At 47.9% G+C, this 69,300-nt stretch overlaps 4 protein-coding genes across 10 annotated transcripts in view; all 4 read left to right on the top strand.

Annotated features, from left to right (window-relative positions):
* The window catches only part of pkma (pyruvate kinase M1/2a), a 12,868-nt gene extending 5,953 nt beyond the window's left edge, over positions 1-6,915 (top strand). For 2 of the 3 annotated variants that reach the window (XM_028823907.2, XM_028823908.2), the window contains exons 2-11: positions 41-217; positions 315-406; positions 2,539-2,670; positions 3,816-4,002; positions 4,074-4,344; positions 4,421-4,571; positions 4,654-4,806; positions 5,643-5,809; positions 6,094-6,275; positions 6,356-6,915. In XM_028823907.2, the coding sequence (XP_028679740.2) occupies positions 55-217; positions 315-406; positions 2,539-2,670; positions 3,816-4,002; positions 4,074-4,344; positions 4,421-4,571; positions 4,654-4,806; positions 5,643-5,809; positions 6,094-6,275; positions 6,356-6,462 (1,605 nt within the window). In that variant the 5' untranslated portion in view covers positions 41-54 and the 3' untranslated portion in view covers positions 6,463-6,915. Of the gene's footprint in view, positions 1-40; positions 218-314; positions 407-2,538; positions 2,671-3,815; positions 4,003-4,073; positions 4,345-4,420; positions 4,572-4,653; positions 4,807-5,130; positions 5,298-5,642; positions 5,810-6,093; positions 6,276-6,355 lie in introns of all 3 variants that reach the window. The other variant, XM_028823909.2, reaches the window with a different exon arrangement.
* A 1,082-nt stretch (positions 6,916-7,997) lies between these two features.
* Positions 7,998-8,955, top strand: LOC114667695 (lectin-like). The gene is made up of 5 exons (XM_028823096.2): positions 7,998-8,096; positions 8,167-8,264; positions 8,340-8,483; positions 8,559-8,667; positions 8,780-8,955. Exons 1-5 carry the CDS (start codon positions 8,042-8,044, stop codon positions 8,851-8,853), a joined length of 480 nt encoding a protein of 159 aa, XP_028678929.1. The 5' UTR covers positions 7,998-8,041; the 3' UTR covers positions 8,854-8,955.
* A 3,610-nt stretch (positions 8,956-12,565) lies between these two features.
* On the top strand, positions 12,566-22,777 carry ppcdc (phosphopantothenoylcysteine decarboxylase). 3 transcript variants are annotated; one of them, XM_028823094.2, is made up of 6 exons: positions 12,573-12,747; positions 18,242-18,337; positions 19,997-20,125; positions 20,393-20,561; positions 21,313-21,380; positions 22,294-22,777. In XM_028823094.2, exons 1-6 carry the CDS (start codon positions 12,601-12,603, stop codon positions 22,330-22,332), a joined length of 648 nt encoding a protein of 215 aa, XP_028678927.1. In that variant the 5' UTR covers positions 12,573-12,600; the 3' UTR covers positions 22,333-22,777. The 3 variants fall into 3 exon arrangements, with proteins under 3 accessions (XP_028678928.1, XP_028678927.1, XP_028678926.1); XM_028823093.2 differs by having other exon boundaries at positions 21,313-22,777; XM_028823095.2 differs by lacking the exon at positions 18,242-18,337 and having other exon boundaries at positions 12,566-12,747; positions 21,313-22,777.
* A 5,728-nt stretch (positions 22,778-28,505) lies between these two features.
* c17h15orf39 (chromosome 17 C15orf39 homolog) lies at positions 28,506-39,262 on the top strand. Of its 3 annotated transcripts, none has more exons than XM_028822566.2 (3): positions 28,506-28,742; positions 32,050-35,079; positions 38,193-39,262. In XM_028822566.2, exons 2-3 carry the CDS (start codon positions 32,079-32,081, stop codon positions 39,152-39,154), a joined length of 3,963 nt encoding a protein of 1,320 aa, XP_028678399.1. In that variant the 5' UTR covers positions 28,506-28,742; positions 32,050-32,078; the 3' UTR covers positions 39,155-39,262. The 3 variants fall into 3 exon arrangements, with proteins under 3 accessions (XP_028678399.1, XP_051776322.1, XP_051776323.1); XM_051920362.1 differs by having other exon boundaries at positions 28,506-28,760; XM_051920363.1 differs by lacking the exon at positions 28,506-28,742 and having other exon boundaries at positions 31,996-35,079.
* The last annotated feature ends 30,038 nt before the right edge of the window (positions 39,263-69,300 follow it).

The following is a 69,300-nucleotide window of genomic DNA, read 5'->3' as shown; positions in this document are numbered from 1 at the left end:
CCGTTTTGTGACACTGCTGTCACTGTCTTCTTTCCCTTAGGTGAAGCTACAACAATGTCCACATCAAAGTGTCAGGCCCATGAGATGGGGAGCGCCTTCATCCAGACCCAGCAGCTTAACGCTGCCACCGCTGACACCTTCCTGGAGCACTTGTGCCTCCTGGACATCGACTCTGTGCCCACTGTGGCACGAAACACCGGGATCATCTGCACCATCGGTGAGTGCTCCAGATGGCGGTGGCTAGTGGGACAGGCCACTGGCTGTGCTGTGTGCACCTTGTCAACTTCACTGTTGCTTCTTTCTGCCCCTTGCAGGCCCAGCCTCTCGCTCAGTTGAAATACTCAAGGAGATGATCAAGTCTGGAATGAACGTTGCCCGGCTAAACTTTTCCCATGGAAGTCATGAGGTGTGTCTCTGCTTTAGGTCCCAGTGCTCTGGTTAAGTTATTTTTGTGTCCTTGTCCCTGTACTTGCCGTGACCCCTGACCTGGCGGGGATGTGACCTGGGCAGCAGCTCTGCTGTGAAATGTCACCACTGTAACGTGATCCCTGGAGCTGTTTGTGGGGACGGTGGAATGTGGAGCTGCAGCCGGTGGGTAGCTGTTGGCATTTTCTGGATACATTATTGGATGAGAACTGTCGACTGAAGGGACACGGGTGCCTAGACAAGGTTGAGGTGCAGATACCACCCGTCATCCTGGGTATTCGGGACAAGCCATTTATGGGTTGGAATGTCAGGCTGAGGTTTTAACCGAGAGGGATTGGAGTCCTGAAGCTCCTCCATCTCCAGCATGCACTTTCCCTGCAGTTCAGAGCCCAGCAGGTTACCATTGGCACCCCTTGCCTTGCTGCCTTGCCCTTTCAAGCGGTGCATCTTTCCTGCCCAAGCAGCCATACATACTACAGTGTGGGCTTCTTGTCAGCCTCACAGAAGCAGCATAAAATATGGGAGTGGCCACGGGTTAGTCCTTAAGTGTCCTTCTGTGTTGTGACGATGTGCCAACCTTGTCACTGTACAAACTCCAGCGCACGGTCGGCCCCATTTACACAGCAAGACTTATGTGAGTTTTAAATCTAAAAGGCCCCCATTGTTTAATTGAACTCATGCTGCAGCATGCTCTCCTGGTGCTCTGCCCATGGGAGACAACCGCTTCCTTCATCAGTGAATCTCTGGCATCCAGATTGAGCAACGTGCCTCAGGCCTCCCTGCCACGATTTTGTTCATCTGTTTTATCGAACATTCCCGGAGACTGCAGGCCCTTTTTCATGCCGTCCAACAGAGCAGCACACTCTAAGCTCCTGGATGATTTTCTGCGTTTGAGGCATTTCAGAAATGCGCCGCTCAGAGTGGCAGAGGAAAGCCTATCGCTTTGGCCTTTCAGCCTCACTGGCTGTGCTAAGAATAGCCGTGCTCTTTATCGTCCCCCATATCCTGCTCGACTGCTGTGGACGTGTATGGCCCAAGCAGCAGTAAGCCTGGCGTTCAACTCCAATCCTTATTTGATGTGATGATGTTGCTACTCTGCAGGCCACGCATGATTTTGCTATTTATTTCCTCTGTTGCTAATAGTCCTGGCTTAATGTTGGCAACCCTGACACAGCCACTACTTTGACCGCAGAAGCACAAGTCATTTCCTCATTTTGTAACGGTAAGTGAGTTTTGTCAAAAGCCACCACAGCTGGAGCTGGTCAGTCTTTATAAAGAGTAAAAGTAAGCTGTTGCCATGACGCTCGTGGCATTAGTGCCCTTCAGCAGCACTGCACCGGGTAGGTGATACGTGCCCCAGACCAGGGTCTCGCCATTGGCTTTCCACCATTTACTGCTGCTAATTGAACAGGTGTGTTTTCTGAACCAATGGTGCAGCAGTGTGGTGACATGTGACTTTGTTGACTCCACCCAGTTAATTACAAGCCATTTCCTGTTTGTTAGTGAAACCCCTGGCTTGTTCGAGCTCTCATTCAGTCATTCCTGACCCAGAGAGCACCATCAGATTGTTGTGGACCAGTGCAGAGCTTGCTGAATATTTCACTTGTTTTATTTATTTCAAATGGGTTTTTGAAACCGATTTTGCTCGACAAACAACACTGACACAAATAGAACCAAGTTAGCTGGCCATCTGCTTGCCTCACATCTCCTTATTTAGTTGCTGCTTAAAGAAAAAAGTCAGTGTTCTGAATCTTCAAAGCAGGCCAATTAAAATGGTAGCATAAGATGTCTGCTCAAGTGGACAGTAGCAACTGGTGAACAGTTAAGACAATGGATGGGCCAAAAACTTGCATCCTCCAGGGCCTTGAAAGTGGCCAAATGGCACAGACAAGACCATACATTCACCCACCTGGCAGTGCAACGAATGGACATCTTGCTGCTGGCATGTAAATGTAGTAAGAATGCTGGCTGAGAGCAGGTAGTCATTGAGCACCAAGCCTTTACTTTTGTCAGACCCCGATGAAGGTTCTGGTAAATCCACATTATGAGCAAACTATCTGAGAACCACAATTCGGGGCTAAAGCTGGAAATATTTGCCTGTGCTTTTTTCAGTACCATGCAGACACCATCAAGAATGTGCGTGAAGCCACAGAGAGTTTTGCTGCCAATCCCATTCTCTACAGACCAATTGCTGTGGCACTGGACACCAAGGGACCTGAAATCCGAACTGGCCTCATCACAGGGGTAAGCGTAGCTTTTATCACTTGGCAGTAATAAGATGTTGCAGGCACAGAGCTGTGTGTTTAGCGTGATGACCGGGTGGACGTCACAGCACCGGCTGAGGTGTGCATCCAGCAGGTCGACTGAAAACCAAGCTGCTTACGTTGCTGGCTGATGGTTGCTCCAGAAGCCTTCCATTTTGATTTGACTTTCCGGCAGTGCTAAGATGGTTGGGGTAGGGCTGAGTTGTATGTACCAAATTGTGCCGTTCAACAGCCAAGCAAAACATGAAAATGCAAGTCCACCTCGGTTTGCATTAACAGTAATCATTTCTGTAATGAATGATTTTCCTGCCAAGAACAAGCTGTAACTTTTTTTTTCCAGTTGTTCTTTAGTTTGAATTTCACGTTTGTTGGTTTGAACATAAAACATCAGAAGGTTTCAGCACTTAAAACAGAAATAACCAAATTGGAGAGAGCGCGAGAGGAAGGTTACGCCAAAGCTGTTGGTTGTGGACAGAGTTTTCCTTGTTGCTGCATCAGCATGTGCCACACGAGACGTGCCCCCCGTCACATATCCCATCAGGCAGAGTGGTTACATGAGGAAGAGGGTTCCTCGTCTGGTGTTCACGGGAAAACTGCACCAGAGCTGTCCATGTCCTCTTAGCCTGCAGTGGGGAGAACGATCAGGTGGTCAGTAGCGGTCATTGGGTGGGCTATCCGAGCGCATGGATCACTCTAGGAACCTGCAGCTCTTCTGAGGGTCGAAGCTGGCAGGTGTGCCCAACAAGCGAAAGTGTTTGTTTGGCTGACTGTGGAAGGAGTGCCAAAGCTATAGAGAAGAGCAGCAGGGGCGCAGAAACAAGAACTGCGGAGTCTGAGTTGAGGAGTGTGAAGGCCACAGTAGGGAGGGCTGCACGCGGAAACACATCACTAAAGCAAGTTCTGGAAAGTCTGCGCGCGGAAAGAAGTTGGTTGGCTGGTTTGTTTTTTTAAATTGCACTTCTAGTTGCTAAGACAATGATGTTGTCGAAGAGCTGGTGTCTGCTGCCCCCTTGTGGATAGACTAGTAAGGACCACTGATTCATTGAGACTTGCAGGTCCCTAATTTGCCTTGCTAGCCACGTGCTGCTTTTTGTTGGAACACTCAAGTGACTGATGTGTCTGCAGAGTGGCACTGCGGAGGTGGAGCTGAAGAAAGGTGGGTCCCTGAAGGTGACGCTGGACGACTCTTTTATGGAAAAGTGCGATGAGAACACATTGTGGGTCGACTACAAGAACCTGATCAAAGTGGTGGAAGTGGGCAGCAAGATCTACGTGGATGATGGCCTCATCTCACTTGTTGTGAAGGAGAAAGGTAAGCGAGGCTTCAGATGATGGGGCCGGGGCTTGTGGACGGAGCGGCAAGTAACGTTTGGCTGCTCTCAGGCTCCAACTACTGCATGTGCGAGGTGGAGAATGGCGGCTCTCTTGGCAGCAAGAAAGGGGTGAACTTGCCAGGTGCGGCAGTCGACTTGCCTGCGGTCTCTGAGAAGGACATCACAGATCTTCAGTTTGGTGTAGCGCAGGATGTTGACATGGTCTTTGCATCCTTCATCCGGAAGGCTGCCGACGTGCATGCAGTGCGAAAGGTCTTGGGAGAGAAAGGAAAGAACATCAAGATCATAAGCAAGATCGAGAACCACGAGGGCGTACGCAGGTGGGTGTTTGCTCGCTCCACTGGGCCGAGTTTTCTGGGCTGGCCAGTGTGTCAATAGCATGGCATGTTTTGGCAGGTTTGATGAAATCCTGGAAGCCAGTGATGGTATCATGGTTGCCCGTGGAGACCTTGGGATTGAGATTCCTGCAGAGAAAGTCTTCCTTGCTCAGAAGATGATGATTGGTCGCTGCAATAAAGCTGGCAAGCCTGTGATTTGTGCCACACAGGTATGTGCTGCCGTCTCCTCTCTATTGTCCCTCTGTGGGCACTCGGGTACCAGCACTCATTGCGCACTTTGTTTTCTTGTAGATGTTGGAAAGCATGATCAAGAAGCCGAGACCAACGCGTGCAGAGGGCAGTGATGTGGCCAACGCAGTCCTGGATGGCGCAGACTGCATCATGCTGAGCGGTGAGACGGCAAAGGGAGACTACCCTCTGGAGGCGGTGCGCATGCAGCACGCGGTGAGTCCACGGCACCTGAACCTGAGCTTCAGATCTGAGTGGTCCTAAGCTGTAGAAGGCCATTGCTCTGTGTGGTCACCTGTCTGTGGTCTGCCCCCCAACCCTCTCTCTGTCTTTCTGGCACCATGTGACCCTCTTCTCTTAAATGGCTCAGTCTGCACATGCTTCCCGAGTGTCTGGGGTGCCATGGTGCCTTCCTCTTGTGTGTCGCTCTACCACTAATCTGTCTAACGGCCGTGACTTCACTGTCCCCTCCTGCCTTCCCCTGTCTGTGCTCCTCTTCCTCCTCCTTCTCCTCCTTGTGCTCCTCTTCCTTGGCCGCAGATTGCACGTGAGGCTGAGGCAGCAATTTTCCACCGGCAAGTCTTTGAAGACCTTCATCGCATAACGCCACACTCTAGTGACCCCGTTGAAGCAATCGCCATTGGGGCTGTCGAGGCTTCCTTTAAGATCTTAGCATCTGCTTTCATAGTACTCACTGGGTCCGGCAGGTAGGCAGTGACGCTTCTGAGCTCCTCACGCCCTGCCTTCTGCCAGCCCTTTGGCCTTTGGGTGGCGTGGGCGGGGGGGGGGTCCAATTGAAGGCCTGACGGGTTACATGAAGGCAGTGGCTTTGTGTGTCTGGATTAGAGTAAATCAGTCCAGTGAGCCGAGGCAGGGACCCTGAGCCACAATGTTGTTTGCCCTTAATGTGGCGCCATAAGGCTGAGGCATCTGCCTGGCGGTGGGCCTCGAGCTGCCTGGCGACACACTAACGGCTCATCCTGTTTTTGTGCACTGTGTATGGGGTCTGATTCTTTCTCCTCCCATCCTCTGGATGGCGCTGTGGCACACAGATTGCCCGTGAGGCTGAGGCGGCCACGTTCCACAGGCAGCTGTTTGAAGAGCTGCGACGTCTCTCCCCCATGACCCGTGACCCTACTGAGGCTACTGCCATTGGCGCTGTCGAGTCGTCCTTCAAATGTTGTGCCAGCGCCATCATTGTGCTGACAAAGTCCGGAAGGTAAGGCATGCAACTGCTGTAGTGGATTAGAGGGGGTGCCACGTGCCTGTGGGAGTGACTAATGTGTGCCCAGCTCGGGGTCACCCTGAGGGCTCTCTCGGTGGCTGCTTTCTCTAACAACCGCAGTTCCTTTTTGATTTCTGTGAGCTTGCCCTGTCCACGTGATTGGCGGGGGTCTTTAGAGTGCCCGTGCCTCCGTGGGTTTGTTTTATGTGCCGCCATGGCTGCCTTGCTTTTTTTTTTTTTTTTTTTTTTTACCCTTTAACCGTATACCATGTGTTTAGGTCCGCGCACCTCATCTCCCGTTACCGCCCTCGGGCACCCATCATTGCCGTGACCCGTAATGGACAGACCGCTCGCCAGGCTCACCTGTACCGTGGGATCTTCCCAGTGCTGTACTCCCAGCCCGCGCACGACGTCTGGGCCGAGGATGTCGATCTCCGGGTCAACTTCGCAATGGATATCGGTATGTAGCACTGGGGAGGAGAACCGGCGTGGCCGTTGAGGGTCCTGGGCCGCTGTTGATGATGTGCCCTTGTCTTGCAGGGAAAACCCGAGGATTCTTCAAGTCGGGCGATGTGGTGATCGTGCTGACAGGCTGGCGCCCAGGCTCGGGCTACACCAACACCATGCGCGTTGTGCCCGTGCCATAGGTGACGAGAAGCGCCCCGCCCCTAATGCACTCCTCATCCTTCGTGTGCGTCTTGTGCCAGGCCACAGAGCGTAGTATTTATTACTGGAAGTGTTGCGCACTGGCACTGCTAGATGTGTGCCTGGCACTCCGTGCTCTGGTGTGTGTGGTTTTCTGTTTTTTTGTTTTGGCAGCTAAAAGGATTGACGGCCAGCTTGACTGGTGGGCCAGACGCTCCGGAGAAGTGCTGCCTCAGCTTTGTGTCTCTCGCTTGTCCCTGTGTGCCCGTCGCCCGTTGGACCAGCTTTATTTATTGTCATTCAGTCACTTCAGATGGTCCCACCCGGTGGACTGGCCTCAAAGGCGGAGGAGCAGCGCACGGCACACCAGGCCTGCCCCCTCTGTACACATCTCGGCGTCTGTGCAAATGTCTTCCCTCCTGCTTGGAATTCAATAAAGTAGTCTGTGCAATATACTCGGGTGTCAGTGGTTTGTGTCCGCCCATTGAGATGCAAGCTGGTGGACGTGCCCAGGTGCCTGGCATGGTGTACCTCTGTCGTGAGGGTCCTGTGGCTGCAGGTTTTGTGTTCCCATTCTGCTTTTTACTGAACAAGCCATCGGCCAACTTGTGGTTTACTGTCACGGCACAAACGATGAAGTGTGCTTGGGAATTTGAAGTTGCAGATGGTCCCGGGGTCCGACCGCTCATTCTTGGCACAGAATCGAGGGGGGCAAACAACAGTCGAGTGCTAAAAGTGACCGCAAAAGGCTGGGAACTGAAGAGGAAGGTGGGGGGGGAACATCCAAATTGAGCAACCACAACGTGACTCTGCCCTTCATGGTGGACCCTCGGGGGTCACTGGGCAGTGTAAGTGGTGCAGTCAACTGGGACCTTGAATTCCAGAAGAAGTTGTGGCCCTTGAGAGTGCCAATGAGCAGGTTTAGGCGGGTCGGGTGGGCCCCCTGGGTTTGGGTCGGACCCCTCTGAGAGGTTCAGGCTGTCTTCGCACCCCCTCTGGCAAGTATGCGGTAACAGTGCCTGCGGGTATCCACAGAAGTCCTCGATGCTGGAATGAAGAGGGCTCCACAAAGAAAGGTGGCCGCTTTTGTTCACTTAGATGACTGGAGTGGCACACTCGTCACATCCTGGAAGGTGTGTGTCATTTGCCCGGCTCTCCTCCTCAAAGGTAAACAGACGCACTTCGGCAGGGATTTGCACCCTTTGTGTGACTCTGGCCAGAACGATGCGCTTCAGAAATGTGACGTGTTGACAACCGAGGAGTTCAGTCTCTCCTGAAGTCCACTGCCACCCTGCTTAATGGCTTTGTTGTGCCAAGGTGACAGGACCCTTAGTGGACATGGCACCCGAGAGACCTGTTTTGGGCTGGCTCTCTTCTGGGCCTTTTGTAGCGCCTTTTTCCATTCCCTCCTCTTCTGCTGTCAGGTGGTGCCACATGTCAACACACCATAGTCTTGAGACTGTTTGCCTTGTCACGGGTGCCACTGCTGAAAGGTGACTTTGTCAGCTAACCGGATCTGAGCCCTGGTGCACAGGCCTATAAAGCTGGGCTGTGTGGGCACCAAGCTCAGCGTATGACACCATGTGGAGGAGATCAGGCGCCGCGCTGCTGCTGCTGCTGTCTGTACAGGTCCAAGGTGAGTTGACCGCCTCTCCCCCTCACTCAACCCCCAGCTTCACACCTGATCCATCGTTCTGCTCTTTCAGCCCAGGCTGGCATGGACGACTGTCCCAATGACTGGGAGCAGTTCAACAACTTCTGCTACAAATTTGTCAAAAACGCCATGACGTGGATTGATGCCGAGGTAAGACTCCCTCCACTGGGCTGATTCCCTGATATAGCGCCTTTCACCACACATGACGCTGCTCTCCTGCTCCAGGTCTTTTGCATGGAACAGCGTGGGAGAGGCTCCCATCTGGTGTCTGTGCACAGTGACGAAGAGAACGCGTTCCTCACAAACTTCATCAAGAAGAAGGATGGAGGGGCCACCTTATCCTGGATGGGGGGCACCGACTGCTATAAGGTTGAGTGGGCGGGGCAGAAGGGATGCTGAGGGGAGGCTGAGCTGAGCTTACAATTCATACTTTTATTCCCCCAGGAGGGCACGTGGCTTTGGAACGATGGCACCTCCTGGAATTACGTCAAGTGGAATTTGGGCGAACCCAACAATTTCTTAATTGAAAACTGCGTGCTGATCAATTACATGGGTAAGCCGGCCGTCCCGCAGCTGCCCAGCAGGTGGCGGTGTGTGCGCTTGCTCGCGCGATCTTGCGGCTATGGCGTCAGCATCTCAGCTCGTCTCTCTGTCGTCTCTTGCAGTTCCCGGTGGTTGGAATGACATGTCCTGCAACAACAAGAACAGCTTCGTGTGCAAAGCCAGCCGCGTGCTGTGAGCCGGAGACCCTCGAAAGATAAGGCCACCCGCCTGTGCCTGTTGCGCCAGGCTGGAGTTTCGTAGTCGGAGAAGAATAATAAAGAATATGAATTTAGAGTCGGTGTGGCTTTTGTCGTGATTGATTCTTTGGGGGGGGGGGGGGTCGTTCGAGACTGCAAAAAATAGAGTATCCGGGCCGAGGCTCTCATCTTTGCTCGTAACATACCCCGAACCCGAGCCGCTCGTTTAAGCCTCGCTCGTAATGACGGAGAAATTCACCGTGCGCACTGTGATCGCAGGGTGGCGCTGCTTTACGCCCTGACCGACGTCGTAAGGACGTGTCGCGGACACTCGCTATTAAAGGGGGGGCTTGTGAACCCTCCCTGCTCTCTCTCTCTCTCTCTCTCTCTCTCTCATATATATATAATAGTGCCTTTCACATCTATCTGTTCATCTAATACATAGTGCCCTTCCTATCTATGTTATCAACTTCTTACGTAATGCCTTCTTTTATAGTGCTTTTATCTATCTCTCATATAATGCCTTTTATATTTAGATTTCATATTTGAAATGGCTGTCATATCTGTGTATCTATCATATAGTGCCTTTCATATCTATCTGAGTTTAATCCAGTGCATTTTCTGTCGTATAGTGCCTTTCACAACTGTCTATCTCTAACTGTTCACTCCGACGCTGGACCTTCTGAGACTGGGTTGCGTGTCTTGAAGTGTCAGGGGCCATCCTGTTGAAGGGTGGCGCAGCACAGCCAATGCAAAGACTGGCTGACGGTGACTTCAGGCAAATGAAAGTTAAAGCTCCGCTTCAGCCCTCAGGTGTTACTCGCATTGTGTCGCCCTGATGTGTGGATTTCACCCTTGCCATCCCGTTGGTGCCAAAACTGGCACTCCTTTGCATATCTGCAGCTTATTGTTTAACAAAACTGAACTTCAGGATTCAATAAACAGAAACCCAATATTCGATGGCAAGAAGTGGGAGGATAAGCAGAAGGCAATAGAGGCCTAACCCTAACCCCAAAGGAGTGGTCCTGTGCCAGTCAGTGGAGATGCACTCGCTGTACGGTGAATAGCAGGGCCGAGGACCCAAATGGAGGCGTTGAGTGAGCAAAGACGGAAAATGCCATTTGGGTGGGACGAGTTAGGGGTCTCGCTGGCCCTGATACAGCCAGGGGGCCCAACAAGGAGCCATGTGACGTAGTTATGGATCTGGAGGTGCATCAGGTAAGGGAAAGGTGACAAGACATTAGAGAGATGCCACAGCGACCCCAAAACTTCTGAAAATGATGTTTCCAGCGGGCCAGCCTGGCTCCAGACCAAAATGGCATGAGGGGCATCTGAAATATGGTTAGGCGTTGTTAAAGTGTGACAAAATCCCAAAAGTCAACCTGACAGCATGGTTGAGGTGTTCGACATGATATTGGGGAGGGGGCCTGGGGCCACAGCCCGACTAAATGACCCCCTGCAACTGAACTGCAGATGCTCTGCAATAGGCTGGCACCAGTCACATGACACGCACAAGGACCTCTCTAAAATGGAGCTTCATTATGGGAGACGGCTGACACATTTAAGGTGTTATAAGCCTTGGAAAGTCTCAACATTCACCCATTTTATAACGCCCTTATCCAGTGTCTTACCTCTAATGTCGGGGGCCACCAGCCGACACTCCCAACTGCTCAACATACGGTCTTGCGGCCAGAACCATAGACATAGAATTACTAGACGCCTCATGACCAGCAGCATCGTACGTCAACGTCGCCGCCATATTGTGAGTGGCACTGCTGTGGAGTGAAGTAATGGATAAAGATGCCTCACGCATGTGCTGCTTGGGTTTGTACACACCGCTGTACGCTCCAAACCAGAGCCCGGGGGATTACATTTCATAGGTAAGGCTGGACAATTGTTTGGTTATATTTGGCCATTAGAAAATCCCATTTTATAATCTTAACTTTAGCTACGCCAGGCTAAGCTAGCAAAGCTATGCATTTATGTGCTCAAGTGAGCCTCCAGACAACGTTTTGGCTAAACGTATTTAGTCACTAACTATGTAGATTGTTGTTAGCTGTTAACATTTCTCAAACTTTGAAGGTTTCCCATAGAAATCCACCTCAGGAAGCAGTGGGAGGTAAGGTAGCTCTTAGACGGGATTTTGAGAAAGCTGTCCTGTGACGTGTGCCATGCTGGTTTGGTAACAGACGCTGTACCGGTGTCATATGATCAAAGCTACCACTTGCTGACATTACAGGATAAAGGAGGTCTGATGATTCCTTCTGAGGGTCCAGTCAAGGTGGTCCAAGTAACTGAGCGTGTTATCTGACAGTCGACATTATAGGACAAGCTGTCAGTGTGTCTTTGATCAGTCAGTTTGTTTGGGCTGAGGTTGGTTCAGATGAAGGAGCACATCGAAGAAACACAGTTTGAAATTGACGACCATCATTTCATGCTCATGTCTTTAGTTGTGTCTGACTTCCACAAACTAAGGCTGCGCCATATTGCCAGACTGAATACTCAAATTACAGAGTGGCAACACACATGGAAAAAGCTATAAGACAGTTCTGTGTCAAGGATTTTAGATCCTGTCCTGTATATATTGAAGTAACCACATTGTGTGTGTGCGTGTGTGTGAGATTGAGAGAGGAAGGAGTGAAATGTTTTCAGAAATTATTAAGCCAATTTGTATACAATAAAATGGTTTCTTTTTGTCATTGAGAGGATCATTTCACTGTTAAAAGAAAGACAAACAAAGATAACTGGCAGTAACAGCGCAACATTCACAAATGGGTATGTCAGTTTGAAAAGATAAGTTTTGAGGACAGTTTTAAAATGTGTTACTGAATGGAGCTGACGAATATGAGAGGGAAGAGAAGTCCTGAGATTGAGGAGCACAATGAGAGACGCTCGAGCTCCCAGAGAACTGAGTCTGACGTGCGGTACAGAAAGTCGAGCTGAAGATGAGGATCTGAGTGAGCGATAGGAGTGCCAGTCTGGAGGAGATCAGTGAGGTGGTGGAGAGCTTTAAATGTTCACAACGGTATTGTGTATTGTATTCTGTAGTGAACAGGGAGCCAGTGAAGTTGAGAGAGAATCGGTGTGATATGTGCAGTGGATTTAGAACAGCAGGTTATTATCCTGGCAGCAGAATTTTGAAGATGTTGTAAGTGATGGATACGTTTTTGTGGGATGTCAGATGGAATAGCATTACGGTAATCTATACGTGAGGTGACTCGGGCATTAACCAATACTTCAGTACTGTGTTGCATAAGAACAGGACAAAGTCTGGAAATGTTTCGGAGATGGAAGAAGGCAGTCCGAGAAATGTTACTTATATGGGAGGAATTATTTAATAATAATAATTATTATTATTTAATAATTATCATTATTAGCGTATAAAGTGATAGAAATAATTGCATTTAAACGATTCACCAAAATCTTGTATGTAAACGATACTGTTTTAAACGTTATTGTTTTTTCATCAGAAAACCCGGTTTGCACGTCTACCTGTATCAGTTTAAATGGAACTTTTGCCACTCGCAATATGGCGGACGCGCTGACGTATCGTGTCGACTGGGCAACACAGTGAATGCGGCGTCTATCTATATATGTCTATGGCCAGAACAGCTTTCCTGCAACCCGTCAGGGACGACTTGCGGCCCTGCGACTCACACTGCCTGGTGAGAGCTGCGCGAGAGTTCGGCTATCGAGCTGCTTGCCTGACACGTCACAGAGGCGGGGCGGGGTGACGCGTGGAAGAGATGCAGGCGCGCAGAATGGCAGCGGCCATGGAGGACGGCGTGAGGGTGCGCGTTGGTGGCCCATTTCGCGTTCTACTTGGGGTCACCGGGAGCGTGGCGGCCCTGAAGGTGCCCGAGCTCGTCGGCCGGCTGCTGGAACTCCCGGGGGTGAGTAGAGCGGAGCGGCGTTCGCGCTGACAGCTTTCCGTACTTGCGCGGGCTTTGCGCTCGTGTTTGGCGGGCTGTAGGTGGCGCCGTGAGGCCGGTGAAGGCGCCTTCAGAGGAGGAAGTGCGCGTGTGCGCCACCTGTGGCGGCAACGGGCGCTGCAGGCGGGCCGCGAGTTAACAAGCGTGGAGGATTCTTGCTCTCTAGCGTTTGCCCATTTTTGTATTCCACACGTCAGGCACTTAGTGTGGTCGATCGTCTGCCCGCCACGTTGGTTGTCGGGTTCTCCGAGTGCCCCTGCACTTCCAACCGCGTCGTTGGGACTACAGCCAGTTTGGACTTGGGTGACATTCCCAGGGGCCATAAAGTTTGAGACGCCCTGGTTGCCACCCGGGCACCGACTGAATCGACTCCAAATGGCCAGGGAGCGCACCAACTGTTTGCTGCCCTGAAGGACTGGCAGGCTTAAAATCCACAAGTGAATGTGCGAATCTGTGCCAGTACTTTATGTAAATCGCATCAGATGGGTATCACATTTTATTAACTCAGTACTACCCGTTTTATTTGTGCCACTTTTTATTTCCGATCTCTGCCGTTAAGTTTTGGAAAATTTAAAATTCAATGTAGTGGTAGCTGTAATTACATTTTGTGACTTTTCCCAGTTTAATTACCGTTAGTCCGAATTAAATCTACTGTGGGCTTAGCGTGGTACACGAATTGACAAGTCAGGAAGTACTCTGTGGCTGTGGGCCGCACGCTCCAGTGACGTCGCTGGTCACACCGTCGGGTCGCGGTGGGTCCGCCAGCACGTCCTGTGGATGAGGTGTGGGGTTCTCAAGTGTCATTCTGATTCATCAGAATATAAATTTGACTAATCGAAGGAAGGCGGTGATTGGTAAAACTACAGGCAGTGTGGCACTGCCCCTCATGCCCAAAGGAGAGAGAGGCTGGGAGAAGGTGCTGATAACCACACGATGGGGCCCTGGATTGGGACCCGAGTTCAGCCACACTGGAACCGTGGAAGTGTGGCCTGTAAGTTAGAGGCGTTGGATGCTGGGCTGGATGCTGGTTAACGTCCCACTCGGGTTTAAGGGCTTTGCACAAAGGCCCAGCACTTTAGAGTCACTTCTGGCTTTTACGGGATTCAACCCGATTGCTGGCGCAGATCCCTGGCATCAGAGCCGCCACTCACACAAAGGAGAGGCCGAAATTAATATAGCACCACCACCCATAAAGGAGAAAGCAGGTGAGGGTTGAGCGTACATACGGGCGCACTTAAAAGTGAGTCAAGTTCAGTGGAAATCAGCGCAGTAACATAAACCAAAGTGCATCGGCCACACTTGGGCATACTCCTGTGCCACTTTTCCTGCCATGCTGCGACTTACAGATGAAGGCGGCTATGGTACCAATTCCTTTAAATAGACAGATTTGTTGCATTGGCTTAATAAATACACCAGCATTATAAGAAAGAAATACACAGGAGAATTACTAAAAAGAAAGAACAGCACCTGGCGAATGATCAGCAAGCAGTCCCAGGCAGGCACTATGATGGCATGTTGACCTTAGTATGAAGGAGCCCCAGTGAAGACCTCCATGCCGGTGTGTCCCAGAGGAGCCGTCTCTTTTGTCTTCATTCTACCTCCAGCAGGTCCACAGGCGTCCCATGATAGAGTCGGCGTTCCTCCCTTGAACCGGCCTGGCGCCCCGCACAACTGCCCGTCACAGACTTGTAGAACATGCACAGGATGTCCATACCCACGTTAGAGGAGTGCAGTTTCCTAGTAAATAAGAGGCTGATCTGCCAGTCCAGCCCATCTGTCCACCCATCCCCTGAATGGTGAGCAGGCCGAGGTGCGGGACTTCCTCGGTTGGCTGAAGTGGAGTTGCAGGCCGTTCTCTGAGTTCTCCCCTTAACTCCTCTCCGTTGTCTCAAGACACCCCAAAGACAAAACTGCAGGAGTGCTTAGTTAAAACAGAAGAATGGGCGCAAGAAGAGCTGCTAAGGGCACAAGGGGGAAAGGAGAGGCACCAGCTATCATGGCTGAGTGTTCATAGCAGCTGCTGATGGCAAATATTTGGAGCCCATTAATGTGACCCCCAACTGGCACTGGGCGAGTCACCAGTCCTGTCCTCTGCCTGCGTGGTTTTGTCCTGACCATCCCCTCCATGAGGATCCTGTAAGGGTCCTGAAATCGCATCCGCCCAGGGGTTGGTCAAAAGCTGAATCTTCCAGCGGTCCGTCGCCCCCTTAGTAGTCTGATAGGAAATCTTGTAACCTCAGCCCGGGTTGTCCTTTGAGCTGCGGCCAAATGCCCGACTTGTAGCTCTGATGATGCCCTAATGGTGGCAAAATGTCTTGATGATGTGGGCATCGTGCGGCCTGATTGGGCAATGAGCTGTTTGAAAATGAGCCGTGAGGTTTATGAATCAGAGGGCAGGTGGTCACTCACTGATTCTCGGCTTGAGCTTTGCATTACTTAACAGTGAATTTGGGCGGACTGATAGTGCAGGCGTATGTCACCCCAGTCTGAACGAGAGTGATTATGTGAGTCCTGCCAGCGCCATCTGCTTTGTGAGTCGGCTTAGGGTGAGCCGAGGTGATGCGCGCTCTTTGCCCCTTCACTTTGTCCTGCATGGTGGCAGACGTTTTCAAAGCTTGCAGCACTTCACGCATTTGGGCTTTTCCCACTGTCTGCTGTTGAGCATTTCAGTGGCACCTTTACCCATGCCATCTATGCCAATGAACTGGCCATTAAATGTGTGAGAAAAGCCTGCTGGGTGTCAGGAGAACATTCAGATAGCAACAGCTGCTTGCTCAGTTGTCTAAATGAAGGAGGCCACTGAGCTTTGGCACAATGCAGGACAGGTGCCCTCAGAGATGCCAGGGGAGCATGGGTCTCGTCTCCCTTGTGGCCGTCGTTTAAAGATCCTGCTGTTTCTAAGCATGCGTGTCAGTTGCAGCGTTAGTGGACTGTACAGGGATGTCATCACCTTTGACCTTCGTGCGTTGGACCAAGGCAGGTGATGTGCCCTGTTGATGTGTCCCGGACAGGCAGGCCTCTGCTTTGGTGCAGAGTGGATGAGGGTGATGACAAGGTGTCCGTTGGGGCCTGGCGTGTTTGTGTGAAGTCCTCGCCTTGTTATTTTAATCCTTGCCTGCGCTCCGTTTTCTCTTTTCCTTTTAATTGCCTGTGTTTTCCCAGTGGCCCGCTGCCTTGGGATTTGGTGAGCTGTTCTCAAGTAAAGCAGCTGATGCAAGCCTCCTGGCAGAGGGTTAGCCAACTGGCATCGAGTGTTACATCAGTCAAGCTCACCGGAGAGGGGGGCTTACATCAGCCAGCCTCAAGCCCTAGGGGCTCGTCTCCATCCTGCCAACCCCTCGCTGTTTCCTTTCTGCACCAGTGAAGCCCTTTGCCTGGTGCCGGCTTCATTTGCCATCATCTCTTCCCTTCTTGTGCACTTACGTGACCTCATGCCAGTGGTGATGCCTCCTTCTGGAAGCCCAGGATTAGGGTTGGGGTCAGGAAAGCCATCTGATCCATGTGTGCCCGTGGGAGTTGGCAGCTTTATCTTGCATTGGGCCAGTGAGCTACCTTGATTGGCCACTGGCACTGCTTGCTGACGACTTGACACCTTTCGTGTGTTAAAGTGGGTGGTAGTGCCAGGTAATACCCACTTCTAGTTGACTATCGATTCCTTTATTTGAATAAACCCTCATTTTCGACAGAAAATGGCAGGTGGGCCTCTTGAAGCGTCCACTGATGGGCTAACAGAATGTCAGGCTGTATAGCGCCTTGGCGTGTGCAGTCCAAGTCCAAGGAGGTTCTGCTCAGGCTCATCTGGAGTCCTGAGCGCAGTTTGGGTCTCTAGGCTACAAAGAGGACATAGCAGCATTAGAGAAGGTCCAGAGAACCTGCACCCCAGAGGACGGGGCTGATTATGGGGGGCTACAGGGGATGCGTTATGAGGAGGGATGAAAAGAGCTGAGCCTGTGCTGAGATGAAGAGGAGACCTGACTGACTGAGGAGTTTAAAATGATGAAGAGGAGTTAGTCCAGTGAATTGAAAATGAGCTCATCAAGAACACGTGGGGCTGGGGGGGCACGGCTGGAAAACTTCACACAGACACTTGGAATGAGCGACCAAAAAGTGCGTTAGACAGTAAGACTTTATGGGCTTCACGGTACAAAGCTCGACTTGATGTATTTTTAGAAGAATGAAGTGGGCAGGACTGGCGGGCTTTGGTGCCCCTGTTCTCGTTCAGATTGTTCCCCCCTTTTAACTTTCATCCCGAGTCTGTTGTGCAGAATTGTGGACTCGCAGTCTCTTCAGAGTCTCGAGATGGACAAGCAGATTACAAAGCCGCACACCGCGGTCAGTGAAGCAAGCGCCCACTGTTGGGTGAATCTTCCATTCTCTGTACCACCAATGTTTTCTCACACTTTTTTCTTCTTCTTTCGGCTGCTCCCGTTAAGGGTTGCCACAGCAGATCATTCATTGCTTTGTGCCCCTCATTCTTTTTAAAACCAAAGCCTAGCTGACCACCCGTCCCTAGGAGTGACCTTCCTGCCATGTCCTGACCCGGGCTGCTAGGTAATGGTGGCTCTCTTTGCAGGCTTGAGCCTTTGCTGGTTGAACTCTTCATAGCCAGCACAATGTGTTCCATTTGACTTTGATGGACATTCCATTAATTGGCGTTTTATAAAAAGTGCCCCTGGCACGGTGTGTGGAGACGTGACATTTCATGGCTTTGGCAGTGCCCTGTTTGTTAGTTTGGCAGGACCGCCATTGTCCTCAAATTACATTCGATGTGCTGGCCATGCTGCCCACTTTGTGTTTTCACGTCAGATGCCACCCTTGCCGAGTTGCCACAGTCTTGGTTCTGGCTGGGGTGTTTCACCAGTGGGCCATTTAGTGTGGTGGGCTACTTAGTGACACCCCTGAGAGGTGTCCAGTCCGGTCTGAGCGACTGCAGGGCTGCGTGTCCTGACTGGACACAAGGCTTTAATGTGGAGAGAGATGACCTCAATGACGTGCCACATGGAGAGCCTGCTGTCGATGTCAAGGGTGCCTTTCCAGGGGCGCGAGGTCAATGCGGAATCTCCAGAGGCTGAAATTCAACAAAGATGTCGGATGGCACCAGGAGCTGCACTGTGTGATGTGGTAAAAGACTGGAAAGCCTGTGAGATGGCGCGATGGTGCCAGGCTTTAACAGGCAGTAAGGCCTCACTCCCCTGGCATAGAGTGTGCTGGGCACAGTGCTTACCACACCCTACCCAAACCCCCCCCCCCCCCCCCCCCCCCCCACACACACACACACACACTCAGGGTGCTCTTATCTTTCTCTCTTTCTTTGGAATCTGAATGATCTCCAATTTGGAGGTCAGATGGGACTGGCATGTCCTCTCTGTGCAGATGTACCAGGGGCTGAGCCCACTGATGAGAATGGCACCCCCACATGTGTCGTCTTAACATTTGTGTTGCTTTTCTCCTGTAGGTGGAGGTGAAAGTGGTCACCACGGATCATGCAAAGCATTTCTTCAGCCCTGATGACCTTCCTGTTGTGGTGCTCGGTGACTCGGACGAGTGGGAGGTACGGTCATTTGCTGGTCCCTGCGCAGTCCACCCAGGATGCCACAACCTAGTTGGTTCGGACCTAGTGATAGAGGACAACTTGTAGAAGGCAAATAACCTAAACACTGAGCCACTGGCACTCGCGCCAGTTGACTGAAGGCCAGTGTGTGTCCTCTGGTGGTAAGGTCACCGAGCGGCCGCTCATATAAACAAATAGGACGCGTCTGTAGAAAGGAACACGTCCTGCATAACGTGGGACATGATGTCGTAGCCTAATGTCATGTCTCCTTACTGCCACCATTCTGAGGACACATGACACCTGCCACAGTCAATGACATGAAACCGTTTATTAACAGCACCAGAAGACACAAAGCCGATTACACGCGAGGACAGATCTGCGTTTGAGGAAAGAAAATCACACCCATGGCGAGTGTCTGTGTCACTCGGCTTGGCTCGTCTCCCTCCAGCTGGTCACCACTGTGTCCTTTGTCACGATCAAATGGCTCCATCTATGTTCTTGTCAGGTGCCTCTCATGCCTCCCTCTGACCCTAACGGTGCTCTCTGGCTTAATGGAAGGTGAAGTCCGCTTTCCTGTTGAGTTTAGGAGGAGAACCTTAAGGTGTCTCCTTCACTTGAGCTGTGACGTTTAGTACGTGTGGAGATGTGGACTGGCACACTGTGGTCTTGGGGCCTGTCTGATTCCTGTTGCCTCTGCCCGCTCGAGTGGATGTCCAGGAGGTGCTCTTCTCTCTCGTCATGTTAAGCCTCAGGGAAGGGTGGGCTGCAGATGCCAGCTGTCATGCCAGTGTATCCTACAGCCCACCGGTGTCCATGAGTTGTCATTAAAGGCCTAAATGGGTCAGCAGCCTGGCACAGTAAAGTGGCAACTTATTTTGCATCTCTGCCATGGGATGTGGTATTCTTTCGGATTTGCATGCCAATGTCTCATGCCACTGTTTGTTCACTAGTGGATCATGGGTGACCGAGCAGCAGCAGCGGTCGAGTGCCGTGATTGCGAACCGAGATCTGCTCAGAGCTGCTGGCCTGCTGGTGGGCTTCTCCAAATTGGATTTCTGTGCTAGGACAGTGACGGCCTGCTCTGTCTGGTGACTTCCTTAGGGAGTTCTGCTGGCATCATTCAACGCAATGCCAGTAAAATGCCAAATGGCTTCCTCTTGTAGCTGCATGGCTTCTTCTGCAGATTCTTGGCGTCTGGCAGGAGTCTTTGCTTTGCTGCTCTCCTCAGTATGTTATCATCGCCCATCAAGTCCTGAAGCCATTGCTGTGACAAAGATGCTCCTCGGCTGTTCTGCTTACTTTGGCCTGAAGTGTGGTGCTTTGTGACACAAAGGTGATCACTCTGTGACGCTGCAAGACACTTGAGGTGGTCTTGTGCTCACCACCTTCACCGAGGAGCTCCCGAGTGTTCCATGAATGCTCTACAAGGCTCTGGGTTTATTCCCCACCTCGGCCCATCTGATACTCGGAGATGCCCGTGTAGTAAGCCAGTAAAGCTTATGAGCAGCGACTGGCATCCATCCTGGTAAAGAGCGTTGGGTTGGTATTCACTGCAGAAAGGCTCTGTTTAAATGAAAGGCACCTGCCCAAGGGCTTGATTGGGTGCCCAGGCTGTGTCCCTTAACGACTTTTTTTTTTTTTTGTCTTGTCCCCTTGCAGATGTGGAGGCAACGCTCAGACCCGGTGCTGCACATTGAGCTGAGACGGTGGGCTGACCTCCTGCTTATTGCCCCGCTAGATGCCAACACCTTGGGCAAGCTTGCCAGTGGCATTTGTGACAACCTTCTAGTAAGAGTGCCAGTTACACAGTATGCTTCATGTATTAGTGCCAGCTGATAGTGGGGAGTGGAACAGGCCCAGCTGGCGTGGTGGTGACCGTGCCAGGGCCATCTTAACGGACCAGCTGAAGTGTGTAACTTACTGTTCTCTCTTTTGTTGCTCACCTGTCACAAGCAGGGCATTGAGGCCGAGATCTCTGTCTTGTGCCATCTGCCTGGTGATCTGTGCCTGTGTGCATCAATGTTGCGTTCACTCTCACGTGTGCCTCTGTCACAGACCTGTGTTGTCCGAGCCTGGGATCGGAGGAAGCCCCTTCTCATTTGCCCGGCAATGAACACGGCCATGTGGGAGCACCCGCTGACTTGCAGGCAGTTGGGCACCCTAAAGGAGTTTGGCTACGTTGAGATTCCCTGTATCGCCAAGAAGCTTGTGTGCGGAGATGAAGGTAAGACTTGGCACCCATGAGCAAGAGATGCTGCTTGTGTACAGGATGGATGTGCCACCTTCTCTGGGTTGCTTCTGCCTCCCCTTTGCACTCTTTTTAAGTGCCAGTGGGCTACACCTGCCCCAGCAGCTTGTCTGGTGACTGTCACTCTCGGCCTCTCAATACGCCACCCGGCTCACCACACACTGTGACCTTTGGCACTTTCTGATCTTTGTCTGACTGGATGCCCATCTTTTACATGGTGAGAGCGGTGCCATGTGGCTGGAGTGGGCAACCTGCATTCTGTCTTTTCACCCTTTTTTCAGCCTTTTGCTTTTGATGTCTGGGTGGCCTGCCCATCTGTGGGCTGCTCGGTGGCATCTTCTGTTCGTGCAGCTCAGTTTAGAGGGGACAACGGGTGTGGTGGTCTCCCAGGAGGCATGAAGACCTGCATGGTGCTGTCCTGCGGAGCTCCCGGGACAGCAGCAGCGAAGGGTTTGAACCAAAGGAGCAGCTTAATGTGACAAGGTGGGTGAAGGAAATGTCTCAAGAATGGACAGCGATTGCTCGCTATGCCATGCGATGGGACCAGAAGGTGGTGAGGCTTGTGTGGATGAAGAGGAGCCAAGGGCGGGCAGGGTGCCATTCTTGACCACCATTGTGAACCTTTATGGCCACATGAAGATGCAGCAGCTTGTAGTTGATTTCCATCATGCAACTGATGCCATGCATTTCTGACACTGGCTTACCGATGTGTGTATTTATTTTTTAGGCATGGGTGCCATGGCGGAGGTTTGCACAATCGTGGAGGCTGTGGAGAGTCACTTGTGCTCTGTTCAGGTGACATGTTACCTCTTTAACCCTGTGTGTGTGTGTGTCTGAGTTTGGGCCGTCCCTTTGGCTCACTGGAGACCCTCTAGAGAGCAGCGTCGCTTGCCATTTACTGCAGGGCTGACTTGCTCCATCGGTGGGAGCCCCTCTGCTTGACAAGGGGGTCCTCTGCCCCCAAGTGAGTAAAGCCGAGTGCAGGGTCTGTGTACACACGAAGTGCGCCCTCATGTGGATGGGCCCACAGCTTTGACTACCCATCTGTGTGCCCATGCCAACTCATTGCCTTTTTGGAATTCTAAACTTGACTGCGCCTAGCAGGGCTTGTTAATGTGGCACGAGGGTGGCACCAGTGTGATGTGCCTTAGCAGGAGACTTGGTGGACCCTAACGCACTCCTTGAATTTTGTGCTTTATGCCCCTCGTGTTTGCCCTGTGGAGCACCCTGGTCAAGCTGCCTGACTGTCTCTGACGCTAAGGTGGTTCTTTAAAAATTGGGGTAGAAGTCCCAGCGTGGCACGAGGTGACAGAGGCTGCTGTGTGTCCCCCCTTGTGCTTACTGCTGGCCTTCCTGCCCTGGAGCTTTAGATAGCCACACACGTGTGAAGCCCACCCTCGACTCGGCTCACTGCTGCTGTTTCCATTGCTGACAGCCGCTACGCACATTCAGGGTGGCATTGCTGACCCCCAAGTCTCCTCGTCCTCGTGCTTCTTTTTGTTTGTTCCTGTGCTGTCACCAACGGTCTCTTGTTGTTTTTGTAATTTATATAAAGTTTTTTTGTCTTTTTTTTTTTTATCTTTCTTGTTCCCTTTGACCCCCCGCTTGTTCTCTCCTTCCCTTTTATCTGACACCCTGTGGCTTGGCCTGTTGCCCCCAGGGTCTCTCAGACTCCTGCTGTTTATTTGTCCCAACTTTCTTCCCACAGGTGAGATGTGAGGTGACACTTCCGATGACATCATCGTGATGATTACTACGGAAACAGAACTGGGCAAGAGCGGCACCTCACTGACGGGCAGCAGGTTATCGACGACGATCAGAAACGACGTGGTCAGCAGGGTCAGCTCTGGTGAGGGGTCTCTGACGGGTGGGGGGGGGGGGGTTGTGCTAAGTGAAGACAGCCGAAGGACACTTTGAGACTGATGTGGCATTTGACCTCCGCAGCAGCAGAGCTTGGCGTTACACATGCCAGGTCAGCTGAAGAGACGCCAAGTCTGAAAGGACCAGAAATGCAAAATCAGGGAGGTAGCCGTGCAGGTTCTACAGTAGGTGACCGTCGCAGTGGCACGTCACCCGTAGGGTGGTGGTACATGTGTCCCCAGGGCAGGGGGCCCGTCACGAGCAGCATGTTGGGACGTTGCTCATAATTGTAATAAATCATAGATGGCTTTGTGCCATCTGCTGCTGCTTTTAATGAACTTCTTGTGCCTGGTGGTGTTATTAAGGGTGATGAGTGAGCACGGAGACCCCGACTGGCTGACGCGCAGCTCCTCGTCGTGTGACGGACGTCTTTTACTGGCCTGCTGTGTTAGATGTGCGTGTCCTGGCGTCTGTCACCATGGTGCCACCATCTTGTGCTAAAGCGTCCCAGGCTGAAGGTCTGCACTGGGCTAAGTGCCGAGGGCGTGGTCTCCTCAAAGTGTGGGCAGCTGCTCAGCTCGGCTTCCTCCTGATATCTGCTCGCCTGTGCTGTGTTGGCAGGTCCTGCAGACGGTGGCACCGATGGCACAGACTAGAGCAACTCACAGAGTGAACTTCATGGCGGCAGGTGAGCCTTTGTTCTCATGTGGTCAACAGCTCTTGGGTGAAGGGTGGCCCAGTGGTGCCATCTGGACCATGTGCCCGCCACACTCGGCCCTTCACCAAGCACACTCGAGGGGGTGCCGTTGTCTCTTTTGCAGACTGATTGTCCCAAGACAGTTCTGACTACTGGCACCTGTGATCGGGTGACACATTGAGGCTGCTGTCCCCCTCGTGTCGTAAGAGGCAGCAGGAGGACAATGATGTTGGGAAGGGCACGCGTGCTTTAAATGTCACAATCTGACTGATGCCAGCTGAGCTTCCCTGGCATGACGCGTGGTGACCCTGCGCTTTGTCTTCGTGCTCCTTTGTTAGGAAAAGTAAGAAAAAGCGAAGGTAACGTGGTGTGCCATGGAAAGACTTTGGGGGATGCCTCTCCTTGAAGCCCCTGTATCAGAATGTGATCCCACAAAGCTCTAACCTTCCAAACTCGTCTGCTTGTGTCTGACGTGGTAAATGGGGGGACAGTCCTGCGTTACACGGTTGGTCTAAAGGGCTTCTCCTCTCCCATCAACACATGGGGGCAAGCAACCCCTGAGACCCCCAACCTCGCTGAGTCGATTAGCCCTTCTACCAGTCAGTCAGGTGATTGTTAAAGGGACATGGCACTCTTGCGAGTAGCCTCACAACGGGCCATGTTGGCATCGATAGGAATGATGCGTCCTCGCACAGAACCACCTCTTAAACGTGGACATTTAGCTGGCTGATGCCCCTTTTCCGTGTGCCCGTCCTTTTACCAGTGTGTACAAATTGGACCCCACCCAGCAGCTGCCCTCCACCAAGTTGTGTTTCACCTTGACTCCCTTGCCTTTTCCACGGCCCCCTCAAAATGACTTGTAGTCCTAAAGTGTCGCCTGCACCCACACACAGGATGGAGGGCGGGGAAATGCAAATCCTGGCCTGCTCATTGCTCCAAGAGCTTGTTGCTTTTGAAATCCTTGATTCTGATTGGCTGCCTTTCACTCTAACAGCCCCCACCCCAGGTGCCTCAGCTTTAGTTCTCTCTGACTGTCCAGAAACGTCAAGCACGTGGCACCAGGGACACTTACCCCAAAATGACAGCCGGTCTGGAGAGGGCACCACTAGACACGAGTGGCCAGGGGAGCAGGAGGACCAGGGGCTGGACGTGTCCTGACACAGCCGTGCTACTAAAAGGCGCTATAGAGCCTCATGCCTGAAGCTGCTCACAAGCTGAGCCTAGGCCCTGGTGGTCTGCACGTAAATCGGAGAGGTGCCAGGCACCAACCCTCCCACTGTGTTTGATGTCGACAGGCCAAGGACGCTGATGGCAGCCTTTGTGCCGACTGGTGACGGTGACGCCTCCCCGCTAGCGTAGCGCTTCGATAGACCGAGCCACCCTGTCTAGTGCCAGGTGCGGGCACAGGCTGTCTCTCAGACGACGCCCACCCTGAAATTAAGGGAGATGTGCCGCTCCGTCAGTACGCGTCTGGAGACCTCTTGGCAAAACCTCGGGTGGCCCAAAGTGAAGTTCTTACCCTGAGGTCACTGAGAGCTCAAGTGCTGATCACAAAACCTCCCTGGACCACCGGCTGCTCATCAAGTTCTAGCAGACGTCAACAATCGCAGCTCCCCAGTGACTTGGACGCTCAGTGGCAAGTCCACTCGACCCTTACCTGGCAGGAAGTGCCACCTGCGCTGCGCTGCCCAGGTACGTCTGTGCATGAAGTTCAACAAAGTCAGTGCTGGCCAGACGTCTCGCCACATTCGACATCGTCCAGCTGTGGCAAGCCATGTGTCATTCAGGCAGAAGAGCCCTCCAACCTGGCCAAGGGTCCCTCGGCTCATACCTCAGGTGGGTGTGCCACGTTGTGAGTGACACAGATGGGACAGTAGCCCCCGTGAACCTGCGTCCACTGCCCTCGAGTGTCGCTGGTCCACATCATACCAGGACACACGGACTGGACAAGGGGCAGAGTAACGTGGCACAGTGGAGCCTGAAAATCAGTAGGGGTCGCTGCTTTGAAGTGCCCACCAGATGCCTGTGACTGTCACTGTTCATACCAGCAGCTCCCATTCTCACAGGGTGACGATGCTTCATACCTCCACCAAGCTAAAGCTCTGAAAAAGTCTTTAAGGTGGTCTTTAGCGCGTCTCGTTGGTCTGCAGACCCTGCGCTGGTGCGAGAGGGTTCAATGGTGGAGGGATTGATGACTGCACGTGTGACGCCCTGTGACATCAGTGATGTGCTGCATGCCAGGCTGCCAAGGAGACGTCCCTTTGAATAGACAAAATGGCACAGGCTTGGCTGAATGTCACAGAACTTTGACCCGAGGACAGTCCGAAGCTGTTACCTCATTAGCTGCAGTGGTGCCCCCCGGGTCAGAGCTGCTCTTGTGGAGCCCACCATGTTTGCATGGACCCCCCTGCTGGCTTCTCTGCCCAGCCTGACGCACACAAGTGTCATGTTAGACAGCTGCCCATGCAACTCCACTGCCATCTAGGTGGCATCAGCATCTTGCTGGCATTTGCATGCCTGGCACATCAGCTTTGCCTTGCAAATTTTCTCCGGTTTCTTCGTCTTGTGATGGGCTCTTCAGTTTATTTCATTTGCTTATTACTTGAAAAGCCGGTTGTCAGCACTGATGTGCCCGACCAGTGACAGTCACTTGGCCGAGTCCCCAGCTGCTGCTCCTCTCCTCGGTGGGCCCCGCTATCCTCCTCCTCTTCCTCCAGTGTGTGGGGCCACACCGGCAGGGGTCCACATGATGAGATCGAATAGGCGGCGAGGCAGAACAGCTGAGACTGTAAGGCCACCACTGCCCACCGACTTCGTCAGCCATGTACTGACTTCAGCAACCGTGCAGGGGACAAGTGACACATCAAGTCAGCAGGGACTGGGAGGCACAAGCGTCCCCTTCTATCGGGCGCTGCTCCCTATGCATATTGGCACTGGCAGGGGTCCCACAATGTTGTTGATGCCTACGCATGTTTCTGGGGCACCGGGGGGGGGGGGGGGAGCTATGATGCCTCTCCCTGTGATTCTCCCCCATCTGCTGGCACAGTGGAGAGGATGAACGAGGACGCCATGCAGCTTCTCCTCTCGCTGTTGCCAGGCTGCGCGTATTGGGAGATGGGCACGGGAGAGCCGGGGGACCGCGGGAGCAGCTGCCAGTCTAGACGGAGGGCCCAGCCGAGGAGAAGCAAAAGCCTCTCGGTCCGTGTGTGTGCGCGTGCAGGGGGGCGGGAGCGCGCTGCGCGGGGCGTATTCCGTTGTAAGCGCGCGCCGACCCGCCACCAGACCCTCGAGCATGCGCAAGTCTGATGCTCGTTCGTTTCCTTAACCGTCGCACTGCTCGTTGCCTCAGATCTCCGCTGCTGGTGAGAAAAGAGCAGAACGGAGGTGACACGTTCAGCCGTATATAGCGCCTTTACTGCCTACCTCTGTGCGTGAAAGAAGTGAAAAAGCGCGACGAGCCCCCGGAAAACGGAGCGCGCGCTCTCAGCGGGACACCCTAAGCGCCCCCCAAGCGCTCAAACGGCAACAAAAATCCAAAGTGTCACTGCGCTTAGCGGGGTCTTTAAACGTCGGCGCCGCTCATCGAATGGTCAATCCTCAACCTGCGACATGATCGTCGCGCAGTTTCGTGTCCCTCGGACTTTGCAGCCACATCCCCGAGTCCCCCGAGGTGGCGCCATGGCAGGGCCATCTGAATCGAGGTTCGCCAGAGTGCGTGGGAACGTTCTAGAATGAACGAGGATCCAAACGGATGAGTTACACTTCTTCTAATATAGCGCCCTTCCCAGCAGAGGTGCTCGAAGACTCACTGGCTGCCAGCCACCCACCCACAAGACACAGCAGCGGCACTGGGGATACCGTATTGGACAAAGAGGCGCAGGTTCACTTGGGGCAATGCAAGGAGCGCATGGCATACAATTGTGGCCCTGGTGTGCCCCTTGATGGTGCTGCAGATGCAGGTGGCACCAAAGCTCTACGATTTTGTTTTTTTTTTCTGTCTTTATGGCTGTTTTATTAAAATTGTACCACCGCACACCAATGGCTTCTCGCTACTTGGCATTCATATTTAACTTGGCTGGCTTGACGTTTGTATGGCTCCTCCCCTGCAGCTGGCACTGAATCGGCTCCTCCTCGGGACTTGGTGGTGGCAGTGGTGGTGACTCAGCCCCAGGCTGATGCTGCATGTCCACCCGTGTGGAGAACAAAGGCCTTCCTTCCTTCAGCCTCGCCCCAACTGTGACACACAGAGGATGTCCTTCTTGGGACGTCTGTGTCTCCTCAGGGGGAGTTCAGTTGTCTTCCGCCCTCCAAAATAAATAAAACAGCAAAGCCATTAAAATCAAATTTGAAACTTGAGGACATGTAGTCCTGTGTGTTTCTTAAGCGGCCCTGTGACAATGGCGCTTCTCCTCATCTCATTAATCCTGGGCGCAGCGGGGGCGCCTTACTTTAGATGCCAGTTGTTGTCACCGGCCCCCCTGAGACACATTGCATCATCATGTGCATCATAAGAGCCTGAAAACAAGTCAAGGCCGAGGGTGACAGTGAATCTGCAACAACCATGGCTGGGCTTTATATAGTGCCTTCCTGAACTTGGCTCACACCATTGGGGCAATGAAGACCAAATCCTTCTTCTGTGCCCACGATGTGGCATCACTGTGGCTTTGAATGTAAGATTTGTGTGAAGCAGCAAAGACAAGTGAGGGGCACTTGGTGACTGGGCAGCCTCCGCCCCCTCACATCTGGCCACCCACCCAGTGCTGTCACGCCACTTTCTGATGGTATCACTTCCTTACACATGTGACGGGCACAGTGCCCCCTACTATGAGCACAAAGCCCCCTGCCCGTACGGTCGGCCTCACGCCCAGTTTCACCAACAGTTTCCATGGCAAACCCAACTTGACTGATGCACACAGAGACACACGTGTGTCCCCCTCGGCTTTGGCCCCCAAGCAGCGGCTGTTGTGTCCTTTTGATGCAATGTGTGACTGGACCAAGCAGTGGCGATGTCAGACAAATAACCCCCCATGACGCTTTTATGGGACCGACTTAACAGCATCACAGGCCCCCCGGGCAAAGCAGTGTGCTGGGTGGGACCCCTGTTGTGATAGCAACACAGAAACAGACAGACATCAGCAACCTCGTGTGCCCCTGAGGTCTCCGGCCAGTGCCCACTGTGTCCAAACGTGACTTAGCTACTCCTGAAAGGATGACACCCGTGCGCTTGCGCCGCCTACTGTTCGACTACTGCAATGCAAAAGCACCCGAGTAGCTGCTCGCCTGCCAGTCGTGCCCACGAACTCGGGCGCGGAGAACAATGGAGGGCAGAGGCAGGGAGTGGAGGCCGCCGCGCGTCTCCTCGCTGATAAGAGGAAGAGACAACTTTTTTTTTTTTTTTTTAACTTGTCTGCCTCTGATTGGCTGCGGAAGCAATAAAGTGCAGTGTGACCGGGTGCAAGTCCTCCGCCGGTACTGGCTGGCTGCGAAGGGGCGGGCTTAGCCCCTCTAGGGTGTCATCTCCGCGCCGACGGTCAATCGTTTGTTTTTATTATGAGAAAAGTTCGATTCGGGGAGACACGGGCGAGCGCAGCTGGACAAAGGTAAGTCCGCCGAGCCACGTCCGGGAGGAACTCCGACTAAAAAGTTTTCTTTGCGTTGCCGTGAGTGGGACAGCCGCGTCCCGCATGTGTGAGGTGCGGCGTTACACTCACCGTCGCTGGGCGCGTGGAGGCTCGCCGAGGTGACAGCACTTCGTACCCCGAGCAGCCCCGCCTGCACTAGTCAGTCGCACGAGAGTGGCGGCGTGTAGGAGGAAATAAGAAAAAGGAAATCCTGTCTGAAGCCGAGCGAGCGAGCGAGCGACCCGATCTCCGTGCCTTCTCCCTGTTACACCCTGTGCGCCCCGCCTAAGAGCCCAAAGGTGGAGGAGCGCAGCGAGCCAGATGGTCCGAAGCAGGTCGCGTTTGGTAACCTTAGCTTACGAGGGGCGTTAAAATCCGAGGCGACGGGCAACTGTTGTGGTACACCCCCAAAATCCCCCCCCCCTTCCGGCCAAGTCAGGACGGGGTCTGTTCGTTAACTTTCGTGGCCGTCACGTCCCTGTTCCTCCTTTACAGCTCAATGGCCACGAGGTGTCGGAGCGCCACCGCCTAAAATGTACGTCTGATGTCAACGAAAGGCTCATTTGCATCATCTGCAAAGAACCACGGGAGGGCAGGTCGCGCTTATATTTATAGCGCCTTTCTCATCCCACCTGGACGCCCGGCGTTAAACAGTGAGGTGAATCCCCCAGGTGTGTGGCGTTCGGCAGGTCGCCGGTAATGACGGACCGCGTGAGCAGGGAAGCCCCGCACTCGTCCAACGCCTCCCCGATGCCCGAGCTGCGTCGGTCCAGGGCGCTTCAACTTGCGGAGCCGACAGAGTCAGGTAAGAGGTGGGGGGTGGGGTTATGCAAATGTAGCTTTATTGGGCGTGGCCTGGCCTGGCCAATGAGCTCAGCGCTGAGGTGTTGTTAATACAAAGAGCCTGTTGGGACTGGTCAGTGGGATTGTAGCTGGTAGGGACTCCTGGGCACCACCCTGAATACCCCGTCCTGTGTCATGAAGGTGCTTCTGGAGAGTGAGCTGAGGCCATGTGGCACTGCACACTGACTCACACCATGTGGACAGTCGCCACGACTGTGAGTGCCAGTCTGCCCACTTTTTGTCCTCTGCCAATGTTTATGAAGGGCCACCAGGGAGGATTTGCAGGTGACTGTGAAGACCGTGAGACGTGACAGTCACTTGACAGGATGGGTCTGTGAAGGTGACAGTTGTGGGTACTCTTGGCTGATGGCCATAAAGGCTTCAGGTCACTGGGGTTGCTGCCAGTCATCCCGCGCCCGTGTCATTGCTGCCCCTTTAGATGTGACATCAGGAGATCCATCCCACCTCGTGTGTATAAAGATAGATAGATAGATAGATAGATACTTTGTGAATTTCCCATTGGGATTAATAGTGTCACTAAATTGAAATTAAACGGGGGCCACTGGGCAGAGCTGACTGGATTGGTGCCCTGTGCAGGTGAGGGGTCTCGTCCCCTGTCCTGTGCCAGCGAGGTGCCTGTCGTAGTTCTTGACAGGCTATTTTATCGTCTTTGTTTTCTGGTTTTGGGAGGGAGCAGCCATTTTGAGTTTTTCATGGTGGCGGCCATGTTGTTGTTGGCAGTGGTTGGCCGTTGCTACCACATGACAGCTGGAAGTTGCATCAGGTGATGTCATCAGGCTCCGCCTATTTAAGATGGTGGCACGCGGCATTGAAGGTGAAACGGAGACTCGAGTTTCGGCTTCATTTTGCCTTTTTATTGATTTATTTTGACTTTTGATCCAACCAACATCTTGTTTTTGAGACTGTGCTCCGTGTGTGTCACCCCAGTATGGTGGGTCCCGCTCAGGGGACATGTGTGCCGGTGGCTTCAGTGAGTTGCTCGTAAAGTTGTTGACTGTGTGATTGGGGGGTGTGTGTGACATTTTTCCCCAAAGTTGGGGGGGGTCAATCAATGCTGGCTCCGCCCTTGACCACTCCCCCCTGGGGGTTAATCTGCTTTGAGACGGGCTGTTTGTGTAAAGCCAGGAAAGTCGTGAGAAGCGGCACATCGATGGGTACAAGTCTGAGTGGCAGGGCATCATCGCCAAGCTCTTCAGCCACCAGAGGGGCTTGTGCCATAGGCACGGTTAGTTCGGAGTATGTTTGTTCAAAAACAATGATGCTTAACAGTCGGAAACATCCGTAGCAATCGATCACATGGGGAAAACCGCCATCCGTGCTAATTGGACGGGGACCAGAATTTTAGATGTCCTGCGCCTCAGGAGCCGCGAGCTGAAGGCTGAGAACGGGTTTGGGGTGTTGAACCCTGGTGGCCGTCTGCACGGGGGAAGCGATGGCCAGGACTCGGCTGGAGACGGCACCCCGGGTTGTGTTGTGAGGCTACGAATACAACGGCTTGAGGCAAATGAGTCGCCCGGGCGAGAGGAGATGCTGCCAAGCGCCCATGGCAGGCGTCTTGGCTGGCGCTCGGTGCGATTTCTTCACTAAAGCGCAGTGGGGTGTACGGCTCGCCAAGCTGGCAGAAAGACTTCGGTGCAGGACTCCAAGTGGGGTGCGGGTGGGTTCAGGGCTGCCCAATGCGTCAGGGTAGCCTGAGAAGCAAAAGCCGGACCACCGCTGCCCTTCATGGAGTTCAGTTTGACAGGGCGGCTCATGTCCCCAGCGAGCTTACTGCTGGCGTGGCGTTCGCGTGTCATCCTCTCTTTTGCATTAATTCATTTAATTGCCGTAATTGAAGGAACCGTCGCGTGGCTCGTGCCTTTGTGTTTTGGCTCACTGTCTTGTTGCGATGGCCTGGTCAAAGTCCAAACTTAAACCGACTAGAAATGATGTGGCAGTGCATGGCTGAAGATCTGCCAGGGTTTGGAAATGAATGTAAGCAATCCTCTGAGGACATGAAAGGCGCTGTGAATAATTAGGAAGACTTGCAAGTCAAGGTGGTGCCATCAGTTCTAAAGTGTGAGGGGGCACTTACTGTTTCACACACCGCCAGTTGGTGCTGCATAACTTTCTTCAGTCAGTGAATGGCTCAGGTTTGTGTGTGTGTGTGTGTGTGTGTGTGTGTGCAGCTCATTTGCTCAGATGCCCTGAAAGCATTTGGCATCACAGAGAGGAAGTCAAATGAGGGGACAAATACTTTTTTACAAGACTGAATGCTCATTTCCTGGCAGTCCCCCTATCACGCAGTCCCGTGCGCGCGCACACACACACACACATCCCTCATCCGGGCACACGCTCGTGCCATCATACGCTGCCAGTCATTCTTTTCACACCTTCCTCTCTGCACGACTCTCACGTGTTTCTCTCTTTTCCTCCCCTACAGGCTTTGCCACCCTGTGCACGGGTCGCGTGATGATTGGCAATAAAAGGACGCTGAGCTACATGGAGTCCTTGGGCCACGGGAAAGTCGCCCGGCTGGACAAGATGAACCCGCAGGGCAGCGGTACAGGCCTGTGTAAAGCCAGGGGTCTGCCACCTTACTCCACCGAGGACCCGCTCAACTACAATGGCACCTACTTTGCTTACTACCTAAAGGGCCAGGACGGCTCCGATGTGCCCTTGCGGTGGAGCCCCCCGGGCCCATACCTGCATGACAGAAGAAACACAGTGGTCCATCCGTTGACCTCGGAGAGGCCTTTGCCCTCTGGACTGATGTACCGACCGGAGAAGGACTTAGGGCAAGCCTTTGCCCCGGAGAAGACGTCCCCCTTGCTGCTTGGCGACAAGTGGGGTGACTTTGTGGACAGGCAGAGCAAAGTGAGCCACGGTTCTGGACTGCACGCCCCGGTGGCCGTTAGGAAGATGGCCCTCGGCGGCACAGCAGGAAACGCTCCCCCGGAACACTCGGTGGGCAGTCTTGCCATTCCCAAGCCCCTCTACAAGACAAGAATCTGCTGCGCGGATGCCGAATGTAAGACACGCGGCTGTGTGCCCCTGGAGCCGGAGGCCGAGCGCATCCAAGGACGTCCGTATGAGGCAGACTGGCGGGGCAGTTCGGCGGGGCTGTGCTACGGTGCCCTGCCAGCCCTGGACAAGCGGACATCGCTGCTGGAGGCCGACTCGCTTCAGCTGGAGCCAAGCGGCGCTACTCGGCGCCAGTCAAAGGAGCTGGGTCATCCCGGCTACGTGCCTGCAGGTCATTTGGGAGCAGTGGGTGTGTCGGCATTTCCAGACCCCAGCTACAACGCGGTGCCCTTTAACGGCCCCCCTCATGCGTTGCCCGTTTCCTCCCACAAAGGGTGTGTCAACGTTTCACAGCCCTCCGACGTCTACCACCATGACGCGCCTGCTGGCCTTCCCAAAGGCTACCACGAGATGCACGTGGCGCCCCACTCCCGCTTGCCAACCCCCATCTATCAGGAGAGGTCACCCGTTTCCAAATTTGCCCATCTGCCCCAAAGACATTTGTATCTTTGCCCGCCTGGCGCCCTGGACTTGGACAAGTCTCCAAATTACAAAGTACTGGAGCATCAGTTTGTGAACGAATCCTCGAGCCTCAGCCCGCAGAACATCAGGGGCTCGTATCCCCCCAGGTCGGAGCGATATGTTTATCGGAGTCCCCCTCCGCCATACAGTGCGGCTGTCTCCCTCCCGTACGCCGTGATTCCTACTGGCGCTCCGAGTCTCTCCTCTGCCGGGCGATATGACCTCCCCTCTTACCCATACAAGCACCACCATGGCCCGGGGGGGCTGAAGAGGGCATTTTCCGAGACGGCCGGCCCGCCAGTACAAATGGAGATGGCAGACCGTGGCGTGAGCGTGGCGGCTCATAAACTCCACGTGATGGTCCCATCCAGAGAGTTCGGCAGCTACCGGCACGGCCCCAGCGCTTTCCATCCAGTGCACGGCTCTTACGGCATCGACAACTCCACCCGTGTCCCGAGCGAGGCATCTGCCTACTGCCAGGCTGGCATCTACTCAGACAGGAATGCCGTCCCCGGCATGGGACAGAGTGCCGCAGCGTTCCCGGAATGCAGAAGGCCAGGCGGCGAGGTGGATGGTCTGGGCCTGATGGACTCCCCTCGCGGCCGGCCGCAGGAAGACGGCGAAGGGGCCTATGCTGCCGGGGGCTCTGATGGGAGGATGGACGAGAAGCAGAAAGCGGCGGTGGGAGAAGAGGACACCGCCTGCCCCTCTTCGCCACCCATGCCAGTGATCAACAACGTGTTCAGTTTGGCTCCCTACAAAGCCTACTTGGAGGCCTCTGGGATTCTGCCCTCGCAGAGTGACGTTAAGGATGGCGCGCCCCGCCTAAAGAGCCCAAAGGTGGAGGAGCGCAGCGAGCCAGATGGTCCGAAGCAGGAAGTGGAGAGGGCCGAGCTGGGCCCCTGCAAGCGGGAAGTGGAAACGGAGGATGCCGGTGGGTACCCGCTGAAGCAGGAGGACAGAGACGTGTGTGACGCGGGCCCGCCGAGGCTCTTTGAACGCGACATTAAAGTAGAAGACATGCAGGGGGAAGATACGGCGCTGGACCTCCGAGTCAAGAAGCCAACAGATGGCCAAGTGGTCTCTGCAGTCAAAGCGGAAGCCGCCGATGAATCTCCTCGCGCCAACGGCAGGCCCTCTGCTGAACCTTTTGCGCTCAAGCCATCTTCGCGGACCCTCGGAGATTCCCGGCCAGACGGCGCCGGTCAAGTCTGCCCTTTGTATGAGCAGAGTCCCCTGCCGTGCCTCAAGCTGTCGGCCATTAAGCTCATTTTGCCCGATATTGTCAAGACGGCGCCCCCTAGTGTTCCAGATTTTTCTCTTCCAGTAGGAGATGGCAGTGTCAATGAAAAGTCTCAGAGACACTCGCTGCGCTACTTCATGGAGCTCCACCACTCCCTGTGCAAGCTCATCGATGGCGCCATCGCTGTGTGTGGCAAGGAGGAGCTTGGCAGCCTCCTGGCAAAAACGGAGCAGGACCCTGACCCGGACACCGTGCCCACCAAGCCCAAGAGCATTCCACAAATTCTGGAGGTGTTCAGATCGTCCTGTGGAAAAGAGATGTCGGTGAAGAGCGGGGAAATCTCATCTGCCCTGAGCTGCGTCCTCTCCCAGCTCGAGACCTACATTTACATTCGCAAGTGTCCGTTCCCCCACGTGATCCGGACGGGTACCATCTTCATTCCGATGTTGGTGGTCAAGGAGACTTTGTTTCCCCAGCTGGAGGGGGCGCTGGTTGACCAGGTGCTCCAAGAGCACCGGGTGGAGCTGAGGCCCACGACACTGTCGGAGGAGCGCCACCTCACCCAGGTGCAGCAGCGTGGCTGCTCGTCCAAACTGCGGCGGCTGCTGTCCCTCAAACACCTGCCTGACATCTACCCCGACCTGCTGAAGCTCTACTGTGATGCCAGCCTGCGGACCCACCTGGGTGAGTGCCGTCACTAGACTGACCGGTGTCTTTCACCTGTCCAGTAGGGGCTGCCGTGCTGGGAGGTGGGTGGGTGGGTGGGCTGCATGATAAGGTTAAAGATGCATTGGTGGGCTTGGGTTGTTCTGGAAGTCGTGGGGTAGACAATCAGTGTCACTTGCCGTCCCCATTTTTATTTTGGCGTAACCACAGGCTCCACAAAGTGGCCACGATGTCGATGATCAAGGCCAGCTTCAGCGCGGTGGCAGAGGTGCCACATGGGTGCTGCTGGTTGGGTTGCTGGGCCGTCACCCAGCTTGGAATTACATGTTCTCGACTCCTTGATTGTTGCCCTTCTGCATGGTGTCTCGTGATGTGAACCCCCCTTAGTCGTATGTGTGTGTGGCAGTGTGTCCTTACCTATAGGTGAGTTGGCATGTGCCCGGTTCAGCCAGTAGGAGCCAGGACTGTACACTAGGGCTGTACAATGAATTGGTGACATGTCAAAACTGCTGCCATTTTACTTATGAGCCTGGGCATTATCAGGAATGTCTACACTGCTGGCCGCACCACCTGTACGGGGAGATGCCAGCCAATGATGATGAGCAGGGGCATGGCATGGCCTAGGGGGCAAGTTCAATCAACTAGGAGAAGGGAGGGACCATGTGTCTGGGTGTGCCACTTGGACCAAGTGACAAGACCTGGAAGGGTACCCGGCAGGGATGGCAACTGCAGGACATGAGTTGGCACATACACTGGTGAAAGGGGGCAACGATTGACTCCAGTAACAGTCTGGGGCCCGGGGAGGATGATGGGTGGTGTGCCATTAGGTGGTAGCAGCAGGGAGACTTGTTGTCCAGTCAGTGCCCAGTCAGATGGACAGGTGTCTGCTGTGTGTTGGGAGGTGGTGACAGCTGGGGCCACCGCAGGATCTGCTTTGCTCTTGTCACACGGGAAGTGGCCGCGGGCATGGATTTAAGACCCTCGTGACTGCATGCCAGTTGCATTTTGAGCTGGGTGGAGCGTGGACGTGCGTTCAGCTGGCACCGTGAGGAGGAGGAGAGGTGGAAGGAAGGGTTTTACTTTGTCACATTGTGCCTCTCTGCACTCTTCGCCATTTTGGTTTCTTGTCCTTGTTTGCGGTTTTCTTTCCCTCCTTGGGTTTAGGGATCAGAGGGTCACCACGCTCACACCACATAAACCCTGATGTCCATCTTGACGACAAACACGTACGGCCAGCTCTAACGGACCACCTTAACGGTGAGATAAACGCCTGCCTGGAATGAAAGCAGCTGCGATGAAGTGGTTTGAAATGTGAGATTTGCAGAAGATGAAGTGACTTTCTTAGTCCTTCTTCCATTACAGCTGCCACTCGAATGCCACCTCTGACACCGCCTGTCCCCTCACCTTACAACACTTCGCCATCCCCTACCCTCGCACAAAGGCTAGCCCATGTGAAATGATGTAGTGGGTGGCATTGCCCATCGTCCCAATTGGCATACTTAATACAGCCCAGCATCTTGCCGTGTGTGGCTCATGCTTTGGAGTGGCACTGGCCGTAGCAGTTCTAGAATGGCATGTTGATGCTTGCCTAGTCCAAAAAAACACTGACGTGATGAGTGACAGGCGTCCCAGAGCCAGTCCACTAACTGCTCCGCACGCGCCACTCTTTAAACTAGGGCTCACACCGCGCACCCTGCGAGTGAGTGTGCTTGGCACCGCACTGCCATCGTGTCTGTGGACAGCAGCCAGTGAAACATTGAAGCCCACCATGCCATACTGGCACCAATGTATGAGTAGCAAGTGGGTACTTTAGTGGCACCTTAGATGAGCGGGCACAGGGAGGCCATAGTGATGGATATTTAATGACGCACTTGTGGGGAAGACTGCCTGGCATTGGAGTTGCAGAGTAGGGCATTCAGGTGGGGCTGCCATCGCTCCTGTCATGGACTGTGCCACATTCCAGTGTACTGCAGAGTCTTTGAATGGAGGCACAAGTGAGGCCAGGTGACTGCTGTGTGACCCCCTTTGTAACTCGAGGGGGTGCTCCCCCACTAGGGGGGCTCAACACTCAAGTGCTGCTAAACGGTTGTGACTTGCTGCAAGTGTAAACGCTTAACTTTATTCCGAATTCCATTTGTTTCTTGCAGGTTCCAGTTCACCTGCTGGCATCCAAAACTGAGGCAAGGTACCTGCTATTTCACCCAACTGTTGGTTTCGGGGATGGGGGGGGGTTTGGGGATGAGGAGGGTGGTGGTAGGGGTGTCGTCCAGTCTTAGAGGCCCGTGTCCCTTTGCGTGCCCAGTCCATCTTCCCACTCCTCTTCTAGCCCTGTGCTTGGTCTTCTACAAGACGAATGTGCCAGCTTTGTGAAGTGTGTGGTGAAAGCCCAGTGGGTGACGGCTGTTGGGGCCATGGCAGCCACTTTGACGGGGAGGTCAGTTGGGTGACACGTCTGCATGTGTGGATGTCACAAGCATTCGTGTTTCTCTTTTGCTTTCATTCCAAGTCCCCATGGTGGCAGCTGGTCAGTAACTGACACACGTCGCTCCACCTACTGGTGCTCACTTTGTAATAGAAGTATGACCTTGTGTGTGTGTGTCACAGTGCCCTCCAGCTGTCTGCAGTATGCCAGTTTACAACTGCTGCCCCTGCCCACTGAGCCACATGTGAGCCTTTGGGGGCCGAGGACTTGCAGTGGCCAGTGGAGTTCTGGGGTGACGCGTGGCCTGACTAAGCAGGGAGTTGGGGTGAAAACAGCAGCTCCAGTTGGGTGCCCCCTGTATCCAGGGGCCCAAGGGTGCTGGGGTGAGAGGAAGATGATGATGGGTGGCTTAAGACGGAGGCCATAGTCTTTCAGAGAAGAGTAGCGATTGTGTCGGCCCGTTGAGGTGTGCCCGCATACATCAAGGTCGCTGAACTGCACCTCCAGTTAGGAAGATGCCAAAGTCGGGCCGCTTGGCCATTTGATGGGGATGAGCTCTGGGAGGGTGCCTGCCGTGAGCCGCTGATTCCAGTAGGTCTGCGCGGAGATGGACGCCTGGACTCCTCAAAATGACCCCTGGCAGTCTTTAAGTGTGACGGGAGTGCTTTTGGCGTGCCATGGTAATGACCTTCTCCTTCCTCTCTTGCAGGCACAGAATGCGACGCCCCGGTCCAAACGGAGCCCTCGGAGACCCCATCAAGTCCTCCTCCGCATCACGGACATCAAGCAACAGCCAAGCAGCTGCGGCCTGGGCTCCACTTCCAAAGAAAGAGAAGGAAGGGGCGACGACGAAACCCATTGAACAGGACCTTTGTGGGCACTTCTGAAATGGGCCCATTGGAAAATGACACCATCCGGGTGAGGGACAAGAGGGGCAGACTGAAGGCTGCCACACTTAGGGAGACCACGTCTTTTCGAAACTCTAGTCAGGTGACTGTGCAGCAAATAAAGCCGAAAAAGTTACTCAAAGGCGTCTGGGGCCGGAGGAAGAAAAAGCCTGGCATGGGGGGCAAGACCAAGCAAAAGAGGGCTTTTGAGAAGAGCCACGCGGCGGGCCTGGTACTTAAGCTGAAGCGTATGCCTTTGAGAGGCAAGGCCAGTGGCAGGGAGTGTGGCTTCTCGCCTCAAGAGTCGTGTGGGATCAAAGTGCAGCTCACCGAGGTCACCAGCGAGCAAAGTGGCCGTGCTCCAAAGAAGCCACTGCCCAGGTTGGCCCACGCTGCCCTGTCGTCAAGAAAGCTGCGTGCCTCCGCCACGGCGGGCAGCCTGCGGTCCACCCGCAGCACCTCCAAGGTCCTGCACTTGCGCAGGTCGGTCGTGCAGATCAAGTTTCGCCGCCTGCTGTCGTTGCGCCCTGGCACACCTCGAGGCCGGAGGCGGGCGCCGCGGGCAGGCTACCCGGACCTCGTGGGCAAGCGCATTCGCCACCTCTATGAGGAGAAGGACAAGTCGGAAGTGTGGTACCAGGGGATGGTGGTGCGTGTGCACGAGAAGCACCCAAACCCCCTCAAGACCGTTTATGAGGTGAAATATGACAGCGAGCCCGAGTGGCAGTACTACCTGGAGCTGCTGCAGGACTACCGTAAGGGTTGGCTCGTCCTGGAGGACTGACGGCTGCCCTGCTCCACCACGGGGACTCCAGCTGTGAATTTATGGCCCCCTTGTTCGTTTGTGTGAATGGCAATTTTGTACAAGTTCAATAAATGTGTTGTTTTTCAGTAAGTGGCCGGTGTGTCATTTGGCTTCCATTGCTTTGTTGCAGTGGTGGGGCCCTTTGACAGGGAAGGGGTGTCACCTCACGGGCCTTTGCTTGCAGGGCTCACTTGTGGGCACATCACATGGCATGAATGAGCTATGAAGTCAACTCTAACCCTTAAGGGAAGCTTTTGGAAAGAAGAAGGGGGCCTAAAATAATCGGACTGCTCGCACGCACACACACACACACACACACACACACAGAGGAATTCCTGGCTCAGACGCCGAAGAGAACACGTGGATGGGCACCGCTGTCCTCGAACGGAAGTGGAGGCAGATCTCAACTTCAGAGCAGTGGAAACTTGCAGGTTGACTTCATTCTGCTGACGGTGGGCACTCCACTCGCACATGTGGCACTCTGCGCCACGCCCTCCATTCTGCTTTCCTCTCATTCACAGTATTTGCCGGCGTCTGTCACGATGTTTACATCAGGAAACGTTAACGAAGCTCACAAATAAGCGCGGAGGGATGTGCTAATTGGGCTGCTCTCTGGTGCCAGCGAGCCCAGGCGTGCCCAGCATCTGCCACCAGAGGATTGCTGTGACAGCCGGCCTGCCCCTTCCCTCCCCTCCTCCCGCTGGGCTAGATTCCGGTGGCGCTGCAGGGTCTCATCAACACAGCCCGGGGGCTTTTACCAAACGAGGGGAAGCATAAAGACGCAGTGAGCAGAAGGGCTCTGGCACAGGCCTGTTTGGTTATTTTTTGCACAAAGTGGGCTGTTTGTCGGTTTCTCCGTCCACATTCTGAACTTGTCTATTGCCAGATTGAGTTGTGGGGCCCAGCGTGCCTCCTGGCAGCCCTGGACAACAGACTGGTCACACGTGGACCACTAAGCCCATCTTGCGTTTCACAACTGATGGGTAGTGGCGGAGGGATTTGTGTCTCCTGTGTTCACAGGAAGGAAGGGTGCCCTTGGGTGTGCCATTTCTGATCTCCGTGAATGGGGCTAATTTAGGAGCTCCAGAATGGGGTGGTGGGGGGAGTGAGGGGAAAAAAGAAACTGGCAGACATGCGGTCCAGGCCCATCCTCCGTCTGTCTGCTGCAGCCAGGTGTCACGTGGGCGTCCCCTCGCCCTGGTCCAGCAGTGAGGATCACCCTCGGGTAATCGCGTCCCATGGCCGTAACTGATGCTCTCTCTCAATGCAGGCAGGTGCTGAGCCTCATTCGGGACTCCGTGAGCAACACACAAGTCCCACCGGCGGAGCAGCGTGATGTTTTTTTACAGTGGCTGGGGTGCCTGATCGATTGTACTTTATTGCCCCAAGGGGGAACTTTACAGAATCTCAAGAAATCCAGAAAAATGTTGGGCCAGAACTGAGTCGAAGTACATGGCTGTGTTGAAAGCGAGTAGCAGCTGTACACAAATGTGACGTTTAGAATCTTTTTCGCTTTTTTGTAAAGTCAGGGTGTTTAACTGAAAGCCTCGACAGTAACACCGTGGATGTTTTTATAGGCTGAGAAGAACTCGACTACCCCAAAGGCAGCGGAAAATCCATTAGTGGGCCAAAATTGACCTGAAAGGCATGGCAAAGTGAAACGTTTTAGAAGATTTACAAATTCTGTTCTGTTCATTATTTTGGAGAAATGCTGGAAAAGCCATAAAATGTCATCCTGAAATTTCGGGTTTTTCAGTTTTACTGATTTCAAACACAAACACGAGTCCAGTTTGACTGGAGGATTAAAGTGGGCTTCTGGACGGCCGCCTTTTAACTGGAACCCCGGTCTTCAGGAAGCAAACTGTCATTTACTGTCGCAGACCTTTTAAAACATTTTTAAAAATATGATTACATTTTCTACATCATGAGATATCGCCGAGAGGTTTACTTTGAAAGCTTGAGGCGGATGTTCTTGAACTTTAGTGTTTAGTGCTGACGTATCGGGATACAGTTTGGAGGTCAAGCTTTATAAAACAAGTGAGGATTGAAGAACAAGAACACAACCCATTTCTGAATGCAACACGGCAGTAAGAAACGGCCATTTAACTGCATTTAGAATTTCAACTCGAAACGACTTTCATTTACCACGAATAATGTCACCTTGCATAGAGCGAATGACAGGGGCGGAAGGAAATCAACCCCGTTGTGCATTACCGGATTGACACAATAATGGCTGAAACTGGCGAACGACGGCATATTTCATTAAGGCAGGAGTTCGAACAGTTGAGTGGCCAAGCGTGCCAACGTGAACGTGCCGGTGAAGTGAAAAGCAAAACCGGAGCTTCCCTTTACACTCGACACACTGCCACCTGCGTCTCACAATCCGCCAAACGCGCAGCTGGGAATGACTGCAGTGCGTCTGCGCAGTTTTGCTTAGCCCCGCCCTCCGAGCGGGGCCTCGCATTGAATGTTCCCGCCAAGAGCCGATCGCTTTGAAACCCCGAGCAGCTCTCGCGTCAGTCCACTCCGTTACAATGTAATATAAGTTACGTTTATACACGGGCGAAACTGGTCTCATCGAAAAGATGAAGTAGTGGTTAACTGACCATACAGTGAGGTGAAGCTGGAAATCTTGAGGAATCTGGAAAACTGGGGGCAAGCAAATGGACGCGTCACTCGGGCGGGAATCCAGTTGTGCGTGTTGGCGTTCCGAGGGCGGGTCCGGACAGACGGAGACCGACGACAGTCATTCTCGACCCGAAGGTGAGTCTTTTGCACCTCGTAACGTCAGGGTTAGTTAAGACCCGTGTGGTTTCTTTGGTCCTTTTTTTGGAGTGCGGTACTGCTTGAGTGCGCAGAAGATCGTGCAGTTCCCGTGTAATGTTTGCTGCTCGCGTTTCGCCTCCTTTACTGTCCTTTAAATTGGTTGATGTGAGTGCGCGCTGGTGCGCCGCCGGGCCATGAAGTGGCGCCCTGTCAGGCCATATTCCAGATGCCACTAGAATCGACCTCGTCTCTGAGACCTTAAATCGGACAACGTGCCTTCAATAGACGGATGGTTTGAAGGTTTCTTCTTCATTCGTATGGCTAATGTTTAAAGTTCCAAGAGAGGACAGCAGTTTGATTGGGAACAGGTCATATTGGTGCTTTTTCCTATCCCTTTCATCAATTCTTATTTTTCTGTGGGATATAGCATAGGTAATTCACTAACTAAAGTAATTATATTGTATATTTTGAAAATATTGAAGACTGTAGCCTCGTAGCCGTTTCCACTGAGGGCTAAAGAAGTTTAATTTCCTGATCCTGTGTGTGTAGGTCAAGCCCTTGTCCAGAAGTGGGTTGCTGGTTTCTGCCCAGTATGGACAGCTGACATGCCTTTTTGCAGATGGGTGACCAGATCTGGCCAAAGAACCAAAGGGTCTGCCTGCTTGGCACTTTCATTATGCATGATGCCCCTTGTTTCTTTTTGTACTTTGTAACCTAACATTGTATTTGCCTTTTGAATTGCTCCCCCACCTTGCTTTTTAAGAGTTAGCCTCCAGTTGTATTTATAATAAAGGTTGCTTTTGTCTAAATGAAATGCCCTTTTTCAAGTGTTTTCTTTCTCCTCAGGGTTGTCCAGGTTGTTTGAGGTCATTTTTTTCTGCCTTTTCAGCATCTGATGTTTCTTAAATATTTATCAGTTTTCCAAATGCATCAAGCTTTCTAGCTATAATGTATTGATCAGTGTCATTTAATGAGTATTAATCGGAGGACAGCCTCCTAAAGGAGACTACTGGTGGCATCATGTCATATTGAGGAGGCTGCCCAAGGTGACCCCAGGAGTCTCTAATTAGCTCCTTGGACCCCCAAAACAAAATCATGGGATCCATGGAAATAAATTTAAAAACTGTGTTATGGTGCTTTCAATCACCCAGTGTCTGCTTAATAAGCATTCAGAAAAAGAGTACAGTGCTGCTTGGTGCTCAGATTGTATCAGTGATGGTTTGTTTAGCTTAACTCTTCTGTGAAATACATTTGGGTGTAGTATTAAATAATTCAAACATAACATTAAAGGTATGCCTAATGATGACATTTCAATTACCAGTTTCACTGCTCAAAGCACCGCCCTCATAAACAGGTTGGACTTCTTCAGTCACATATAGAAGTATCTCTGTTATGAGCAGAGTCTGTTCTGCTTGGTGTTGGACAGAAGTATGAGCTGGTGCAATTCACATAATGAACATACTCATGATCTAAGTGAACATGCCATAGAACCAGTGGGATATTCCACCGTACCTGTAACCAGAGTAAATGTCCAGTGTGTAGCCATCAAAGGAGAACTCCTTGATTATTAGTGGGGTGTTTTGCACATTGAAATGTAGCATTTCATATATTTTTGTATTTCTTATTTAGCAATGAATTGAAGAAAATATTTAGTTATTCTGTGTTAACTTTCAGTGTTTTTTAAATCTAAATCACGGACACTTCAGTTCTTTTTAGGGGTTTTGTTTTTTGCTTCTTTTGAGTTTTGGGGCTAATTTTTCAAATGCTTTGTGTGATATTTTTGTTTTTCTCCTTTAATGAATTATTTATGCTTTGCATTGTCTCCAAAAGTCTACTTTTAGCAAATCAGTCTCTCTTGGTATTTACTTGCATATTTAAGTGCCAGAACCCGCATCTATTCAGTAATGTATGCATTGTCTGTGCTTAGATACCTTTAACTTTCTGAAGATGGTCTGTCACAGCATTGTGAATGTATCTGGTCTTACTGTATGTTGCTCCTCTTTCTTTTTACAAGTAAGTTTTTTTTTGTGTCTTTTCTACTGATTGATTTAACTTTATTTTTGTTTGCATTTACATTTTGTTTCCCACATCAGGATGATTTTCTTTGTCTGCTGTGGCTATGAATACAGTGTGACATACAGTTGCATAGCTAGTACATCTGGGGCTGTGGGGAAAAAATATTGAGTGTCACCTCTACGTAATATTAAGGAAAAGAAATATAAAGAATTCAAGAAAAAGGTTTAGTAAATTGTAGGTATATTTAATTGAATGCACAATGTCATGAAAGTGTTTGTACAGCAAATATTAAATTTTTGTGTAAAAAGCAGAATGACGTAAGTGCATTATATCAGAAACATGGATACGCAACTTAAAATACTGGGTAAAATATTTTTAGGTTATTTAAATGAACATTTAATGCAAAGTAATTTAAATCTACTGCTGCACATATTTTTTTTATTTAGTGGGCACCTCTGGAGACGTGAATGCTTTATTGTTTTATATCCTATTTTCTTTAATGTGTATTTTATTGATGGAAAGCAAACATTGAAGTATTACTTGAGGTCAATTTATTAGTTTATTTTTCACATTTTATGATTTACAATTTATAAAAATGGTATTTTAATATCACACAAACAAAGTAGAAAATTGTTAATCATATGTCAATATTCACAACTAACAACTTGAATATCATAATCAAAACCAAAAATTGTTCTCATAAATGCTAGTCCTATATGAAAAGTAGTTAGTCACATTAGATGAGTGTTTTTTTCTCTTTTTTTTTTCTGGATTTCTTTTCTATCTTATCTTATTTCTATATTTCTTATCTGTTTCTTTTTTTTTTGCATTTTCTTTTTCAGTAGTGATAATTGGTCACATGGCCACATGACCAATAAGAGCTGCAGTTAAAATGTATAGCAGGGTCTGTCATTAGTCTAATTGAGGGGTTCTTACATTTTTTTTAATCCGAGGAACCAAATAAGAAAATCCGTACCATACTGGGACCCAAGAAAAGGATTATTACCATAATGACAGCAGAGCCCTAATTAGACAAATAACAAAGGTCATATAATAATAAACAGGAAAAGGTTTTGTTTCCTTTCAACCATATTTCTGAGATGAATAGTTCTAAAACAGAAAAAATGGTAAGTCAACATATTGTTAATGAAACAATAATTATCATTCTAAACAGGGAATTAATTCCTGAGGTATATTACTGCCAGTGTAAATGCTTAGTGTAAGCTTTAGTAAAGATGTAAGAGAGAAATTCTTTGGATGCACATCTGATGATATTTGAAAGTAGAGCTTGAATGGTTACTTAACTTAGTCACTTCATTATTGGTGCCCGATAAGGAATAAAATATTTAAAAAATAATGAATAACTTCAGTTAATTTACTTTGTCTTTAAATAGCACACTTCTTTTCAAATAACATTTTTTAAAAGTGTGCTGACTGTAACAAAACATAATATCTCTAAATGAATTCGGAAATAGTTCAGCATGTTCTGATTTTCATTTAACAAGAAAACTAAATAAAAAAGTATCTACATTTAAAAAAAAAAAATGGACTTCCTGTATTTTATGTGGATAAATCTTGATGAATAACTAGGTTAACTGTCCCCTTTTAAATGTATAATGCTGATGACTGACATTGTGCTGAATGTCTATACCTTGTTTCAACATTTTGATATTTTCTGGTATTCTAATGGCTCTCAATGGTCTGAATCTACAATTAGTGTGAAGAACATGTTCTACGTTATCAAAGCATTGTAGAATAGCATGACAAGATGGTATTTTTCATTACTGAGGCATATTAAACAAAACGCAGAATCTTCTTTTCATGCATTTATTTCTAGTAGGATTGACTACTGCAATGCGGTGATAGATAGATAGATAGATAGATACTTTATTAATCCCAATGGGAAATTCACAAGATTTCAAATTCACTGGATGTTCAAACTGTTCTTTATACAGCTTCCAGTTAATCCAAAATGCTGCTGCAAGAATTATTACAAGAACAGGAAAACACAAACACATAACTCCAGTTGTTAGATCCTTACACTGGCTCCCGGTTAAGTTTAGGGCAGATTTCAAAATGCTCCTTTTGACATATAAAGCATTAAATGGCCGAGGTCTGGCTTACTTGTCTGAACTTATCATGACTTACAAACCTGAGTGCACATTAAGATCTCAAGATGCCGGTCTGCTTAGGATTCCAAGGATTAATAAAATAACAATGGGAGGTCGAACTTTTAGTTACAGGACCCCTAAACTGTGGAGTGGTCTGCCTGCTACTATAAGAGATGCCCCTTCGGTCTCAGCTTTTAAATCCCAGCTGAAGACTCACGACTTCAGTTTAGCATACCCTGACTAGAGCTGCTGATTAACTGTACAGACTGCATCTCTGTTGTTGGTCATTAGCACTAAAACATAAGTAACATGATAGTTAGAATTTGTTACTAACCCTCACCTCTTCTGTTTCTCTTCTCGGTACTCAAATGTGGCACTTGGTGCCACAGCCGACCTGTCAAGTTGTTTTGTCTGCCTAAGGTAAAGTCATCCCTGATGGAGGATCACAGGAATCGTGGGATAGAGGGGTCCCTTCATCGGATTGGCTGGCCCAATGCTGTTTCATCTGTGGAATGGCGAAATGGGGAAGGCAGCTTGATGGCTGAGGTCTCCAGGACTGTCTGAATAAATCCAAATCATATTATGGGATATCATCTACTGTTAAATTCTGGTCCGAACTTGTAAAATTTTTATTTTTATACTTTATTGAGGATTTGTTCTGTTCTGTGTATTGTTTTGTATCGACCCCCTTCTTTTTGGCACCCACTGCACGCCCAACCTACCTGGAAAGGGGTCTCTGTTTGAACTGCCTTTCCCAAGGTTTCTTCTATTTTTTTTCCCTACAAGGGTTTTTTGGGAGTTTTTCCTTGTCTTCTTAGAGAGTCAAGGCTGGGGGGCTGTTAAGAGGCAGGGCCTGTTAAAGCCCATTGCGGCACTTCTTGTGTGATTTTGGGCTATACAAAATAAATTGTATTGTATTGTATTGTATTCTTTGCACCTATGCTACAGATTTTGATTCAAGTTATGCCTGCACTACAAGCTCACAATGAATTGTTGACCATGGCCAATGAAACTGCTTCTAGCATTCAACAAGTATACCCAAATCCTATTGACTCGCCCTTCCTAACACCCCTAAAATAGTCACATTCTTGTGCAACATCAATTAATTTCATTTTGACATTTCAAACTAGCATTGTTGTTCCCTCACCTTAGTCTTATCTGTCATTGGCTCCTCTCGTCCCCTATCTTTTTTGTTTCTTTGCTTGTCAGTCACCTCAGTTTGATTGTTTCACTGGTTGTAATTGGGAAGGTGGTGTCTTGGGAAGAGCTCTTTGTGCTGAGTTAAGAGTGTTTCACATGTTAAATAGTAATCCGTATATAATTCATGCTTGGACTTTCTCAAGTAACACTGCTACATAGTCATTTGGTGACTCATTGGGTCACGACCCACAGTTTAAGAAACAATGGTCTAAGGGTTTGAAACTAAATGCTCTCAAATCGCAGGTCGCAATCCTGATCACACACGCTTACTGCATGGTTGGTAAATGTGAAACTATGGGAAATTTTGTGGAAAAAACAAAGGCACGTGATGGTCCAGGTGATTTCCTGCCCACTCTATGCAGTTGCTATGACCCCGGTGAGGTGGTATTGCCATTGTTTCAGAAAGGATGCTGTCTTGCACCACTTATTAGGATGCAACGTTGATGAATACAACATACAGTAATTGCTTAAGTGTGAGGTTGATGTTGGTGTTTAAAAGCGCTGGGCCATAAAGCCTCATTATAGTGGAGGAAAGTAGAGTAATCTTTTGGGACACTTCATCATCAAATGTTGGAACATTTATTATGGTACACAAATGCCAGCTTCAAACAAATATGCAGTGTGCATTATGTTTAAGGACACTGTACAGCATTGGCATTTACTTCTTGCTATTACTATCTAAAATCTTAAAAATAAGCCAATATGCTATTTGATGTCTGCACTAAGGTGACATTTTTGCAAGGCATTGTGATGCCACATGTGGCTGCTGCAGTATTTCATCCTTCTACTGCAGTGCTGCATTGTTCAGTCTTTCTGACTTTTCAAAGTCAAGATCTTAAACATGTACAGTATGTGCTTCACAAAGTAACTACTCCTCCAATTTCCTAGATCTTAGGCAAAATTGAGCCTGGCTGTTTTAAATGGGGGAAAATACACAGCTTGCAGTGTGACATCCCAGCATGTAACAGGAAGGTCCGATCTTTCAATTAGTTTTCTTAAAGAAGTTCTGGAGTTGGGTCCTTTAAAGTAATTAGATATTTTTTTCAGAACTACTTTGATACTTGTGTTGCTTGGATATCCTTTTAATTTTACCACACAGTTCAGTCACCACAAGATAAAAAAATATTAGAAATATTTAAAAACTCTGGATGACCTGCAGCATGAAGACACCTTAGCAAAGGCAGACCAAGAAAAGCCAAAGGACAGGGTGCATTCATCCTCTTTACAAAGACCCCAGTTGTTTCTGAGATCAAAAAAACAATCACTTGTGATTTTTGTTCTTTTACAGATTCTTACATTGAATTAAACAATTTGTTTACATTCTGAAATCATTTTAAACGTTTCTTGCAAATTGCTTGCTTGTTGCCTTATTTATTATTGCTTGCATTTGAGAAGGAGAATGCAAGATTTCAATGTGAATCCATTAAAGCTCCAAAACTGTTTCTCACCTGCCCAGCACAAGAGCACACATCACTTTCTTCTTGCCTCCACTCCTCCCAGCAAGATTCATCCTCTTTCTCCTGACTCAGGCTCCTTGAATGAAGTGAGGCGGTCCCTTTTATGCTGCACCTGGGAATACTCCAGGTGGCCCACCAGCATGATCTGGAAGTACTCCTGGGTGTGGCAGAAGCCCAAAGTAGTATATAATATATAATATATATAATATATATAAAATGTGTGTGTGTGTGAGAGAGAGAGTGTCTACAAGTTAAAACACTACCTCTACAGCAGGCATATAGAAGACCTTGTGTCATCCTTTGACTTTAGTACTTCCTTTAAAGGAACATTTTATAAAGACCTGTGCTGCTGCTCTCACTTATTCCTCCTCCTCCTTCTTCTTCTTTCTTCTCTGTTTTTCCCACGTCTTGAATATTCCTTACAAGTACCAGGTCCCACATGGGTTTTGAGGAAGTCACTTCTTATTAATATTAATCCCCTTAAAGACCCTGGGAGAGGGCTTCTGACCCTCTTGAGCTTTCCCAAGTACAAAATGAATATATATATATATTGGCTGAATAAAGTGCACTTGCTGAAAAAGTGAATTATCTGTGCCCCAAACAAGTTTGGGAAAGAATATAATTTTTTTTCCATTTGCAGATGGAGCTAAAACTGTATGAACCTTCAGGATGTTCTTTGGATGACGGATTAGAAAAATCTGTCTATCTTGGAGATCGTATGGATCTGAAGGCTTCTTCTCACCATACAGCAAATCACCCTGGTCTTAGTGAACATTCTACAGTTCTGTTTATCATCCCAAGTTCTGCTAGAGCAAACCTTCATATGGAAAAGAGTTGAGAATTAACAGTCCAAGTTGATGATGTATGAAATGACCCATTTGATGCATCCACTGATCTCATCCTTATAAAGTTTGTTTTTTTAAAGCTGTGCTTACAGTTGTGTGGTGTTTTTTTAGTTTTTCTTTTCTTTTTTTTTTTAATGACTCAAACACTGACAAAAAAATCCAAGTGCAAAAATTTGACCCAATGGTTATGGATTTGGCATAGCTGTTAAACTGAAGTTTGTTTGTATCATCCCTCTGCTAGTATAGCTCCTCTGATAACCAAAGCCAAGTATTTATCACTGAATGATTTTCATCCATTCTTGTTTAAAGACATTTCTTTAGGTATCAGTAAAGCTCCTGTCACAAATGACTTCCTTGCAAAGAGCCCCACTTCTCATATTGTATTTTTACAAGGTTCTGGAGGTGATAGCACTTTATTTCTTACAAAAAGCGTAAATACCTTGCATTTTAGACAAGGCAAGACATTGACATTGATAACATCTGATACACAGAAACTTGCAAGACCATTGTCTATGGCATTACTGCATGTCTTGAGGAAAAAATTTGTCGTATTTTTAACCAACTTTACACTGGGTCCAGCCAGAAGAGGATCTGACACCAATGTCCCGCCTGCTACATCTTTTCAAGATGCATCACTTTCAAGTGGCTTTACAACACTATACTCTCTTTTCCCCAAGATCATTCATCATCTAAAGGCATTTCAGGTCTTCCAGCTATACATGAACCGTATTCTGCTACATTTTATACTACTTCAGAATGGGGTTGATCATCTCGTATAGACTGTCTCGCAAAAATCTTACTGTCCGGCCTCAACCACAATATACATCTCACTCAGCTGCTGATAAGCCTACTGATGGTTTCACAGCCACTTCACAAGTAGCACTACTGTCCTGGGAGGGATGCATCTTGTGTCTCCAGAGATGGTGAGCAGTTCTAATCCCACAACTCTGGAACATTTGAATTCTTTTGAACCATCAATGACCAGCTCCTCAGTAGAACCTGTAACGGAAAATGTAACTTACAGTTTGGTGCTACTTGTTACCTTGACTATTTCCCCACTGCAGTTTGTGTGGAGTATTACTGAAAATGCAGAAATATAAGATATCCCTGTTGCTCAAGAGGAGACCCTTAAGAACTGAGTCAAATCAGTTGTAAGTTTCAAGTGTTCTGTTCTTTTTAACATAATGCACACATGGAACATTCATCTGTGAGAAATAATGAGTTTAAATATGCAATTTAAAGTGGTGTATTTCATTCCAATGCAGTCTACAATTTCTTTAACATGGAAGTGCCAAGTGGGTGTTCATTAGAGTATTTTAAGTGAAATAATTATTTGAGGAAGAGGTTGATCGCACCTTCTCACTTCTTTTTGCAGTATGTTTCACTGTTAGTTTATTGTACTTTTTATTGTATACATTTATTTGATTTCATTATTTTACTTTGTTCCAATTTATTATAATTTCTGCAGTTTAGGGCTGTGTCTGCGTAATACACATCAGATACTTAGAAAGTTACTTTTCTGTTAATGTCAGCTTTTGTCCGTTTAGATTTTCTAGGGTAATCTAGAACTAGCCCCTAGTAAGATAGAAGTAATTTAATGAGAATAATAAAATAAAAGCATTGTTTGCTTAATGTGTTCATACTAGAAATGTAAACTAGTTTACATTCAGCTCTTGTGGTTTAGTTTTCATCAAGGGTTAGCCCTGTCACCTTAGGCCAGCAACTGTGCCCCTTTGCATCTCCAATATTGCTGCTACTTCTTTGTCTTGTCTTGTTTGTGTTTTAATTTTAAATTTAATTCTATTTTTAATTTATTATTTGCACTTCATGTTGTTTCACTGTGGACTCTGAGCTTCACAATTTCGTCTGTCTGTATACTTGTATATGGTTGAGAAAACAATAAAGTTCGCTTTGACTTTGACCCTCCTCACCCCAAAGAAAAATATCTCTTCTGCTGTATCATCTCTTCTCTGTAAAATAACGAATCCTGCACCTTTGATTAATCAACCTGTTGAAAATCTCTTGTGCTTGCACCCTCTGCTCATTTTTTAACTGTTACTGTTGCTGAAGCAGAAGTGGAGTTCTTCTGACCTTGGAGCATGCCTTGCTGAGCAGCTCGACTTGTAGGGAAACTCTTTCAAATGCTGCAGCTGCATTAACTTGTGTACTTCCATTACACATTTTGTATGTTGTGCTTGTGTCAACAGGTATTACTGCATATAACCTGCAACCTGAGAGAGTGTTGGTCTCTTTTATCACTTTGCATTCGAATGAGGCTTTGTTCAGCAGATTGGAAAGCCAAGGGGACATCTTGAGTCATATAAAGAACAAGGTAATTAATGCAGGGTTGTTTACTGAAGCCAATTGCCACATTTAACCTTTTTTTGCTGCTTCTACCTCACATTTGAAGTTGTTTGTGGTGCTGTTTTTATTGGACATTTTTAGAAGCAAATTACCTAGTTACCGTGCCCATTGATTTATAGAGTTTTGTGGCTTTTTACTGGTAGTTTTAATAACAAATGTGGAATTTGGTGCTGGATTGCAGACCACATAGACATATAATGTTTTAAGTTTTGGTTGCATGGTACCTTTGAGGCTTCCATTATTGGTGTTAGTAGGATTATTGGGCTTGTGAGGCTGTCCTTAGGAAGAATTTGCTTTTTCTTCTACACACAGATTGAAAAACTTATTAAAATCAAGTTTCTGGTGGATGAAATCTCAATTGTGAAATCCAGGGGAGAAACTAGGTCCCATTACTCCTGTTTTCTTCCATTAAAAAAAGTGTTTATTTAGCCTCTATTGTTTGGAATTTCTCCTCCGTAAGTTTGGTAGTTGAACAAATGTGGGAATGGGCTTCACTCCTACTTAAACTTTATAGTGTCATCCCTTTATCATAAGGTAACATTCTGCTTCTGTCATGATACTTTGTGTCACTGACAGGCTGCATTTCTGTTCCTCCATGTACCACTAAATGGAAACTTCATTAATTTTACTTTATTTTTATATTTTATAGAAGATTACATGGGAGCCTTGAGATTCATGGAGCTATCTTTATTAACACCACTACCCATGTCCATTCTAAAGCTGTGTGGAATTTGCTTTTTAGCTTGGCCAACCAATCTGTAGATCTAACCAGCCTCATTGTCAATGGTAAGTGAACACTGCTTCTGTGTGTCTATTTTGTCTTCAGAGTACCACATGCATGTAGCAAATGGATTTGGGACACTCTGTAGGAGCTCCCTTTTAATACCTATATGTGTGACCATGAGCCTCCTTTTTCCAGAATTAAAGACATACTCCACCCAAAATATATATATTGTCACACACGTGCGCATGGCTAAAGGGCTTGAGTAAGGGCAATTTTGAAATAAGACAGAGATGTGACAGAGCACTGACTCTTTTTCTCCCTTTCCTGCAGACCATTCACGGGAGATTCCACCTGGCCCTCTTGACGTCACTTCCAGGACCGAGCCTATGGAAGAAGACCTTGCCAGCTCCAGCCCCTGTGATGTCATGTCCAGGCTCAAGCCTATGGCTGAAGACCCTTATGAGCCTGACCCTTTTGACCTCACTTCCTGTCTTCCCCTTTAAAAGCCTCCACCTTTTCCCTATTCCCTCAGATCTGTTTTGGACTCGGTTTTGTGTACATCAGTGCTATCATTTACATCAATTTGCAGTCAGGAAACCAAATATACAGGTGGCTGCACCAAACCTTGCTATGGCTCTTTATGTAGTTTGTGACTATATATATATATATATATATATATAATCTACTCCACATTGAATGTCAGCAATACAGAACATATGAACTGAAGATCTGCCTGTAAGAATCCTGTCTTCAATTCAAATGCACAGTATTCTGGGAATGACTTTTGTCCTGTTGACATTCAATGCAGAGTTTTTAGGAAGTAACTGTTAATAATATTTTAGTAAAAAATACATGCATTTTAACTACAGTAATCCCTCACTATATCGCGCTTCGCCTTTCGCAGCTTCACTCCATCGCGGATTTTATATGTAAGCATATTTAAATATATATCGCGGATTTTTCGCTGCTTCGCGGGTTTCTGCGGACAATGGGTCTTTTACTTTCTGGTACATGCTTCCTCAGTTGGTTTGCCCAGTTGATTTCATACAAGGGACGCTATTGGCAGATGGCTGTGAAGCTACCCAGCTTACTTTTCTCTTTCTTTTGCACTGACTTTCTCTGATCCTGACGTAGGGGGATTGAGCAGGGGGGCTGTTCGCACACCTAGACGATACGGACGCTCGTCTAAAAATGCTGAAAGATTATCTTCACGTTGTGATCTTTTGTGCAGCTGCTTCCTGAAACGACATGCTGCACGGAGCTTCGCATACTTAAAAGCTCGAAGGGCACATATTGATTTTTGATTGAAAAACAAACTCCGTCTCACTTTGTCTGCTCCTGACGAAGGGGGTGTCAGCTGCCGCCTTCAACAGCTTTGTGCCGCGGTGCTTCACATACTTAAAAGATAAACAACCCTATTGATCTGTTTGCTTTTCTTTCTATCTCTGTGACAGTCTCTGCTCCTGACAAGCACTCCTTTGAAGAGGAAGATATGTTTGCATTCTTTTAATTGTGAGACGGAACTGTCATCTCTGTCTTGTCATGGAGCACAGTTTAAACTTTTGAAAAAGAGACAAATGTTTGTTTGCAGTGTTTGAATAAAGTTCATGTCTCTCTACAACCTCCTGTGTTTCTGCGCAAATCTGTGACACAAGCATGACAATATAAAAATAACCATATTAACATATGGTTTCTACTTCGCGGATTTTCTTTTTTCGCGGGTGGCTCTGGAACGCAACCCCCGCGATGGAGGAGGGATTACTGTATACAAATGGATAATGAAAGTGTGGATTATGCAACATGAGATTTTTTTTTTTCTTTATTCCATGGATGTTTGTTTTTTCCCATTGTTCAGAACTGGACACCACAAGGTCTCATTGAAATTGAATCTTCAATTTGTGATTTCTCAACAAAAACAATTATTATTATTATAAAAACATAATAAAATTTTATTCTTGGCAACCACTAGGGCAAGTAACACATAAAGAATTCTCTACCCAAAAATGATATATTGTTTTTAAGAACAAGAGAGCGTATTCCTTTACACCTCCCTTAATCCATGCCTCCAGCCAACCAAGGTTAAATAGAATGACTCAAGTTCATTACAGGGTGCACCCACACTTGAAGCAGGCCGCTGGTTCCCTTTAACAAAACATTTTATTTGAAATCTAGTCGTAAATTTCTGCTTTTGTCATTTATGACTGTGCAGTACCACAGAGGGGCAGTGTTGCTCCACTGTTTCATTCATTGAAGTTGAATGGCGTAGAATGGCAACTGAGCTGAATGAAAAACACTGTCTGAAGGTGAAAACAGTTACATTAAATGAATAAATAAAATGTTCTCTGTCACTTGGAAGACCAAGCCCATTCTTTAGGGTAGGGTAGGCACTGGCCAGTCTGTCTGTCAAATTTAGTAACTATCTAACTTTTCTGTTGATGGGCCCTCTTTCTTATAACTCCCGATTTTTGGGTCATCAGTTGTCTGTTTTGTTACATCAGGAAAATCGGGTATGCTGTGTCAGGCTATATTCTGCATTCCACGCATATGGTGACCATTAGAAAATCAATGAGTCTGGTAAAAAAAACAATTTTGCTCTTTTTTTAACACTGCAGACTTTCATCACTCTGTCAGTACAATAAAGATTCACAGCCACTTTATTAGTTTTAAATGGGAACATTTTCCAGTAAATGAGTGTCTAACAAGTTCTAGAAACAAGGCTTCAGGCAAGTTTAAGGAAATGGCAAAGAAAAACAAGAATATGTCTTTGGAATTTAGCAGTTTGTTATTTTCAGTTTCTAAATTATTCTAAAAATAGGAGTTAGTAACAAAACAAGTTCTTGACCACTGCTGCCCACCAGCCAGTTTTAATTAAGAGAGATTTGGCGGTGGTATCCATGAACCTTTTATGCAACTTTAGGATTTTTTCTGTATGCTAGTATTTGTCATGCCAGTGCTGCTGAATTGCTGTAAGGAGCCACATAGTAATGTCTACGGTTCCTTCTGTTGAAGAGGATGTTTTCTTTTGGTATTTGGCCCCTTTATCATATATCTTGACAAAGACTGCCTTTTTCTTTAACTTTCAGCTGACTGATTCCTCTTTATAGTAATGCTTATGGTGCAGTGGTCAGTGTTACTGCCTTACAGATCCATCATGCTGAGAGAATCAGGCACCGGGTCTTTGTGTAGAAGATGCATGTTCTCCTTTTGAGTGACATGTTTTTCTCCCACATCCCAAAGAGATGCACTGGTTAGCTTCTAAATTTGTGTGAGTGTTTATTTATTTATGTTCTCTTTGCTTTTATAATATTTTTAACAGTTTTTACTGATATGTATGAGCAGTTAACTCCAATGGAACACTGGGCGGATCATCCCTGCGAGTGGATCCCAACTCTGTAGTTGTTGCAGGTAGGTGTGCTGCTTCCTCATTTGCTGCTGTGCTTGCCTGATGTGTCTCCTCTTATTTGTTGCTCTCTGCTTTTACAGATGTGAAACTGGAGGAATCCTGGAAACCAGTTCATTCCCCAGGATTTGGGGTGGCCATCATCGTACTCTGGGGCCGTGCCCTGATTTCCTTGTCAATTCATCTGCTTGCTGTGAGTCACCTCGTGTTCATTAAGCATGACAAACCATACTCTAGCATAAAAATAGAGCACTCCAGAGAAGGGAGATGCAGCACTTGAGTGTTTTTTAATTAATTTATTAAGTGTCTGCTGCCGCAAGTCACTTGGGTTAAAAGCCAAACGTGCAAATTTGGTGATCCAGAGACGGCATAAAGCCAACAGGTCAAGAAGAAATGGTACAGAAAACCTGTTGTTCATTGGTGACAGACACTCAGTTTTGACTCTTGGCTCGCAATAAATGTATAATAGCCTTTAATTTTGTGGTGGGGCTTTTACATGGTGGTGAGATCAGTAATGAGTGGTCTGCAGTGGAATTGAGGATGAGGACTTTCATGGGCATACTAGAGCCAGAAAGATGAACATGTGCATTTGAGCTTAGATTTTGGTAAGAGGCCTGTGAGTGGTAATGGAGGCACTTCTTCTTACTGTCTGCATTGTACCATCCAGGTCCATGGCTGAGTTCTTCTCTTTCAGTACCTATAATGGTTCTTTCAAAGAAAACTAATGCATGTGCTGTGTAGCCTAATTTTGCTCTATTTTTTTCTTCTCCCAGGTGTTTGGATGGGACTGTGTGGAGCTGCCAAAAAGCTTGCAGAGGGAGAGGCTGGAGAGGTAAGGAGGTGTCTACTATCTGCATAGTACAATAGACTGTAAGGCAATCATGTGAGCCATCCTTACTAAATTTAATGATAGCCACCAGAGCCTGCTGCTATAACATGTGCTTTGATACTTAATAGCATCAGTCTGACTATGCTGTCTTAAGGGCAACTTTACCTCTGTATGATTTGCTGATTGTTGTTCAACTGGCCAATGGTGACTATGTTGTTGTCAGGCCTGCCACCTACCTACAGGCTCTGTTTAGTCCACCTTGTTTATGTGACTATTGCTCTGAGCGCTGTGACCACAAGGTGGGACCAGAGATCCTTAAACCGCAGACACAATAAAGCGCCACACATTAAATGAAAAAAATAAAGGATTTTATTATTCCAAAGTATCTCTTCCTAATCTTGTACCTAGAATGGTGGGGGATGAATTGCTCCTATGCTGATTCCTGATGTCGTTGCGCTTCTCAATCAGGACGGAAATCGTTTGCCATCCCGCCTGGGTATTGCCCCCACTTATTTCATCCTTCTGTTATGGCATCCTGGTTGGGTAAGGAATTTGACCGTCTTGAGCGCAATGACTTATGGGGCTCAACGTCCAGTTCCATCAGGGGTGCAGTCCATACTGAGGAACCTTGATGATACCTCATTCCATAGGTCCTGCAGGAGAGAGAAACAGAGTAATCGGAACAGGCTTCCCACATCCAATTGGTACCACTTTGTTGTCTGAATGGGCATGACTTCCACAGATAACCCCTTCTGTGGCACTCATAGCATCGTTTCTCCTGATTATTCTTAAAGCATGTCAGAAAGTCTGTTTTCTTCCCTCCACGGAAACCTATGGGATTGGAAGGGTCAGCGGCACATGCCCCCAAATTATTTCTTATTTCTTTCTTTCTGTCTTATGTCCTCCAGCTGAATGTTGCCCACTTCTTCCTGACTCTGACTCTCAGAGTTATGGAAGTGGGTTCCTTTTAAGGCGAACCCGGGAGTATTTCTGGTGACATTATGTGGCCAATTGGAAGCACTTCCGGGCTACATGAAAGCCAGGGAGATCCTCCCCCAACAGCGCCCTCTGCTGTTCCCCTAGGGAACACTACAGGGCTGCACTTCCGGACTCCCACGTCCATGCAATTCTGTAGGTATCCAAATTGGGACTGTACCTGAGAGACACGGCCACCTAGCATGGAATCGTAAGGCACCCTGGCCAGGTATTTCCCCCATTTACAGTACACCCCCAAAATTCGCAGGGGTTACGTTCCCAGAGCACCCGCGAATTGTGAAACACCACAAATTTTGGAGGTGGTTAAAAAAAATGCCTATTTTTATAGTTTATACCCTAAATATGCCCACAAAACACTTTAATTTCATTTGAAACTCAGCTTAATACATTACCTAAAAAAAAGAATGTAAAGGTAAACCCGTATACTGTATAGTACTGTACTGCTATGTCTCCCGCAGTGCAAGAATGTAAAATACCGATGTTATCGCTATATGTACTGTAATTCATGTAAGCACATTTTCATTGCCAGAAGACTTAAGGTGCAGGGTGTTTTGGCGACATCTTGGGGCTTTAAGAAGAACAAAATGGAAAACACAAGAACACTCAGCTGGAGATGCGTCACAGGGCAGCAGTCAATCTGCAGCAAGGAGAAATGGATAACGCTGCAGCGGTACGGTGCCGCTAAGATTCATACTGTCGAGAAGACGGTGATTTATTTATTTTTATGGTGGAGATTCCAGAGAAGCACCCACCCTTGGCCCGACCCGTACACACTCACAAACAGAGACAAAAACAAAGCAAACCGGTAATCAAACAACAAATAAAGAATGTAAAACAAAAACAACGATACCACCCCTGTTGCCCTTACAGTGATTACACATTAAATACAACAAAGCACAAACAAAACACACACAGTAAAGTCCATACAAAATGGCAACGGATGAAATGTAATGATGAAAATAGATAGTCCAGAGATCCGCATGTTGAATGGGAATGTAAAGTTAGTCCTACCGGTAGTTCCTGAAATGGTGAAGACGGGTGGACGGGTTCAGGAGCGCTCGTTTCTTCGCAGGATGGCCATGAATCCACTTACAGTCCTCATATACACAGGCAGACGGCAGACAATCCAGACGCCAACCACAGAACAATCCAGGACAAAACAAATAAGTACAGGTAACGCAGCAGAAGGCAGACAGACAAGAACTCGAAACACAAATTACAAAAACTTTTTTTTGACGTCCAACAGCCCTTGCACTCTCAGCAGAGCCACTGCTGGGAGTTGCAGTTTCAAATTCTATTGGCTACTTTCACCATCCCAAGCTGCATTTTCCTCTATGGTTGCCTCTCTACAGTACAGTATTGCCACAAAAAAGCCATAAAAATTGTGGCGGATATTTGCGGTTTCCACTAACAATTATTAGTTAGGTTCTAAGGAATGACTTTGCGAGGGTCTACTGTATTCCATCCTTCCATTATGGCATCCCAGCCAGGTAAGGAATTCGCCTCTGTCCTGGGTGGTACGCCCACTTATCTTCTGGGGCATCTACAGTGCTATATAAATAAAAAGCTTAGGCCAGATCAATTCTCATTGCTTGTTTGAATGGGCCATGCAGTATGCTGGCAGAAATGTTTCTGTCACCCATATCATCTTTTTCTTTTTAGTTGTAGGTTGGAATGCGTAATCTAGACTTCTCTTACTATGCTACATTGTGATTGATAGGAAGAGCAGCTTGAATCTGCCAAAGTCTGCTTGAGATTTCTCTGCATTGACACAGTTTGAAGGCTCCAATAGTGAAGAAAGCCAAACTGTACGAAAAGGTAAAAAAAAAAGAAAACATAAAAATGGAGTGAAGCCCATGGCCTTGAATTACTGAGCCATAATTGTGAGCTGAAGTGTTATGTCTGTGTGGCTGGCTGGAGAAATTGGATACCAATGTTGTAAAACATTGTGTTACACACAGCAACATTTTCCTTCACTGCAGCAGGTGATTTACTCAATGATATGAGTGTTTATTGAAAACATATGTTACTTGTGAAGCCTTTTCTTCACTTGCATTGTGGATTATGTTCAGTCTTCTCTGATCTGAATTAAATTGTGTGAATGTGAAGGAACTTTTCCCTTGGAGTTTGATAAGGTTTTTCTTCTAATGGTATGTTTTCATTATTTAATGTCCCATTGTTCATTATTGAAGGGAAAGTTGAATGCTTGTTTTAAAGAAAGGGACAATGACAAGCAGGTGGCATCAATACTTGCTCCAGTTCTCCTGGTCTTGCTCTGAGTTCTGAGGATCTGACCACATCCTGTCACTTTCCAACTCAAGTAGTTAGTTAAGCATCATGCCTCTTTGGAACACATTTATGTCTCGAATTCTATCAGGCTGTGAGCATCAAATGAGGTGCTTATTAGTGATGTACTCCTAGACATTAAACAGGTTCCAGATTGTTAAGTTAATTGTTTGCCCATAATTGCACATGGTATAGCCAGTTCTGATTTAAAGTAAAATGTGATGTCATATAATGTATTTGTTTATAGCCACTCAGTACTGACAGAAATATATTTTTGCTTTTGTCTTTAAAACAAAAAAATTTGAACAGTTACCCTTTATTTTTGATGAAAAAATCTTAAAAGGCAGATTTATAATTTGGGCAAAGGAGAACATTTCATGAGAAGTGTCCTGCTTTGGTGTGCTGTCTCTTGGACACTTGCTCTGTTGAGCAGAGAGCAGAGCAGAGCAGTACTTTTATTCAAATCACTGTTCATTAAAACACCTCAATTTAATGCGTTCATTTGCTTAAAGTAATCCTGCATTCATCAAAAAGATAATGATATAGGTGATACTGTTCTAACGGAAGTGTAGCAGGAATTTGCAAAAATAGATTAACAATCCTGTAAAATACTAACCATTCGCAAACAATGTAAATTGGGTCCATGTAGCCATGGTCAACTATAATTAATAGCATTTTGAAGACCAGATACAGTAGCTGCTATGAACTAACAGACCCTGTGTACGAAGTATGTGCTTTTCTGCTTTGTCATTTAATTTGTAGTTTAAATTTGCCAAAGCAAACCAAAACATTCATATTTTATATGGGAGAAAAATGGCAAAATTCTACCTTTTGTAGCCCGTGTGTAGAAAAATTTTCTAATGGTTTTTTTTATGGATTTTTCTCAGTATATAAAACCAGTTTTCTATATATGTATACTCACATGCTGATATTACAGTATAGAACAATGGACTTCTTCCAGGGTCACCTTAACAATGGCATAGTTTTAGCCATGTGACAAGTTCTTTACTATAGTCTGTACTTCTTTTCACAGTCCATAGGATGAGTAGCTGCTGTCTAGATATTAGTCGTTACCTGGTCTATAAATAGCTGAAGAATTCACTGCTGCTTTTCAATACATCCATCCATCCATCCATTATCCAACCTACTACTGTATATACTAACTACAGTTTCACAGGGGTCTGCTGGAGCCAATCCCAGCCAGCAATGGGCACAAGGCAGGAAACAAACCCCGGGCAGAGCGCCAGCCCACCGCAGTTCCAATAGATCTGTTGAATAAATAAATACACATATACTGAACCTTTTGCAGAATGACTTCAGAACATTTACTTAAAAGAAGTCCACAACAGACCATACCAATAAATGGATTATTATTTTTAGTTCAGAAAAGTCTTAGTAAAGTAGCTTTGGTATTTATATTGTGACATGTGGAAAGGTAATGCAACAATTTGCCAGTCTCCAGTGAAATGATAACCTGGAATGGGTTAAAATGCATAGCTTCATTTTAAGTAACGGAAAACACAAGTCTGCATACCTCATGTAATACTTATTTTTGTTTCTATGCTGACGTTTCCTGAAACCTTATAGATAAAAACCCCAATGCAATTTACATTTAACGGGTGAGTCAGACTTGTCTACAGTTACTCTTTTAAACAGACCTCATTCCATGGCGCTTCTCAGCCAGGTCTCTTTGGATTGGGTGTTACCACATCTGCATACAGCCTAAGAGCAGATTTTGCTGAGAGCCCCAGTATTTCTGTCGTGACAATAAAATCTCTGACAGTGTTTTGTCTAGTCAAAAGGCAGAAACAGTGAAGAATTGATTTTCCTGTTACTATTTTATATTTGTAAATCAGGTCATGTACTCGAAAGGCATTGTACGGCTCTGTGGTTTCTCTTTAGCTCTTTTTGTGAACTTTACTAATCAATTGAAACAGGATTATAATTACAATTGTTTGCTTGGGGGCCATCAGCAGTAATCACTCAATGAAGTCTTGTGTCTGAGATTGTAGCAGGTAAAATATGAAACACATAGAATATCCAAAACTGATTTTAAACACTGCTTGGTGTCTGACCTTGCATTGTGTTTTATATTTTAAGATGGAATGGGAAGCTGCCGAGCAGTCTTCAGTGAAATTGGCACAATCTGCGAAATTACTTAAGGCTGTTTGAGTGGACCTGGAAGTCTGCTTAAATGCTTTTATGCTTAAAGTCCAGGAAAGTTCCCAGAGAAGATCATTACATCTTGGTAATGCAAGACTTGGGCTCAGTTGACTAAGTAGACGTTTCAGAGGCACATAAGTTCAAAATGAATGGGTAATCACTGTTTTATCTTTGTGTGTGTCACAAAAGAACTAACAACAACAACAGCAGCATTTATTTATATAGCACATTTTCATACAAAAAATAGCTCAAAGTGCTTTACATAATGAAGAAAAGAAAAATAAAAGACAAAATAAGAAATTAAAATAAGACAACATTGGTTAACATAGGGCGGCACAGTGGCGCAGTGGTAGCGCTGCTGCCTCGCAGTTAGGAGACCTGGGTTCGCTTCCTGGGTCCTCCCTGCGTGGAGTTTGCATGTTCTCCCCGTGTCTACGTGGGTTTCCTCTGGGCGCTCCGGTTTCCTCCCACAGTCCAAAGACATGCAGGTTAGGTGGACTGGCGATTCTAAATTGGCCCTAGTGCGTGCTTGGTGTGTGGGTGTGTTTGTGTGTGTCCTGCGGTGGGTTGGCACCCTGCCCGGGATTGGTTCCTGCCTTGCGCCCTGTGTTGGCTGGGATTGGCTCCAGCGGACCCCCATGGCTCTGTGTTCAGATTCAGCGGGTTGGAAAATGGATGGATGGATGGTTAACATAGAAAAAGAGTAAGGTCCGATGGCCAGGGGGGACAGAAAAAACAAAAAAAAACTCCAGACGGCTGGAGAAAAAAATAAAATCTGCAGGGGTTCCAGGCCACGAGACCGCCCAGTCCCCTCTGGGCATTCTACCTAACATAAATGAACAGTTCTCTTTGTATTTAGGGTTGCTTCATTAACAAATTAACCTTAATGTTATCTGGATTTTATTTCTGGGTGTTTCTTCTAAGTGAAAGGTTTTAAAGTTGTCTTCACTTCAACAAATGTCAAATACCAAAGTGCAGTCACACTGAATCTTTTGCAGTAGTAAAGTCATGACAGCACATTATTAAAACATCTCTACATATAAAAGGCAAAGCCCTCACTGACTCATCACTAATTCTCCCACTTTCCATTAGGTGGGAAACTGAAATTTTGTGTGCTCATTCCTTGCAGTGTACTTACAAAAGTTTGGTATGTTTCATGTCCTATTGCAACACCTAAGGGGGGAAACAGGTGTACCCCCTAAACTGTATATATAGATAGGGGAAACCCCTGCTCACTATTTCTGTGATTTCCAATATACATAGGAAGCCCAAATTTCCCATGCTGATCCTTTACACTGTACTTACAAACGTTAAGTATGTTTCATTTTGAGCCATGCCCCATAACGAACTTCCGAAAATAATGTCTTCTTTTTGGCGGTTGTCACCATTATGCTGTAAGGAACTTTCGGAACTGACCTCCCCTTTTGGCGGTTTCATTCCTTATTTCCGTTAACAGACGATTTATTTCACAGCAGAGACGCACAAGGGCCAACCCTGGTCCACCTTCCTTTTTCTGCACGGCCACTGTCCGCGCACCTACCACGTGGTTGACTCCATGCCTATATACATTAACGACATCCTGCGCTCATGTGCCTCCTCACTCGCTTCCTTACTTTCCTCAGCTGTTCGTCGTGCTCACTGCTCCCTTCTTCTTTACTCCACCGCTTCAAGCCTGTTATTGTTGGCCTTGCTTCACGTCTCCCTCCTTGTGACTGTTGCCTTTTTGTTTACTCCACCGCTTCAAGGCTGTCATTGTTGGACTTCCTTACTTGCTCACGTATGTCTTCCTGGTGCTGACTTCTGCTTTTCTTTCCCTGCTCTACCACTTCTCACCTTCCTTTGTACTTTCTTTCTCAACAGGTGCAAGTTTACCCCGAATAACACGTTTATTCTGGTGATCACTGTCGATCACAATTTCACCGACCCGTACCCAGTGGTTTCCATGCCCCGAGATTGCGCCTGCCTTTTCTATTCTCTCTCTTACTTATTGCATGGCCATATCAGTCTCAGCCTGATATCTGCAGAGACATTGTGTCTTATGGGCTGAATGACTGGGACAGGTTCAAGGTGTGGACTGATGACGGTACAGGAGACAATTATACTACACAGGACCACTGGAGCAGTGAAAAGCTTAAGCTCTCAACCTATACAGTACAATACAATACAATTTATTTTTGTAGAGCTCAAAATCACACAAAAAATGCCGCAATGGGCTTTAACAGGCCCTGCCTCTTGACAGCCCCCCAGCCTTGACTCTCTAAGAAGACAAGGAAAAACTCCCAAAAAAACCCTTGTAGTGAAAAAAATGGAAGAAACCTTGAGAAAGGCAGTTCAAAGAGAGACCCCTTTCCAGGTAGGTTGGGCGTGCAGTGGGTGTCAAAAAGAAGGGGGTCAATACAATACACAGAACAGAACAAATCCTCAATACAGTATAAAAATAAAAATTTTACAAGTACAGAGCAAAATTTAACAGTAGATGATATCACATGATATGACTTGGATTTGTTTAGAGTTCTAGAGACCTCAGCCATCAAGCTGCCTCCCCCATTTGGCCATTCCACAGCTGAAACAGCGCTGGGCCAGCCAATCCGATGACAGGACCCCTCTACCCCACGATTCATGTGATCCTCTATCAGGGATGACTTTATCTTAGGCAGGCAAAACAACAACCTATGGTTCTGCATGTGAACTGATAGCTGCCGTGGAATTGTTTCATTGTTGCTTTCAAGTGTATAGAAATGGGAAAATATTTTATACCTTTGGACAACCGGAAATGCCTGTTAAACATCTTAGATTCACGTGTAGCGATTTGGGTAGTGGACACTTCGATGTTTATGAATGTTTCATCTCTGACAACATGGACACAAAGTTATTAATGAAACCTGTTGTATCTTTACAACGGCTGACAAACATGGAGTGTAACTTGAACACAACACATCCTCCAAATACGAACCTGATTGAAAGAAATAATGATAATCAAATCCTTGCTGACAGCAACACTCATAACAGTGACAAAACAATTACATTGACTACCATGTTACGCTATTTTTAAAATGTTTCCTTTTCTTTATCATAACTTCTTTAACACACTACTTCTCCGCTGCAAAGTGCAGGTATTTTGCTAGTTGGCTATATGAAATCAAATTCTCCTGATAACCAATATTGCATTTTTAAGGCTTTATTGCACAATGCTGATCAGCTTCAAGCAGGATACATCGTAAAAACTTGTTCAAAACTGTTTCGAAACTTGTAGCGTAGCATGGTTACAGTGTACCCACTCAACACCAGTATTCACTTGGTGAGTAGCAAAATGCTATGAATGGTGCAGTCTGGGGGAGGAACAGAGGAGCAGGGACAGTTTTTGGCAGAGGGGGCAGAATTAGGAAGGAGAAGGAAAGTGCAGTTAAGAGCTTGTGCTGTGGTCATTCGCTTGTGAGACAAGAAACGGATTGCTTTTGGGGTGGGGTTGGGAGAGATTGTTTTGCTGCTTTAGTACTTGTTCTTTGTGTCCACATTTTGTAACTGCTCTGTACTGTTGTAATACAGGGGTAGGCAACTTCGGTCCTGGAAGGCCGTAGTGGCTGCAGGTTTTTGTTCCAGGTTTTTATGAAACAAGTCTACTTGTTTCATATTCACTAAGTACTTTTCCCTCTAATTGATGTCATGGTTTAATTAGCTGTTTTTTTCCCTTATTCAGGATTCTGAAAAGAACAGCAGTGTGAAGTTTACATACACAAAAACATGTAGAAGTACGGTATTTTTGCATTTTAAACCAACTATTTGTTTTCCTGTTCAAATTTGTTTTCTCTGGAGTTTGTTCCCTTAATTATATCATAATAATGAATGACAATGAAGCAGGGGTAAACTTTCGTAAAAATTAGGAAATTCCATGTTGCCATCAGTCCCAGAAATATAGTGTTATTCAAAGTTGGGTTGAATGTTCAGTCGCACACTTCTGTGATTGCTCCCAGTGATGAATTCACTTATTTACTGTCCATGCAACATGATGTTTGGAAACATTCCTTTTTATGATTTCCTTCACACATACACCCAAGTGGTTGATGTTCTGGACTTGACAAGGGCTTGACTTTGGAAATTTTAGAGAGAACTTTATTGGGATATTAAAGCTGGCTTTTATTCACAAATGCCACCAGTCTAAAGAGCATTGGTGAAGGGATTAATGTGAACTACTCTTTCTGATAACCCCTGACACCCTTAGTATTTTAACGTTTGCAGCATTCGAAGCCTTCTGCAAACATTCTTTGGCTTTTCCGTAGACCCCATCATTCCTTAATTTAGTTTTCTTACCAACTTATTTGAAAAACCTTTTACTTTTGCATTACCTGACTTGTTTATTTCAGAAATACTAGAAGTTATTCTTGTGCTTTTTATTTTTGGTATATTGAGCTATCCTAGTAGAGGTCTTTTGACCATTTTTACTTGTTTTTTGTTTAAATTTCTCTAATACTGATATCATTTTGGTTAATAATGCTTCCCCATCTGTGTCATTAAAACTTCCAGCAATATTCTGTTATGTGAAACTAATTGACATTTAAAGAGTCTTTCAAGCTGAAATTCAAAAATTCCTGAGGGTCGAGAACCATTTTCACACACCTATAACTGGAGAGCCTACAAACATGTGCATGTGTTGTGTAACTTTTAGCAGGTTTGTCCAGGTTAGAGATGTTCATCATGCCCCACAGTCTTCGGTACTTTTCTTTAAAAAAAAGTGGGTGGAGCTATGCGTTCACATCGTAACATTTCTCAAATGTAGAAGGGAGTTTCCTGTCTGGGAAGTGTCAGACTAAAGAGTGATTATGCTGATTCACAAAAGTACCAAAGAATTACTTCATAGCAATTTTGTGTTTTGATTTTTGTGTTGAAATTTATTAATCGTTTAGATGACATTTTAATCGTTTAAGTTGAAAGTTTAAGTCAGTCATATTTTGGAAAATATTTTGTGAGTGCTTCTATTAGAAGTGAGTTATGATTGTAGAAGATTTTTTTTTTTTTTTGTTCTTTATTTCGTCTTATACGATTTCTCATATTAGAAATTTGTTAGTTTTCGCATACCCCTTGGGGTTAGAGCGCAGGGTCAGCCATTGTACAGCGCCCCTGGAGCAATTACAGGTTAAGGGTCTTGCTCAAGGGCCCAGCAGAGTAGGATCTCTTTTGGCAGTGACGGGGATTCGAACCGGCAACCTTCAGGATACCAGCGCAGATCCTTAGCCTCAGAGCCACCACTCCGACCAAGATTGCTGGGTAAATGTCAAATGTCTCGATGTCTGTCTTCATTAGCTAATGGTATTTTTGGATGGGTAATCTCATATGCATACTGAATCTTTACAAGTGTGCTTGCCATGTTCAGCTTTTATTACAACAGATTCATTTGTAGGTCCTTAACGAATATCAATCAATATAAGTGTTCAAATGTACATATGGAGCTGAAATATGAAGCTAAGCTCTTTGGGATACTGTACACATACATCCTTAGCAAGGAAAATTAGCTCACTACACAAAACCGTCACTGGCAGTGTAGGTAATTATATTAAGGGAAAATCCTTCAGCTTACCCCACCTTGAAAAAGCTCAGATTTTCAAAAAAAAAAATGAATTGTGCTTTTTGGAGCACTGAAGCATCCTGCTGCTTAAGTGTGTAGAAGGAGAAAGAAAACTCCGAGTGCTTTGCAGGTTACACACAAACCACCCAAATAGTTTAAATGACCTCACCTCATTTCTTGTCTTTCTTTTGAAACTGCTCTGGTATCGCCAACCCTTAACAAAGTCTTTGAAAACTCGGTTAGTAATCCACAATAACAGAATGTGAATGTAACAGACATTTCTGTCAGTATTTGCACAGCCTATTGTGTTTCAAAAGAGTGCAAGGCTGGAACAGAAAGATGTCTTCATCTGAAATGATTCAGTTGCATATGCTCTTGTACCTGTTTCAGGTCTAATTATACATACTGCATGTCTGTTGTGTTTTGGAATGCTCCTATCCACAGGCCTTTGAACACCTCATCTCAAGGGCTTGCTCATGAGTGAGCGGCCATTACCAGCTTCAATCACTTGGTTTTCATTGTTGTAAAATATTTGTAGTTAAAAGTGACCTGGTATTATTAAGGGAAAGAAATTGTGATGGCCCCATGAGAAGCAGATAATTCTGTCTCCATCACTTATAAACTGGGTATTACTGGTGGACAAGGATGTTCTTTTCATTTATAGGAACTGGGAGAATCTTCCCCTTTAAAGCAGGGAATTCAAGCAAAACATATTTGTCCCTGGGTTACCTGGTAGCATTTTTGTCACTGTCACACCCATCATTCTTGGTTAAAGGGCAGAGCTTCCTTGTCCACTATAGCAGTACACAGTCCCTTTCGTGTTTCAGTAGCATAGCATGTGACATGTATGTAAGTGCTCTGAACCTGAACTCTAACACTGTAGGTGTTCTAAAAGAACACAGTGAATTGAGTAAGTCACTGCAATAGAGAACTGTAAGGAAATTCAAAGATAAGGGAATTCATGGCACTTTACTCTGAATCATTCTTAAAGTGTAGAAAGTATTTCAACACACAAAGAGCAGTTGATACATAATGCATTGTGCAGCAGATGTACACAGCCATGAGTTTGTTACCGTTACAGTCAACCCTTGATATACGATCGGCCTGACATGCGAGCAACTTGGTTTACGACCAAAATTTTTGTTTTGAATTACAACCAACGTCTTACGTTACGACCCGAATGAGGTCACGTGTATCCGCTTGTGCAACTGTAAACAAAGAGCTGAGAGCATTCGTAAGCATCAGTTGGAGCCCAGATACATGTGTTTGTGGACATAATTTCGGTCAGTGGAGTGAAGTATATAATTTATTTCGATAATTGCTAAGGAAGGAAGAGAAGGTAATGAATGTAAAGAAAGCGATCACAATCGAAACGAAGAAGGAAACTGTGTAGAAATATGAGAGTGGC

This window comes from Erpetoichthys calabaricus, chromosome 17, assembly GCF_900747795.2.
Source record: "Erpetoichthys calabaricus chromosome 17, fErpCal1.3, whole genome shotgun sequence".
Taxonomy (NCBI): Eukaryota; Metazoa; Chordata; class Cladistia; order Polypteriformes; family Polypteridae; genus Erpetoichthys; species Erpetoichthys calabaricus.
Note: the sequence above shows the minus strand (reverse complement) of the source record. Positions and strands in the feature narration are given on the sequence as shown.

What these genes read in the sequence shown, in the direction of transcription:
- LOC114667695 (XM_028823096.2), top strand. Translation starts at nt 8,042, where the DNA reads ATGTGGAGGAGATCAGGCGCCGCGCTGCTGCTGCTGCTGTCTGTACAG. An exon ending in TGACGTGGATTGATGCCGAG is followed by an intron (nt 8,265 to 8,339) that starts GTAAGACTCCCT and finishes CTCCTGCTCCAG; the next exon opens with GTCTTTTGCATGGAACAGCG. An exon ending in GGGGCACCGACTGCTATAAG is followed by an intron (nt 8,484 to 8,558) that starts GTTGAGTGGGCG and finishes TTATTCCCCCAG; the next exon opens with GAGGGCACGTGGCTTTGGAA.
- ppcdc (XM_028823093.2), top strand. Translation starts at nt 12,601, where the DNA reads ATGCAGGCGCGCAGAATGGCAGCGGCCATGGAGGACGGCGTGAGGGTG. An exon ending in GCATTTGTGACAACCTTCTA is followed by an intron (nt 20,126 to 20,392) that starts GTAAGAGTGCCA and finishes CCTCTGTCACAG; the next exon opens with ACCTGTGTTGTCCGAGCCTG. An exon ending in GCTTGTGTGCGGAGATGAAG is followed by an intron (nt 20,562 to 21,312) that starts GTAAGACTTGGC and finishes TTTATTTTTTAG; the next exon opens with GCATGGGTGCCATGGCGGAG.
- c17h15orf39 (XM_028822566.2), top strand. Translation starts at nt 32,079, where the DNA reads ATGATTGGCAATAAAAGGACGCTGAGCTACATGGAGTCCTTGGGCCAC. An exon ending in CAGCCTGCGGACCCACCTGG is followed by an intron (nt 35,080 to 38,192) that starts GTGAGTGCCGTC and finishes CCTCTCTTGCAG; the next exon opens with GCACAGAATGCGACGCCCCG.